The 72,089-nt window shown below is 36.2% G+C and overlaps 2 protein-coding genes and 1 pseudogene across 3 annotated transcripts in view; 2 read left to right on the top strand and 1 right to left on the bottom strand.

Moving 5' to 3' along the window:
- POU1F1 (POU class 1 homeobox 1) overlaps positions 1 to 10,781 on the top strand; it is a 16,389-nt gene extending 5,608 nt beyond the window's left edge. For both annotated transcript variants that reach the window (XM_035015315.1, XM_035015314.1), the window contains exons 3-6: positions 5,989 to 6,213; positions 8,755 to 8,919; positions 9,646 to 9,706; positions 10,571 to 10,781. In XM_035015315.1, the coding sequence (XP_034871206.1) occupies positions 5,989 to 6,213; positions 8,755 to 8,919; positions 9,646 to 9,706; positions 10,571 to 10,781 (662 nt within the window). The remainder of the gene's footprint in view (positions 1 to 5,988; positions 6,214 to 8,754; positions 8,920 to 9,645; positions 9,707 to 10,570) is intronic.
- Positions 10,782 to 16,805: 6,024 nt separating this feature from the next.
- Positions 16,806 to 42,373, bottom strand: CHMP2B (charged multivesicular body protein 2B). The gene is made up of 6 exons (XM_035015161.1): positions 42,094 to 42,373; positions 28,953 to 29,044; positions 24,350 to 24,544; positions 20,349 to 20,451; positions 17,168 to 17,274; positions 16,806 to 16,988 (listed from the first exon to the last, which is right to left on the bottom strand). Exons 1-6 carry the CDS (start codon positions 42,125 to 42,127, stop codon positions 16,878 to 16,880), a joined length of 642 nt encoding a protein of 213 aa, XP_034871052.1. The 5' UTR covers positions 42,128 to 42,373; the 3' UTR covers positions 16,806 to 16,877.
- A 16,933-nt stretch (positions 42,374 to 59,306) lies between these two features.
- On the top strand, positions 59,307 to 63,514 carry LOC118017300 (annotated as a pseudogene).
- The last annotated feature ends 8,575 nt before the right edge of the window (positions 63,515 to 72,089 follow it).

Below are 72,089 nucleotides of genomic sequence, written 5' to 3'. Positions count from 1 at the left end.
CTGATGCTTACATTTAGCTTGAGCATTGCATTAAATGAATAACCCAGTGGAAGGGAAGAGCTATAGCTAATATTTTGTTAACGTTGGTAGAGAAGACTTTGCAATTATCGGATGAATCCACTGTGTCTTATAGTCCAGGTGTGGGCACACCAAAAAGAATGACTAATTGGAAGCAATGAATTAGCCGCACCATGAACTGATTACAAACGTTGTTCACGTCACTTAACTTCTCTTTCAGTCTCTCTCTCTCTCTTTTTTTTAAACTTACACCCTGTGCTTCACTTTCTATTTATTTATTTATTAATATATTATTATTTTATTATTAACATATAATGTATTATTTGTTTCAGAGGTACAGGTCTGTGATTCATCAGTCTTACACAATTCACAGTGCTCACCATAGCATATACCCTCCCCAATGTCCATCCCCAGCTACCCCATCCCTCCCACCCTCCACCACTCCAGCAAACCTCAGTTTGTTTCCTGAGATTAAGAGTCTCTTATGGTTTGTCTCCCTCTCTGGTTTCGTCTTGTTTCATTTTTCCCTCCTTTCCACTATGATCCTCTGTCTTGTTTCTCAAATTCCTCATATCAGTGAGATCATATGATAATTGTCTTTCTTATTTCGCTTAGCATAATTCCTTCTAGTTCCATCCACGTTGTTGTAAATAGTTTCAGTCTCTTCATATCTGAGTTGTGGTGAGTGCCACCACTCTATTGAAGTTGAATTGTGGCAGATTTGTACCAACTCGACCTGGTTTTCTTATGATCTTCTCTTTAGATACACTTGCAACTAAATGCCTTCTGTGCCTTCACTCCTGAGAATTTAAATAATTCAACAGCCTACAGTGAATTAAAAATGCTCCTGAAAAGCTCTTCTAGGTAAACACAACATAAAATAACAACAGCAACAGAAACCCTCAAAACTCTAATTCTTGGGTATCTGAAATTGTTTCTGTTCTCGGGTTTCTGAAGCCGGGTGAAGCTAGAAAACATGCTCAGGGGGCTGCCCACCCTGCCCGCCCTCCTGTGGAAACAGCGTATCATCAGCCACACAGGGATGAGTGCTAAACCCAGCCCGGTCACATTATATAATGGCCAAACCAAGATAAGGTGTGAGAGTCCTCGTTTAAAAATTAATTTTAAGAGAAACGCAAAATAGCGGAGTTTTGGGAATTAACCACGAAGACGAATGTCCATTTTCTGTTGTTGTTTTATTTTTTAATGGGAAGTGGGTAATAAGAGAAAAGATAATTATGACTGAAAGTGCCCTCTCCACCGAGGGCACTTACGCACAAAACAACAGAAATCAGGTTGATGGTTGACATGGAGAAATAGTCAACTTTGGAGTCCATCTCTTATTCTTAAATTATTTTCTTTCTTCTTCTCCTTCTCCTCTTTCTCCTCCTTCCCCTGCTCCTCCTCCATCTTTCGCCTTCCTCTTCATCCTTCTTTCGCCTCCTCCTCCTCCTCATTCTCCTTCTTCCTCCCTCCCACTTCCTTTTTCTCCTTTCTTCTTCTTTCTCCTTTTTTCTCCTCTCCCTCCTCCCCCTCCCCTTCCCCGCCCCACCTCTCCTCCTCCTTCATTTTGTTTCTCCCTAACTAGTTCTGATTATGTTGACTCTGAGGGGAGAATTGATTCTGAAGATTTTTTATCTCTGAATAAGAAAAGGCTGTCCAGTAGCAGTAACATGAGGTATTTTCCCTAAGTTTCCTTAGTCTCTCAATGACTCAATTCAGTCACTACAGCAGGAAAGCAGCCATAGGTGATGTGTAAACAAATGTGCGTGCTGTGTTCCAAGTAAAGTACACCAGGCAGAGGATCCCTGTTGTAAATGGATGGGATTTACCCGTGCACAAAAGAGAAAAGATCACAATTCACATTTATGGTTTGCTTCGCATTGTCTTGGGTGATGAAAAAGAAATACATGGAAATATTCAAATACACATTCTTTTGCCTATCTCCAGCAAGATGGTGTATTTTACTGTACGCCTCTGCTTTCCCTGTGTGTTCTCTTAAGGCTTCAGGCGCATGACCTCAGAGATGTTGGCAGTTAGCTGCGGGCAGGACCACGTGCTCCCGAAGAGCGATTTGCCCCATGCCACAGTGGGTTGGGCCAGCCACCTTTGCCTCCCCGTTGCCAGTTTTAGAAGATTTACCTCTTCTCCCACTTCTGCCACACGGAAATATATACACAGCAATTTAGAAAGGCTTTGGTGGATTAATCTACAATGTGAAAATATACTTTGGGCTGTATATAATGTGCAAACACGTCCCAGCTCTCTAGCTGGGGGCTTCTCTAGGCTCACAGACAGTTTTGCATTATCAATGTTTTGGAAATTGTTCATGAGAACTCCGCTGCACAGGACTCCCCGCTTCTTTTATCTTCTTCCTATTTTGTGCTTTAGAAAGATTTTGAAAATATCTTGCCATAGATACCATACCAGTCACTCTCTACTCTCCCCCAAATACAAGATCACATGATAGATACCACAGTTTGTTTGGCTGTGCCTGGGACTGTCATTATGAATTTCTGTTTAAGGTTAGCTCCAGGTTAACTCCAGGAAAACCATGTCTGTGTGGATAACTGTGGATATATTCACTGAATGAAGAATACAAACATATCACACATCATGTTTTCCTCTTTGCTCTGGCTGCCAATCGTCAGAACATGGTATCTCCTGTGCTTTTTTCATGGACTCGTGTTCAAATTTATTTTTTAAATGTTGATTTTTTTCCCCAGAGCATGTATAATGTATAAACTATCTTTATAATTTTCCAGAAATAGAGGTGACTATCTTCTAAGATTTTAATAATTATAATATTTTTGTCTGAAAGTATCTGTTTAATGTAGCCAAATGTGTTTAAACTACAGATGTCTTTAAAGGAAAGTCATCTGGTTTACAGACTGCCAGAAAAATGAACGAGGTGTTTGTTTTGATGTGGTTTATTGCAATGTTCACTGGACTTCAGTTCTGGTTTCAACTGTATGGTTGATTCATTGTGGCACCCAAGGGAGGTTATTGCCTTTTACTTAAATTTTCTAAATTTTAAATGGTGAATAAAAAAAATATTCTTTCTAACTTACTTACATAAGGCTAAGAAGATGACAAATGTGAAATGAACACAGGACCAAGTATCACATGGAAGACTTGTTGTGGTGTGTGACTATGGTCAGAAAGAAAAAAATGAAAATAATGACCAAGATTGCTAACAAATTCAGAACTTATGGCTTATTATATAAAAGATATATAACAAATTACTTATAGACAATAAAAATAATTTGACATAGGTTAAACGAGTTATCTAAAGTGCTTTAAAGTACATTAAATGTGCAAAATCAAGCAGCAGTCTGCACATACATATGCAGTGAGATATTACTCAGCCTTAAATAAAGAATGAGATGGGGGCACCTAGGTGGCTCAGTCAGTTAAGTGTCCAACTCTTGATTTCAGCTCAGGTCTTGATCTCGGTGTTGTGAGTTGCAGCCCCATGTCGGGCTCCATGCTGGGCATGCAGCCTGCTTAAGATTCTCTCTCTCCCTCTTCCTCTGCCCCTCCTCCCTAAAATAAATAAACAAACAAACAAACAAATAAAATGGCCATTTGTGACAACATGGATGGATTTAGAGTGTATTATGTTAAGTGAAATAAGTCAGAGACAGGCAAATACCATATGAGTTCATTTATATGTGGGATCTAAAAAAACAAACAAACAAAAATGAGCAAACAAAGTAGAAACAGACCCATAAATATAAAGAACAAACTGATGGTGCCAGAGGAAAATGGGTAGAGAAATGGGCAAAATGGGTGAAGGGGAGTGGGAGATACAGGCTTCTGGTTATGGAGTGAATAAGTCACAGGGATGAAAGGTGGAGCCCAGGGACCACAGTCCATGACACCGTAACAGCATCATTTGATGATGGATGGTAGCCATACTTAAAGCAGACAGAGCGTAACATACAGGCTTGTTCAATCACCATGGTGTACACGTGAAACTAAGGTAACACTGTGTCTCAACTATACTTCAATTAAAAAAATTAATATAGTAAGAAAGAGGAAAAACCCAGCAGCCTAATTTTTGCTCACTGCTTTTACTCTTAGAATATTTCATCATTGTCTTAAGTGACATGTGGTATTTTTGAATGATGAAGGAAGTGAAGATTTTAATATATCTAACATCCAACTCTGAAAGCCTAACTGAAAACAAAGTCTTGAGATAAATATCAAGTAAATGCTGAAATAAATGTCATCAGTGTTCTTTTAATGTAGGTTAGTCTTTTCTTTTACTTCAACTAGCAGAAATCCAAAAGTAATAGAAAGCTAAAAATAACCCCCAAAATTAATAACCATTTTCAAAAATGGAACTATGTAATAAATTAAAAATTGATAAAACTGCTTTTAAAAATGTTATCTAGTCTGATCAATATACTGCCCACTAAAGCATAAAATGGACAATTAACTGACTTTAAAAAATAAAACGATAATTTTGGTTTGTAAAAGTAGCATGGATTTTTTTAGACAGGAATAGTTTCTTTCAAATATTTTTCACAGCAGCTAAATTTATTTTATGCTATTTTGTTTAACCCCTCACTTGTATATTTGCTTTGCTTCAAGGAAAAAAAAAAGAGTCTATTGGAGAGGGGTACACTTTATAATTACATATCGTCATATAAATAATACAAGTCAACAATTTGCTGACTTACACTATTCTTTGGTCATTACGTATTGATATATTAATGTAAGATTTATATATTCTGGAAAACTACATTATTACTCCTGTCTTCGATTTGTGAATATATTTATAGAGAAATAATAGGTAGCATAAACTTGATATGTTTTTCCAGTGTTTTCAAGAATGATTATTGTGTATATTCTATAGCAATTTATTTTTAGTTTAAATATTTATTTATAATCATAAGAAAAATTATTAATTACAAAATGTTTTATTTATATCAAAATGTCTTGGTTATATGTGTCATTTAATATAAATCGAAGTGAAATCTCTTCCAATAAAAAAGTGATGTATTGATGAGGAAAACAAACAAAATGTGTGGAAATTTGGCTTATGCTATCCTCTCACTCATGCTCCCCAATTGAGAAACTCTTCTAGTGAAGAATGAAATCTGGAAGCAATTTTTAAAAGATTAGATATTTTTTGGTAATTTATCATTTAACCCAATCAATTGATCTAATGCTTCATCATTTATGGGTGAATGCCCATCATATCTAGAATTGCACCCTTCCTGCCACTTATTTTTGCTTCTTAAATAATAATCAAGAAATGATTCCATTTATTGTATACTTTTCAAGAAATTTTGATGCTTTTTAATAGAACTTTAAAAATTACCTTTTGTCTAGTCACTCTTTGAATCTATTTAAGCATATTAGTGTATTTTATGTTCTCATAATTTTCTTTTTACCTGCCTTCCTTAAGTTTTTAAAAAGACATGATTATTTCCCCTTGAAATTCCACATTGGCTGATAAAACAGTGGTGCTTCTTAATATTGTAAAATCAGTTTTCGAATCCTAAGAAAACTTCCCAGCATAACACTTAACCGTATGCCTTGATGATAATAAACATCACAGATTATTTGTGTAATGAATTAAAACAGATCGAAATATACATCCAGGTTTCAGTTGAACCTCAGATTCACAGGAACAGGTGTCTTTTTAAGAGAAATCGAAATAATGGAAAACACACTTCTGAGAGAATTGGCCTATTTCTATTTTAATTATTTGCAGTTCCCTGCTTTTTTTCCTTTGGCATTATTTTTGTCTTCACTGCTCTGAGGAAGGTGGAAAAGAAATAATCACATTTATACTAAGCTACTCTGACTTCTGTTTGAGATGGCTGAACATCAGTTAACCTTTTAGAATCGTGACGGCTTGCAGGGGAATAATAGGTTCTAAGGTGCAAAACTTTTGCTTGTATAAAAATGGGGGATAATTACAAATGGCCCTTTTCTTTCTGTGTTTCTTCACAGGTAGCTTAACCCCTTGTCTTTATAAGTTTCCTGACCATACCTTGAGTCATGGCTTCCCTCCCCTGCCCCAGCCTCTTCTGGCAGAGGACCCCGCTGTCACTGATTTCAAGCAGGAACTCAGGCGGAAAAGTAAATTGGTTGAAGAGCCAATAGACATGGATTCTCCGGAAATCCGAGAACTTGAGAAGTTTGCCAACGAATTTAAAGTGAGAAGAATTAAGTTAGGTATGCACTTTTTAAGAGTAACGGGCATACAACTTGGTCTGCAAATCCTTACGATATTACTGTTCAGTCTGTTACACTCTGCTCAGAAGTCCAAGACACTTCTCATTCTACATCTGTGCTGTGGATTTAAGTTAATCCAATTATGAAAATCCTACAAAAAAAAAAAACAAACCTTTATTCCCTTGTTAATTCTTAATATCCTAAATACATAGGTTTTTAAATTGATATTTTTTCAACTTGCCTACCTCAAGATTAACTTTGAAGTACTTGTTTTTCTCCCTGTTTTATCTGAACTTTTGAGTAGATGAGCCATTCAGATGATTCAAAGGCATAAAGTGTGTAAGTGAAATGTATCCTTTGTTTGTCTTTCCTGTTTATCAATGTTGTTGGTTTCTTTGCTTTCTTCCAGAGATACCGTTTACACATATAAGCAAATACATATTTTCTCCATACAGATTTTTTAACTATTTATTTAATAGAGCTTTCCTTATTAATTTTTACAGATGTTTTTAAAAATGGGTCTACGGCCATACCACCCTGAATGCGCCCGATCTCGCCAGATGTTTTTAAAAATGGGCCTATCAAATTCCATTTCATGAATATATTATTGTTATTATTTTTTAAAGATTTTATTTATTTGACAGAGAAAGAGACAGTGAGAGAGGGAATACCAGCAGGGGGAGAAGGAGAGGGAGAGGGAGAAACAGGCTTCCCGCGGAGCAGGGAGCCCAATGCAGGGCTCTATCCCAGGACCCTGGGATCATAACCTGAGCCGAAGGCAGATGCTTAACGACTGAGCCACCCAGGCGCCCCTCATGAATATATTATTTAACCAGTCCCATACTGATGATAAATTTAGGTGGTCTCCAATCTCACATTGTTAAAAACAATCCTACCATGATTCACTCCATAAATGCCATTTTGTACCTATATACATGTAGGACAAATGTTAAAGGCACGATTTCTGCCTGTATATTTGTAATTCTGATAGATGTTGTCAAATTGGTCTATACAGAGGTTGTGCCAAGTTCTACCACCGCCATGAGTGTCTCTTGGCAAACTCCTTAGAATATAATCTTTCTGAAAGCAGGAGTTTTTTCTTTATCTATTTTTAGTTTTCCTTAAAGACGTATCCCTCAGCACTTAGAACAGTGACTGGCAGCACAGAGAATAAATAAATTATTGAAGGAAAACTATGACTTAATCTTTTGGATCTTTGCAAATCAGATAAGTCAAAGTGGTCCCCATGGTAGTTTTTTTGTTTTGTTGGGTTTTTTTTGTTTTTTGTTTTTCTTGAGAGGGGAAGAGAGAGAACACACATGAGAGAGAGTGGTGGGAAAGAGGGAGACAGAGAATCTTAAGCAGGCTCCACACCCAGGCAGAGCCCCACGTGGAGCTCGATCTCACGGTCTCATGACCCTGAGATCATGATCTGAGCTGAAATCAAGAGTCCGATGCTTACTTGACTGAGCCACCCAGGCGCTCTGGTGGTTTCATTTTAAATTTATGAGTGAAGATTGAAAAGCATTATTTCATGTGTTTACAGTCATTTGTAATTCTTTCTCTGTGAACTGTCTGTTCATAGCCTTTGCACACTTTCTATTCAATTGTGTTTTTAACATAAAATAACTGTAATAATTAACCTTGATTTAAATTCATGAAGTAGTGCATCTTTTAAATGGATTGAAAAATGATGGTTCCACCCTCTGCACTTGTGGAATGAACCACAGGTAAATTTGTAATGATATTTATTGATGGGCATCATACATAACCATTTTATGCATACAGATATATAGCTTTAGGCCCTGAATTAATATGCAGTTACTATATGGAATAAACACAGCGGTAGGCATCTTTATAACAACTATTTTCAGTTTACTATTTATATTGCTGTGAATATTTCAAATTCTATGTTGATGGTTGATAATCAACTTGTACCCTAAAAATGGGACAATCTATGAGGATCTTTGGCTTGAAGATAGAAGCTTTACCAAATGATATAATAAATGTGCTCAGGGATACATGTAAAATATTTGGGTGATCACAGTCTCATAATAAACATGTTTTCAGGGAAAGTCAGCATAATTCTTAGTTTTATTTGGTACCTTTTAACAATATAGTTGAATTTTGTACTCTTACAGTTGAGATAAAAATATATCATCATATAATTTATGCATTGTATTTAATATACTATATTGTTGAGCATATATCACCAGATATTTAATAATAGAGAGCAAGAATTTATAAGTATCTTATAAAGTGTTTATGACACATCTATCCAATTTCACTAAATACCGTGAATGGCAGGGGTTCCTGTCTGAATTCTTTTGACTTCTGAAAAAATTAACTAGAAGCATTTTTTAAAGTACCAGACAAGTCTACGCTGAACTTACTAAGCAATTCTAAATTGCCAATGAATATATGCTTAAAAGCAATATCTAATAGTTAACAAAGAAAGACACAACGATTTCTGTGATAACCGGCCAAAATGAATGCTTCTGGAAGAGCTGACTCTAACAGGTCTTTCCTGCCCTTTCACAGGATACACCCAAACCAACGTCGGGGAAGCCCTTGCAGCCGTGCACGGCTCTGAATTCAGTCAAACAACTATCTGCCGATTCGAAAACCTGCAGCTCAGCTTTAAAAATGCATGCAAGCTAAAAGCAATATTATCGAAATGGCTGGAGGAAGCTGAGCAAGTAGGAGGTACTGAAGTTACAGGCTCTGTGGTGTTTTAACCTAAAAACGATTGCCTTCCATTGCTAGCTAGGGCTTACACTGAAGCGGAGAGGTTTGAGGTTTAGTTGTTTTTTTTCTCTTTCCGATGAAAAATAAATATGTTTCACATCCCGAAGAGAGGAAGGCTCATGCAAGTGCAAAAATAAGTTTGCTGAGAAGGTAAATATAGTAAGAAAAGAAGCTGCACAGGGACAGCTTTCTGGATAATGTGGCAGAGGCGTGAAGTGGTGAAATGATTTTTTTTTAACACATCAAGATTTTCTGGTTCTGTGCATACTGTAGTAATTGCACATGAATTTTTATGACCCGATATTACTGTAACCAGAGCATTTGTGCACACCCGTCTTCCAAGTAAGTACATAAGCAATTGCTAATGTAATAAAATTATCTACTCATACCAATGTCAAGGCTGGAGAAAGAGCAAGGTTTGAAAGCATTTAAAGCAAGTATTCCAAGAATAGTTTGGTCAGGATATCACTAATAGACAGTTGTCTTTGCAAAGTTAATATTTCTGCATTAACATTTGTATCTTGGTCTTGTACTATAAAATAACGTGGAAGGCAAAAATTTAAGACAAAAATGTATAGCGACTTTATTTTGCGTTGTTTTACAAAGAAAATTTGAAACTCAAATCTGATAGTTTTTTTGGAACCTACTTTGTTTTTGTAATTATTCCTCTTTTCCCCATTACAGCTTTATACAATGAAAAAGTGGGAGCAAATGAAAGAAAAAGAAAGCGAAGAACAACTATAAGGTATTCTTTTGAGATACTAAAATGCATAGAGGAGATGGAATATATACAATATGTACATATGTAAATATAAATAGAGCATTTGAGGATTGTATAGGTGCAACACAACATAAATGTATGTGAATAGAGTCACTGAAAAAACAAGATTGGTGAAAAAGCATAACTTAATAATTTAGCACTGAGAAATGGAGAGCTAGTAATTCTTAACATTTGATGGAAAAGTAGGTTATTTGATTCAAGAACACTTGCTCCACAAGTTTTGGATAAAATAGAAATTAAACAATCACTTCTACAAAGAGTGATAATTTCTGCTGTCTTTTCAGATATGTCTTGCTCTGGCAATTTGGTATCTATGTTATTAAAAATAGCAAAACTATTCATCAGTGTTTCAGTCCCTTAAAGTCCAATGTGATTCCTTGCATTTCAAACCAGGAAGATTGTTGGATGATCTTTTGGTAATTTGCGTGAAAATTACAGAGGAAATACTAAAATACAGGTTCTGTTTTGGTTGATGAGTTCACTAAACCGTTCGTCTATTGTAAATAACTAATGATTTCTGAGGGACATTTAGAAATGCCTGCACAAGTGCTCATTTCCTTTTCAGGAAGTCAGTGCCCTCTAGTGGCACAAAGTGGGATAAACATAGAAAGCCCAGAAACCTTACTTCTCAGGATACCCTGCATAAAACAAGCATCTAAATATTCTAGACTGCACATTTAGCTTTGTTGAAGCTTTGGAAGTGTTTTCAGAGTCTTTAAACAATATTTTAATGTTGATATCTAGGATATTCAATATTACTTAATTTTGATCTGCCAACACATCATTAAAACACCATCATCTCACCCTTCTCTACATCCCTCCCCTCAGTATTGCTGCTAAAGATGCTCTGGAGAGACATTTTGGAGAACAGAATAAACCTTCCTCTCAAGAGATCATGCGAATGGCTGAAGAACTAAATCTTGAGAAAGAAGTAGTAAGAGTTTGGTTTTGCAATCGAAGGCAGAGAGAAAAACGGGTGAAAACAAGTCTGAATCAGAGTTTATTTACTATTTCTAAGGAGCATCTTGAATGCAGATAAAATTTATTATTGTGTGATAGCCGATTTTTTTCTAGTTTTCATTCCTTTCTCTTCTCCAACAAAAATAGAAATTAGTTATTTGGTTGGTTTCAAAAATCATTTTATATCAATAACTTTTGCAGAAGCTTTCCTACTCTTTTAAAAAGAAGACAATTTAAATATTGATGAATTATTTTCTTTAAAATAATTATTCTCAGAAGCCAAACTGTACATTTTCAAACCAAAGATACCAATAGGAATAAAATGGTGATTCTCTCTCAATCTTTCTCTCCCTCTTGCTCTATCTACAGACACACACACGCATGCACAGTGTGCACGTGGGTCTTTTAGTTTAAGATTCCTTTTCCAAAGGCTGTTTATTAGCTTTTTAACATTTCAGTCATAATGCCAAATAAAGAATATCACAATAGAAGGAACAATTAGAAAATTGATTAACCAATGTCCTGCTTACTATCAGCTCTGATAGGTTGTTTGAACTTAATAGTTTTTGTTTGCACTTAAGAGCCAGAGGTGTCTTTGAATTTCATTAATGCATTTAGGAATAAATCTGAATCAGAAGCGACAATTTTTATCTTTTTATTCTTCTCAGAGATTTAGCTTTTTTGATGTTTATTTATAGAAAATATGCCTTATGGATTCTTGAACCCCAAACTGCTATCCTATAAGCTGCAACAGCGCAGGAATGATGTCTGGCTTGTTTGCTGTTGTTCCTCCAGCACCTGGGAAAGTGTTTGCTCCTAGCGGGGCATGCGATCTTTGTTAAATGAACAAAGGAGTGTGCTGTTAAAGACCGCTACAAACTTGAAGGGTCCCTAACTTAATAACATAATTTAAGTCTCACAACCCAGAAAATTACCTGGGATCCTATCAAAAAAGACTATCACTTTAGTTTAATTGGTTAGAGTGTGGTTTATTATTGATGAAAAAGTTTGACATATTGAGTATTTAAATTTGGGGAATTATATCCAAGGAACATATTTAATTTATAAGACTGCACTTCTTTGAAACTTGCAAGTAGAAGCAAACTATAAGGTAATAATCTAAGTGACCTTTTTGCGTTTAAAATATAAATCTGCTGGCAATGTTTATCTAACTTATTTTATATAACAAAAATGGAAACAATTAGACCAAATTTTATTACTGATTTAGAATGCTTACTAAATAAATTATACTGTCCAGTCTCATGGTTTTTATGATATTAATAAAGACCAAGCATTATACAGATCATAATCTCTACAGATCATAATGTGTTTCTGCACACATAATCACCATTAATTGGATGGCTAGAAACTTTGGTATATTTTTAACAAAAAGACATCTTTTTCAGTGGCTTAATCATCTATGCTTAAGTACACATCTAGCACCCAGGAGATGTTGAACAAAATATACATACAAAGGCTTTTATTATTCAAGAATAAATTCCAAATTATTCAGCCATATAGACATGTAAATTCCTTCTCTGTATAATTCACCTGCTTACCACACACACTAATTGGGAAGGGATTCTTTAGTTTGCAAAAGGCAGGGATAGGATGTATATATGTACATATATGCATACTAAATACATACACAAAAATGCATATATGCATGTCTGAAAGTTGCAAATAGAAACAAAATGTAATGCAAAATAAATCTAGAATAGTGACTTTTTTGCACTTTAAATATAAATCTGGGAACGTTTAATCTTTCTACAACAAAAATAAGCATGTATGTATGCTTCTATCATCATCACATATATATGATCATAATCTTATCAGACATTCACCCATAAGGTCATTCCAGTTTAGATACAACTAGCATTGGGAAGTAATTTTTCTCCCTAAAAGGAGTTATTTTGAATCAATATTTAATATTGAAATAGCAGATCTTTAGTTATTCACAAGTTAGTTGTAAATGCAACTATTGGTATTTACTATTCACTTATTTGTATTAATGAGTTTTTTGAGACTATTCTAACTACACTGAAATATTTTAATAGCTATAGATTGATCTTTTTATAAAAATAGAAAATAGTTATTTAGAATCCTAAACTGCAATTAAACAAATAGCAAATGTAATTTCCTATGCAAATTTGGGAATATTATTTGAGAATAAATGGCAAAGCTGACTTTAGCCATAGTCTTTCCATCCTATGTTGTTGTGAACTTTTCAGTGGTAAATCTTCAGAAATTTAGTATAGTCCATTAAAACGAGAAGATCGATTTGTCAATTATACCAATTGGTACATTCAGTTCTATCTGGTAGAGGTGGTTAACACTCAATCATACATTTACCTTTCCATCTCTAATGGTGGAAAGATTGATCTAGTAAAAATATTTTCAGTGTTCAGGGATGGGAGCAGTGTCTGTGTGCACCGGCACTCAAGGTCTGGGGAGGATTTTGGGGGGGTGGAGTAAGGGGAGTATCCATTGTGTGGTGTTCCAACAATTAGTGCCTTAAATCAAACTTCACAGTCCCCAGGCTTCCTCTAAGGTGGATTCAATTCAATTGACTTTTAAAGGAACGGAGTGTAGAAGAATGGTCTTATGTCCCTTGATGGGACTCAATTTCTACAGAGAGGAAATTGGAAAGTTGATCTGTTTTTCTGCTGCTCCAGAAACCTATTCTTGCAGAATAATGGCATCAAAGGAGACAGTCATCATAGGTCTCTGGACACACACACTCTGTTTTAACAAGGGAGTATCTAAAATAGGAGCACATATTTAAATTAGGCCCACAGGGATCAGGCTACAAGTGTGGCTACTGAGCTAGTAAGGAATGTACTTGCGGCTAAGGGGAGAGTGCAGTTTTCTTCTAAAGGCACTCAAATGCATAATAAAATATATATCACTGTGCAGGTTGAATAAAATAAAGCCCAAGGCTGCCAGATTCCATCTGGTCTTACAAGGTCACAATCTTGAGCCCCCTTCCAGTGGGCCTGCCATAGTCAGGTACTCAGAGCACAGAATGTAGTCTATATAACACAATCATCTGACAGATGGTCATTTTATGTTTTCTAAGACTAGCTGTTAATTTCATCAGTACTGACATTTTCATGCCACATTCCACTTTCTGATACCCTGAAATCTCCTCCACACGACTTTTACATCCAGTAATGGAATGTGACATTGCGCTGCATCCTTCTTGGTAACAGAGGTATTGCTATACTCTTTCACTCTCTACTGGTAACCTCTTTTTTGACTACAGTTGTTAAAGTAATCCTTTTGCCAAAAAAGAGAAGTTAGGGAAAGCAAGGCGAAAAAAAAAAAAAAAGTACAGTTGACCATTGAACAACATGGGTTTAAACTTTGCAGGTCCACTGATATGCAGATTTTTTTCTTCAATAAATACAGTCCAGGGCGCCTGGGTGGCTCAGTTGGTTAAGCGACTGCCTTCGGCTCAGGTCATGATCCTGGAGTCCCAGGATCGAGTCCCGCATCGGGCTCCCTGCTCAGCAGGGAGTCTGCTTCTCCCTCTGACCCTCACCCCTCTCATGCTCTCTGTCTCTCATTCTCTCTCTCTCAAATAAATAAATAAAATCTTAAAAAAATAAATAAATACAGTCCAGTACCATAAATGTATTTTCTCTTACGATTTTCTTAACATTTTCCTTTCTCTATCTTACTTTATTGTACAATACAATATATAATACAGATAACATACAAAATACGGTTTAATCGACTATGCTATTGGTAAGGCTTCTGGTCAACAGTAGGCTATGAGTAGGTAAGTTTTTGGGAAGTCAAAAGTTATATGTGCATTTTTTACTGCATGGGGTCAGTGCCCCTAGCACCTACATTGTTGAAGGGTCAACTGTATTTTCTTTTTTTTTTAAAAGATTTTATTTATTTGAGAGAGAGAGAGTGAGAGAGAGAGCCCAAGAGGGGGTAGGGTCAGAGGGAAAAGCAGACCCCCTGCTGAGCAGGGAGCCCGACGTGGGACTCGATCCCAGGACTCCGGGATCATGACCTGAGCCGAAGGCAGTCGCTTAACCAACTGAGCCACCCAGGCACCCCAACTGTATTTTCATTAAACTCAATGTATAAGAATCCTTGTTTCCTAATCTTAAGGATTGAAAATAAGTTTTGTTTTTAGTAGAGGATAGTGTAACAGTATAACTTTATAATGACTGTGAAAATTGCCACAGGAGCATTTTATAAATATAGCCTAATCAGAATGGCTCCACTCTCTCCTTTGGGTCCCAAAGCCTTCTGTAGTATCCATGTTTGACCGAAAATAAAGGAAATCACTAAGACTTAAATGTTTAAAAATACTATTTAAAAATGTTTATCCCCTGAAAGTTCTAGAAAAGGAATCATCAGATCGATTTCATGTGAAACCATCAATTCTTAGGCTTACTCCATTCACAAACATCAGTCCTGTATCAACTGCTAATTCTTAGAAGGCATAAGGAGCAGAGTTACCTAATTAACTTTCTTTCTAGGAAAATGATAAAAATCATTCTTTTGAAAAATTACCAGATATGCATAAAAATGTTAACTTTAGCAGAAGCCAAAAATAGAGTAAAAGATAAGGAAGGAGAGCATAACAGCAATAAATCTTTATTGGAATTCTTTTTAACAAAATAATTTTTAAAAACAAAAGCCCCCGCATGTAAACAAGAAAGTAAATAAAGTTAGTTGGCATCATTATGTACATCCAAAAATCAAAACAAGTTCTGGGTTAACATTCCATAATCCAGTAAAATGTTTTGACCCATCAATGGTCAGGGAAACTATTTAATACTATCAATAATGCAACCTGATCTTTGAACAGCATACAATAATTTATGAATTATAAACGATATAGTTGGAACTTTTCATTCTTCCCACCAATCCATATGCCACATGTAGGCTAGTCCTAAAATGGATTTACGTTGTCCATATTAGACCAAAATGTCCATCCTCGTAAATTGACCAGGTTACACCTATCTGATCTCCTCTATAGTTTTTTATGGTGGGATATACTAGAACCCATATATTACAACATAACTTTTTTAAACTAACCTAATCCTAAATTCTACCTCTAACTAATCTGTCATTTCATTTTTTCTCACTTTCTATACATACATTAAATACCATAGCAACTTCACCTTAAAAAATACTGCTAATACATTAATACACATTTAGGCAGTAATTTCTGACAAAGTTGTAGTTTATTTACCAAGAAAAAAATGCTATTTTTTATTTTAAAATTTAGGTCAAGTATTGTCATAGTAGTGTTAAATTAAGAAGGATGGCTTCCATTTAGAGGGTTCAATATACACATTAATGAAGATCAAAATTAAACAGAGATTAAATTATTATCTCATATGGGAAAGATTTTCTCAGTTCTTGGAAGAAAGACCAAACTAGTTTTATTACTATAAAATGTTATTAATTCAGTGTCTGTTTTTGCTAATTACATTCAATTCACTTTTATAAGCTTTACAAAAAAGAGCTGGAATAATTTTTCTAAGAGGCCTTAATTTTGGTTTAAAATGTAAGTCTTTTCTGTCAGTTAAAATAATTTAAAGATGTGCACAATATGTTTGTGCTGTTTAAGGCAGGTGCCAAGCACATTTTGAAAGGTAATAAACTTACCAACTAGAAATGTTCTCCCAAAGGAAAAAAAAGAAAAGCTCATGACAGTTTTTAAGACAGATGTTTAAATAGCACTCTTCTTTTGGATGATTTAAAAATAATTTGGCAGCTGAACTGCCTATGGTCATACCACATATCGCTAAAAAAGGACAAGCAACAGACAGAATTAATGATATATTTTTAGTATTTTTACAAGTCTCTTTAGTTGGTGTCTAGCGGCATTTAACAAGATTTTTGTATTCAGTGTAAAAAGATGGAACAGAAATACTAAGTAATGAATATAATTTCTCTATGTCATGCAGGAAAGAAGTCAAACGTTTTACATATCATCACTCCTAAATAGTTGTAATTAAAATCCAAACTGTTCCCATTTTTGCATCCTTGTCATTCTTTGGTAAAAGATTCAAAATAGTCATGGGTTAGGAAACAACTGTTTGCTCATGGTCTTCATTTTTGTAAAAGGAAATCTGCACTTATACTAAATCTGGTTTATACTAAATAATTATAAGTAAGCAAAATATTATGGTTTTTCTGACTAATCTACTCCTAAAGCTTTGAGTTGCCGTTCAATCTCTTCATCGGAGATAGTAGCCTTTGAAGTAGAGGCAGATGGTAAGCTTCGGGCAGCTGATGGAGCTTTGGCCATCTATATTAAAGGAAAAGGAAAAAAAATGCATTATCAAAATTTGGGCAAGGACACAAAGGATATGCTGCAAAGACGTTTTCCATTCAAATATAAAAAGATGTCTCTAAGGGCAAAGGCTAACTTAAAGTGACAAAAGCGGTAGAAACGATTCCAACAGAGGATAGAAGACATATTCATACCTTTCCAGAGATTTCAATTCCGATTTCATCAAGAACTTGATTCACAATATCTTGGCTTTCTTCTTCATCATCAGAGCCATCAAAGATATCATCAAGTGTGTCATTGACTTGGGGGGAAGGGGAGAAACAAAATTACAGTTACTATCAAACAGATTTCAAGTTAGATTTACATTTTTAGAAGGTGGTCCAACTATGTGTACATATTTGTAATATTACTCAAGGGCAAACTTAGTTGAACCAGCAAACTACAAAAGTCATTTTCAAATGTTAGTGAAGTTCACTTATACATTTTTGAGTTACTAAATCTGGAGTACTTTTCATTGCAACACAACTAATATAAATAATAATTATATAACAAGTCTATGATTTTTAAAAATGTGTCTAATAAACAAAAGAAATTCACAGCTAAAGGCTTAAAGTTTTTAAATATGATTCTACAAACTGTATTCACTGAGCTAGTTAGTAGCTGTTAAATCTGACCATGTAATAATATGCAAGAATCAAATATCCTGTAAATATTAGACAATGTACTCTTTTTATACCTATATTTTCAACTTAAATTTACATTCAACATGTAGGCAGAATATTCTAACAAAGTATAAGGTTGAGTGTTTTATTAAACTTGTCTACAGAATGACATCCAATTTAACCTTGCAAAGATTATTATTGCCATATCCCTCTCTTCCTTCCCTTCCCAAAGTATTTATGGAAAAGCTTCTGTATAGAAGGTATCACATTAGGATTATGTCTTGTTTCTGAAACAAAGTGCCTAGCATGTAGTAAAAGTACAATTAATGGACAGAGAAAAATGATCTCAGGTAGTTTACATTTAAGTAGAAAAGAAATTAACAATCAGGTTGTAGTAAATAAGAAAGATAATAAAGGGAAGAGATTATATCCAACTGGGAAGAAGTACATGTGAGGTGGTCCTTAAAGGATGCATAGGATTTGACCAAACAGAAACAGAGGGAATAGAATGAGCAAAGACCTGGTGGAAGACAAAAGGAATACACTCAAGGTAGAGTAAGTTCTTCTGTTGTGTTATTATTTAAGGGGCATGAATGGAAAAGGTGTATCTATTATTCTGGGTCAAAGAGCTTATGTCTGATATGGGAAAAAAGATCTGGGGAATCACTTGGGGACGTCCCAGCCCTCTCCCTGTTTCACATGTACATCTTGTTTGTGTCCTTGATATAATTAATAAAGCTTGATACTGGTTAAGATCTCTGGTTGCTATGAGCTTGATTTGACAATTTGAGATAGAGGAGAAAGAATAGAGAGGTGTAATCAGGGATTAACAAAGAAGGATGCTTTCAGAAAAAGTGTAACAAAATTAACCATATTATATATATATATGTATATATATAATTTATATATTTGTATATATATGTATTTACATACATATGTGTGTATATAAAATGTGTGTGTGTGTGTATAAAATACAGATTTCTCAAAGATCCCGTTTACAAAACTGAACTTGTTGGTTCTGGAGCAGCACTATACAACATAAATTTCAACTGGAAAAAGATTATATCCATTTAAACATTGAATTTATCTTTGGATAAAAATACTAATGTTAATGCACTTTACTAGGTCATAGAAGAAATGAGTAATCACCAACAATTACTATTCTTTCAGACCCATTTGCAAAGTAGTAAAATACCAATGAGAACTATGATAGATATGAGTTGTATGAGCCTATTGATTCTCTTCATTATAGCTTAATGGAAAAGTTAATTCCTCTAAGATCTGCTCACACCTGTGCCATCACTGGGAATCACATAAACATGTTAGATACTGGGATCATTATAAAAATGACAATTCTCAGTCATTAAAAATTCACTAATGATGTTTCAAAAAAGTCATATTTTTCAAAATAAAGATTCACAGTCAAAGCTAAAGAATTTTTGAACTATCAAAGATACACATACATTTTCATTAACTCCTAAAAGGAAAATAGAAAATAGATATTTTGAAATTGAATACTTAAGGTGGTTTCATATTCCTGATAATTTAATCAGATACTAGTTTATACACTAAATGCCATTAAATTAAAACGCTAGCAGCTAAGCAGAACTAAACTGGCGTATCTCTACATAGTTGTAAAACAATTAGAAAATACCTTTGCAAAATAATGATGTCAGTTTTTACATACCAGGTTAAGTAATGTTGACCAGGATGCTGTAAAAGGTCACTTATTTATTAGCAACCAAATAAAGATTGGAATAGTCTTTCTGGGAGGATTTTGGTATGAACCAAAAGCCTTACAAAAGTTAATACTCTAAAGAGATTTTAAAAATTTAGTCAAAAATAGTACAGAAACATTTATCAAAGGATTAGCAAATACACAACAAATTTTAAAACAATCTTACTGACCAATGTAAGAATGGTTCAATAAATTAAGATTGATGTTATTGAATACAGATGTTATGCAATATTAACGCTATTAAAAAAAAGACTTCGGAGAAGATTTAAGGTCATGAGTACATGTGTATATCATACTATTATGTTTTCTAAAAGCAGGATAAGGTTCAAAACTGCACATGTAATATGATTTAACTTCTATAAGATATGGGAAAATATAGGAAAGAAGCATATAACATTATCAGTAACTATATCTGGGTGATAACAGATTTTTTAAATGAACTTTGTTTCTTTGTGTTCTCCATATTTCCTCTACAAAATGCAATTAGTTTATAGTCAAAAAGAAGAAAACTAAATATTAAATAACTTAGGGAAGAAGAAGGAAAAAATAAGAACAAAAGAGCTTCCCATTATCTCTACCTCTAATAAAAATAGAGATCTTCTCTAGTATGAAAAGAATCAACACAACTCTTAAACTACCAAATTCATACCAGGAAGAGTTCTTTTATTCACAAGTTGGTTTTGGTCCCCTCATCAATTAAGCAAAACCACTGGGGCCAATATGGCATAAAAATATGCCATATCATATTTTATATTTTTTCTTCCAGTAAAGTTTGATAGGATTTGAGCCTTATACTTTGCCAATTTAACAATACACTAGAGTTATAATACAGACATCTATTCAGAAGGGTGCTGTACCATAGCTTTTTTCAACATTTGTGCTTTTATGGATTAGAATATGAGGTTGCTAGTAAATAAACGTGGCTGATTCAAAGATAAAAAAACTGTAAATTTCATTACAAGTTATTAAACTTACTCATTTCTTCAGTCATTTCCATTTTCATGTTTTCCTTCTGGAAATTCTGCATTGTTTGTAATGTCTTTTGTGGATCCATCTTCTTGTTAACTGCTTGCATTGTCTTTAAATATATGAAAAGATTCATGTTGGCTACATAAATGTGACATTTTACTATGAATTAAGTCCAAAGAGAACATATCAAATTAGATACAGGCTTTCTAAAGATATACATACTGTCATAATCTAACATAAGACTGTTAAGTAGTCTAGAAAAAAATGAAATACTCACTTGGAAACCATCTGCTTAACATTTATATAATAAAGACCAGGGTGAAAAAACTCATATGAACAGTAGGCAAAAAAAAAAAAAAATAAAAAACATTGTCCGCAAAAAATCCATTTCAAATGGGAAAACTACATTTGCCTACTATGTGGCAAGTAGGTAATGTCTAAATTGAAAAGAATTACAATTTAAATTTTATAAAATTTTTCATTAAGCTTTTGATGTCTAAATTAAAAAGGAAGATACACAGCATACACACTTAATCCATTCACATATTTTAAACCACGGTTTAAAGAAATGAACAGAACACCGAGTTTTGTAAAAATATGTGAAAAGAACTCTTACATTTTATATTCACAAGTTATTTCATTAAAAGAGATTAATGCTATCTAGCATGGCCAAAATATTTTATACATATTATATATAAAATTTATGTATTATATACAGTAGTTCAGACACTATACAATATAAAACACATCAGTTTCAAAGATACCAAGCAGTCTTTTCGCAATCTGTACACAATGCTACAACCAAGGTAACCTTTAAGTATAACACTGGATTTCCCCCATTCCCCTCCAGCCCACACATACCTTTGAAGTGACTTTCCATTGTTCTTAGTATTAAAAGCCAAAATCCATAATTCACTATGAGACCAAACACCACTGAACTCTGCCTAACAAGCTAGTCTTATGGTGCACCATTGCCCTCCAGCCACACTGATCTTTCACTTCCTTAAATGTGCCATACTTTCTCTTGCCACAGGACCTTTGCATACGCTGTCTCACACCTGGAATGCTCCTCACCATTTGTTTTCATTATCAACACTTCAGATTTCACCACTTTCCTAGGGAAGTCGTCCCTGACACCCCTGATTAGAATAGATATCCTTGTTAAATCCTACTCACTACAGATGAAATTCCCTATTTATTGCTGTAAATTATATTACTTCACTTGCAACTTACAGTATTGTAGCAACTAATACTAATAACAATGGTGATAATGATAATAAAGCAGTAAAAGCCTATATAGTCTTAACTATGTGCCAGACACTGTTCTAAGCACTTTACATATAATAAATTTAGAGTTAAAAGACATTTATTTAAGCCTGACAAATCTTACATGCTAGGTGCCACCATTTTCCCTCTATTAAAAATGGAGAATGAAGGCACAGAAGGGCAAAATAACTTGCTGAAAGTCACAAAGCTAATGAACAGAAGTGAGATTTAAATTCAGGTAATCTGGTCCAGAATGTATATTCCTAATCACCGCACTAAACTCTCTCTCAAATGGGCTGTTTTTAAGCATGTATGGGGGCACCTGGGTGGTTCAGTTGGTTAAGCGTCCAACTCTTGATTTCAAGTCAGGTCATGATGTCATCAGGGTCCTGGGATTGAGCCCTGAGTTGGGCTCCGAGCTCAGCATGGAGTCTCTTTGTCCTTCTCCCTCTGCTCCTCTTCCCACTCTCTCTCTCAAATAAATAAATAAAATCTGAAATAGACTGTACAGTTTAAACCCTTGCCTGGTTTTGCTTTCCACTTCATCCCCATCATTTGTTATACTTCCTACCTATAGGGTCTAAACAAGTATTTGCTGAATTAATACATTTCTAAAAAGATTAAGTGAAAATTCCAGTACAGATATCTCTATATGGCAGGACCATATTCGGTACCTTTTCCTAGCCTACCACCTGCAAAAAAAAAATTGCAAAATAAGTGGTTTTCCCTTTAACATTATTGAAAGGTTACCCATCTCAAGTGTGTGATCATCACATATGATCTTTTCCTAAATTAGATGTTTAGTTCTGTCCGTTTATGAAAGAAAAAAGAAAAACAAAAGTTTTTGTCCTTAACTATGTATTTTTCACTGTAAAAGGACAAAGATCCATCAAGAATAAGTTACCTAACAGAACAAAACTAATATTGAAACTTCCTCTATTTTTTTTTTGAAACTTCCTCTATTTTTTTAAAGAACATATTGTGTCACTGCACTTACTGCAGCTAAGATGGATAAATTCTATTTTCATGTGTTCTGTAATCTAAAACACAATTATAGTTGCTCCTCATTATTTCCAGATTCTGTATTTGTGGATCTGCCTACTAACTAAAATGTATTTGTAAACCTCAAACCAATACTCATGGAGCTTTTGTGTTCCTCTGTGGACACACAGAGAACAGCAAAAAAATGTCAGTTGCTCAACATGCTTGTTTCCAGCTGAGGTCAAACAAGGTGACACTCTGCCTTCCTGTCTCAACTCTCAAACCGTAAATAAGTGTCCTTATTTGTGGTCTACTTAGTGCCATATTTTTGTACATTTTGTTGGTGATTTTGTCATTATTTAAATGGCCCCAACCAAAGTACTAAGTGCACAAAACTATGTGTCCATGGAGAAAATACATGGTAGCTTTGATTAGGCATGACTTCAATGTTAATGAATCAACATTTATTAACTATGGTGTCTTTCAACAGAAACACATAAACATTAGGTATAAGCTGGTTGACAAAAACATTGTGACCAAAGGCTAACCCTATATTTCCCATAAGAGAAATGGTTCGATATTTACTAACTGAGTATTCCCAACTTAACAGAACATTAACTACTTCAAATAATGAGAATCAACTGTATATACCATTTTTTAAATATGAACCTCTTACTTTCTCTCCTCTGTGGCTTTCTTTTATTTTGGTCTTCATATTCATATTCCTCCTTCCTTATATTTAACACCTAATGGTATTTTTAAGACCTAGTCTTCTGCAAAGTCTTTCAGATCATTCAATTCAAAGATCTGTGCAGTTCACTGAAACTTAGCACAAACTGACGTATGTAGTCGGTAGTTTCCCTGTCAGATATACCTTAACCTCCCTGCTCTCTACCCCCACCCCATCCCCAATTGAACTATAAAATCTGTGAGAGCAGGTCCTTCATCTTAGATGTCTTCTTACTCCTTATAGTACTTCACATACATCAAGGGACTCATTATTTATTAAAAAATCAAAAAGCTCAGGGGCGCCTGGGTGGCTCAGTCGGTTAAGTGTCAACTCTTGATTTCAGCTCATGATCTCAGGGTCATGAGGTTGAGCCCCACTTTGGGCTCCATGCTAAGTGTGGAGCCTGCTTAAGGTTCTCTCTCTCCCTCTCCCCTCCACACCACCCCCGAGCTCGCTCACTCTAAAATAAGCTCACGTCCTATAAACTATAGTAAAAACATTTTTTTTATACAAAGACCGTAAGTTAAACATAAGTTCCTGGTAAAATTAACTGATAAATCCTTCTGAGAGAAATCATGTGTCCTTCTGACACATACATGAAAATGAATCAAGAGCAAATTATTACTCAGAAGTAATTAAAACTTATAGCTTAATGAAATAAGACCAAAAATCTTCTGACAATTTAAGGGAAAAAAGCAAACAACACTTTTAAGTCAATTTAAAAAATTTAGAAGCTACACATGACCTTGGAAAAAATCAAAATATCTGAAACAAGAAATTTTATAGTAAATGAATAAAGAATCTACATACATCCAAAACTGTTATAATATTGTAAGATAACTATACTTCAATTAAAAAATCTAGAAGTAGTTATCTGGATTATCTAGTATTATTAACGCCTTTTACTAAATATTACACAGATTCTGTGCCAAATATACATCAGGAGCTACTTTTAAATCTGATTTGAATACTGACACTTATATGTCTTAGATAAAACAATAAATATATGGATATAATGGTTCCCACTTACTTTTGCTGTAGTAGACATTGCTCCCGCCATCTTCATCTGGGAATTCATCACTTTTGTTTGTGTCGACATAGAAGTGACTTTTGAACTTACAGCAAAAGTTCTTGTTTTCTGTTTCCGTAGATGTACAAGCTGTTTGGCTAAAACTCTGCAAGCTTCTTTATTACCAATCTTAGCCATTTTCTTAATTTCTAATTCCTAAGAAAGGAAATAAAAAGAGGGGAATAAAATCACTGAGAGGTAGTCCCTTAATGATTAACTTCAGGAAAAAAAAAAAAAAATCAAACACACATCATATACCCTTTTCTCCCTGATCATAAAGAGAGGAAGAGGCAGGTGGGCGCCTGGGTGGCTCAGTTGGTTAAGCAACTGCCTTTGGCTCAGGTCATAATCCTGGAGTCCCAGGATCGAGTCCCGCATCGGGCTCCCTGCTCAGCGGGGAGTCTGCTTCTCCCTCTGACCCTCCTCCCTCTCATGCTCTCTGTCTCTCATTCTCTCTCTTGCAAATAAATAAAATCTTTAAAAAAATTAAAAAATAAAAAAAAAAAGAGAGGAAGAGGCAGTCATAAAGTCACAAAAAAAGTTAATTTGAGAGAGCAATTTATTCCACAGGTTTACACGGGAAAGACAGAATTCATACCTTCATCCACAAATACAAAGCAAATCTATAAAATAGTATTTACAAAGAGCCCAAAAGAAAACGAAAAAGCTCAACCTAAAAGTCAGTAGGAAAAAGGGAAAAAACAAAAACAAAAACAAAGAGTTGGTGGGACAGAGCAAAAAGAGCACATTGGTAGATTTAAAGCGTATATGACAGACAATTACATTAAGTGAAAAGGTTCACCTAACACCTCAGTAAAAGACATAAACACTACTATATGCTATATCAAGAAACCAACTTTAATTACAAAAACAAAGCTAAGTAAAATAATGGAAAACGTATTCCATATAATTACTTACTAAAATCTGAAACTCTGGAGTGTGTACATTAACATCAGATAAAAAAACAGACAAGGAATACTACCAGAAATAAAAAGGGGCATTTCATAATGACAAAGGAATCAATATATAAAGATGTTAAAATAATCCTATACGTGCATGCACCTAAGAACAGAGCTTCAAAATATGTGAAGCACAAGTGACAGACCTGAAAGGAGAAACACACAATCAGCATGAGGGATATCAACCACTCCTCTCTGGATTACATTGCTGTAATTGTTAGAAGCAGATAATCTGCAATGATACAGATTTATAAAAAATACTATCATCAACTTGACCTAACCAACATTTATAAAAACGCCATCACCAACAGCAGAATCTTGTTTTTTATAGATATACACTAAAAAAGAAGAGAATCACCAAAATATATCATATTTTGCTCAGAAAACACAACTCAATATAACTGAAGAGGACTGAAATCATACAAAGTATGTTCTCTAATAGCAATGAAATTAAACTAGAAATCAGTAAGGAAGGAAAAGGAAGGTATATCATAAATATGCAGAAATTAAACATGGTTCTAAATAAGTCATGGGTTGGAAAAATTTCAGGAGAAATAATATTTTGAACTTAATAAAATGAAAATGCAACATATCAAAATGTGTGGGCTACAGTTAAAACAGTTCTTAGAGGGAAATTTATAGTATTAAAACTTATATTAGAAAAAATAAATATTTCACAAGCTTCAAAATTGAGAAAGTAGAAAAGAGTAAGTAAAACAGTAAATACAAGAAAAAATATTAAACAATAAAAGAAATCTATGTAGTAGCAAAGAAAAAATATCGAAAATTAATGAAATCCAAAGCCTTTTTTCATAAGAGGTGGATCAAATTGACAGGCCATTAGCCAGATAGATGAAGGGGAAAAAAAAAAAAAATGAGACAAAGAGAACACACAAATTACAAAGATTAGGAATGCAAAGGAGGGATCACTTCATATTCTAAAGATGTTAAAGGATAATATGGGAATATTATGAATAATAGGTCATTACATTTTTTTTTTAGAAATGTCCTTTTCCTTATTTTTTTTTTTAATTTTATTATGTTATGTTAGTCACCATACAATACATCATTAGTTTTTGATGTGGTGATCCACGATCCATTGTTTTCGTATAACACCCAGTGCTCCATGCAGTACGTGCCCTCCGTAATACCCATCACCGGGCTAACCCATCCCCCCTCCCTTCTAGAACCCTCAGTTTGTTTCTCAGAGTCCATAGTCTCATGGTTCATCTCTCCCTCCAATTCCCCCTCCCCATTTTTCCCTTCCTTGTCCTAATGTCCTCCATGCTATTCCTTATGTTCCACAAATAAGTGAAACCATATGATAATTGACTTTCTCTGCTTGACTTATTTCACTGAGCATAATCTCCTCCAGTCCCAATCCATGTTGATGTAAAAGTTGGGTATTCATCCTTTCTGATGGCTGAGTAATATTCCATTGTATATATGGACCACATCTTCTTTATCCATTCATCTATTGAAGGGCATCTCGGCTCTTTCCACAGTTTGGCTATTGCGGTTATTACATTTTAAAATTTAGTAGACATGGACGAATCATTTGACAGATGTTAACTACCAAGGCTCATTTAAAAAGACATATCCTGATCCATTCTGTATCTGTTTTTTTTTTTCTAAAAATTGAATTTGTAGTTTAAAAACATATCCACAAAGAAAAGCTCCTTCTCAATGGCTTTACTAATGAATTCTATCAAACATTTAAGGAAGAAATACACAAACTCTTCCAGTAAAGGAAGAGTAAGAGAAACCAACTCATGCTTTAAAGTCAGCATCACTCGGATGTCAAAACCAAATAGACACTGGACAAAAAGATAACTACAAATCACTATCTTTCACAAACACGGATGCAAATATTCTTAACAGAATTTCAGCATACTGAAAAAAATATTTCAAAGAAAAAAACACATCATTACCAATGGAGCTTATCCCAGGAGCAAAAGCTTGATTCAACTTTAGTAAATCAATAAATGTAATTCACTACATTAACAGACTAAAGAAGAAAAACTACATGATCATCATCTCAACAGATGCAAAAGTGAACCTCTACCCTCACCTGATAACACAATAAAATTTAATTCAATATGGTTCACAGTCCTAAATGTAAGAACTAAAACTAAGATTCTTTTTTGCACTTGATTAAAATAAAAAATTTTCTGTTCCACAAAGGACACTATCAGGAAAATAAAAGACAAGACCAATAACTGGAGAAAATATTTGCAAAACATATATTTAATAATGTACTTGTATTTGAAATATATAAAAAACATACAAATAAATAAAACATTGACAAAAATGGGCAAAAAGACATGTAAACAGCAAACAGGCACATGAAAAGATGCTGAACATCATTGGCAATTAGCAAAATATAATTTAAAATGACAATCCACTATACACCTCCAGAATGACTAAAAGTAAAAAGACTGTCAACTCCAACTATTGGCCAGGATATGGAACAACTTTACTTTCAAGTATAGCTGGTGGAACAGAAAACATTATAGCCAATTTGCAAAACTGTCTAGCAGTTTCTTACACAGTTAAACATACATTTACCCTATGATCCAGCAATCCCACTCCTAGGAATATACTCAAGAGAAATGAAAATATGTTCACACAAAGACTTCAATTGCATCTTTATAGCAACTTTATTCAAAATAGCCCAAACCTGGAAATAACCTAAATGTCCACTAGCTGGTGAACAGATAAATAAACTGTGAAACATCCAAACAATGAAGTAAATTTAAAAAATTAATACTGATTATATAACACTGATTAATCTCAAAATAATTATGATGAGTGAAGGAAGCCATATTAAAAAAAAAAAAGTTCATATTATATGATTCCATTTATATAAAGTCTTGAAAATGTAAACTAATCTACAGTGACAAATCAGTGTTCGCCAGGGAGGAGGGAGTCAGGGAAAGATAGGTGAAAGACATTACACAGGGAATAGGAAACTTTTCAGGATGATGGATATGTCCATTACCCTAATGGAAGTAAGGTTTCATGAGTTTATGCATATGCCAAAATATATCAAATTGTATGCTTTAAATATGTAGTTTATTACATGTTAGTAATATCTCAATCATGCTGTTCATTTAAAAGATTTTAAGCAACATACATTTAAAAACATAACAAAAATATTTAAAGATGGGGAAGATAATCTATTTTTTAAAAAGTACATTCATTATCACAGATACAATGATCACTAAAGTATCAAGTAAGATACCAATGAGTTAACATAATTATTTCTTGTAACCCTTTCTTATTATTCAGGACTATTTTATTTTTGCTGTTAACTGAGAATGAAGTAGCTGTGTTTTGAGTAATATTTCCTCCCACGCATTCATGACTTCTACAAACTGAAGAATAATTTGATTTTATAATCGGCAGAATACACAGAATCCTGATAAAAGTCAGAATGACACAATAAACAAAGGTAAGCAGAAAATGCAGGAAGACGTTAAATGCCATTTCTTAGTAAATCACTTACCACCTGCCATGTGTCTTATTCTTAGTTAGCAAATTATTCCAACACTAATTTCCAAATTTGTTTGAAAAGTTAAACTGAAATTTAATGTTCTACTTACCAGCTGTTTTTCTTGTTTCTCTAAAGCTGCTCGGTCTCTGATTATAGCTCTCTGTGTACCTCGTAATTCTCGATTCTGTTCCTTTATTACATCTAAGAGAACCACAAAAGAAACCTAAATGTATGAATTCCAAAATTTTTTTCAATACCATTTGAAATATTAGACTTGGAGACCTTAATCAAAAAAAAAGAAACCTTGATTTACTAGATGTTAAATTTTTTTCATTCAATATACTAAAAAATTAGTCAAATATTAATACTTGGATTATAAATATTAATTATATAAAGAATTACAAGATAAGTGCAGACAGGCTATAGTTGGAGGTTTAACCAAAAGTATATATAAATCACAATAAAATATTCCCTTAGAGAACTGATGGTATGCAATGTTTTATGTGGCACATATATATGTGTGTCTCTCTCTCTCTCACACACACACACACACACACTTTTCATCTCTTCTTACTCCAGTATTATATGAAATTCCAGGAAGGAAGACAGATCATGTGTTTATTAAATCCTTTTTTCTACACTAAGTCATTATGACAGAGTGAAGCAGCAGACCTTCCAATGAGGCAGACCTGGATTTGAATCCTCCCTCTGCTACTGGATCATTATTTGATGATATCTTGGCAAAATTAGTTAATATTCTAAACTTCAGGTTTCTTATTCATATGATAAGGATAGTTGTTAAGGTGTAAATAACATACATAATTGCCCTGATATACTATTAAATTCCCAATCAATCTTAATGTTTTTCTAACTGAATTCATTTGGATTCATTAGTCCCATCTTTTGAAGAATTAAAGTATTAGTCTAGGCCTGATGGACCATAATTTGGGTTAGTTGTTACTAAACAGTAATTTCTTCAAAAATCATAGACATTGATGGTAATTCTTGCCAAAACTGGTCTCTCATTATCAGGAATCTTGCTAAGTGCTGTACATATATTATACAATATTCACAATAATGCTATGGAGTTGATTTTTCTATTATTTTATATTTAAAGAAAACTGAGTGTTAGGAAGTTTAAATAACTTGCCCAAGGTCACAAGGTAGTAAGCAGTAATGCCAGATTTGGATCCAAGTGTTCTGTCTCCTGAATCAGTAATCTTAATCACTTCATTAGAGTACCTTTCTAGTCAAGAGGTAGATTTAAAAACAACAGTAACAACAACAACAGAAAGAATAGTCTCTTCATCAAATGGCACTTGGGACAACAGGATTGTCCACATGAAAAAGAATGAAATTGGACCCCTACATCACAGTGTATATAAAAATTAACTAGGGGTGCTTGGGTGGCTCAGTCGGTTAGGGTCCAACTCTTAATTTCAGCTCAGGTCATGATCTCGGGGTCATGAGATCAAGCCCGCATCAGACTCCATGCTCAGAGTAGAAGTCAGCTTGAGAGTCTCTCCCTCTCTTTCTGCCCCTCCCGCTGCCTGCATGGCCATGCGCTCTAAACAAACAAACAAATAAGATCTTTTTAAAAAAATTAACTAAAAAAAGATTAATGACCCAAATATAAAAACTGAAATCATACAATTCTTAGAAGAATACATAGGAGTAAATTCGCAAGATCTGGGATTTGGCAATAGATTCTTAGATATGACTCTAAAAGCATGAGCAACAAAAGAAAAAGTAGACAAACTGGACTTCGTGAAACTTAAAGGCTTTGCACCAAAGGACATTATTAAGTGGAAAGATATTCCACAAAAAGGGAGAAAATATATACAAACTATATATATGTTAAGAGTCTAGTATCTAGAATATATAAAAAGCTCTTAAAACTCAAAAACAAGACAATCTAATTAAAAATGGTTGAAGGACCTGAACAGACACTTATCCAAAGAAGATACAGAAATGGCCAATAAACACAAAAAGAAGATGCTCAACATCATTAGTCATAAGGAAAATGAGAGCTACTTCACACCCACCAGAATGGCTATAATCAAAAATGAAAATGGAAAATAACAAGTATTAATAAGGATGTGAAGACTGGTACCCTTTGTACTGCTGATAGGAATGTAAATTGTTCCACATGCTATGGATAACAATTTGGTGGTTCCTCAAAAAGATAAACATAAAATTACCATATGACACAGCAATTCTACTTCTAGGTATAAGAGAACTGGAGTATAAAAAGAAATGAAGTTCAGACACTGTGGATAACAATTTGGTGGTTCCTCAAAAAGATAAACATAAAATTATCATATGACACAGCTATTCTACTTCTAGGTATAAGTGAACTGGAGTATAAAAAGAAATGAAGTACTAATACATACTACAACATGAATAAACCTCAAACATATTATACTAAGTGAAAGAAGCCAGATATTAATGGTCACATTTTATGATTATGTTCATATGAAATATCAGAATAGATAAATTCATAAAGACAGAAAGCAGACTGGTAGTTGCCAGGGGTTGGGGAGAGAGGAGAATGCTGAGTCACTGTTTCACTTGTACAGGATTTTATTGTGAGATGATGATAATGTTTTGGAACTAGAGGCGGTGGTTATACACCATTGTGAAAGTACTAAATGCCACTGAACTGTTGTTCACTTTAAAATGGTTAATGTTATGTGAATTTCACCTCAAATAAAACAACAGAGCCAACAACACCCATTATCCTTTTACTGATGGAACATCACAACTTATGTTCTACACATTCCTGTGTGTAACATATAACTTTACTCAGAATAAAGATAACTAATTATATTGAGGAATAGGCAGCATACTAAGAGGTTCACAACAACCACAAATATAAGTACTATTATCTCACTTATTTCAGGGAATTTGACATTCGGTAAGGTAATCTGCCCAAGGAAGAAAGAGTGCTAGGATTCATATACAGGCAGTCTGATTCCAGGGCCTCTGATTTTAACTACCATATTATGCTATGAAGGCTTTCAGGCAAACAAGAAATAAAGGTATCGGAGACATAATCCTTATCAATATAGATACATATCAGTAAAAATATACAAGATTTAAAACAGAATGAAAAACATTTCAAGTCATTATATAAAATATAACTAATCAACTACAATGACTTTCTGAATAAAAGTTAAGATGCCAGAGCTTCTCTTTACAAGCCATCTATTTTCCCTCTCTTGCATACTGTGTTTCTCAATGAAGTTATATTGGTGGACAGCTCATGCTCAGGATTTTCTAGGAATGTATTCTACAGGTTCCTTAAATATAGAAATAGGAAACCATATCATATATATAAGAGAAATGGGGGGGGCTCGACCCCAGAACATTGAGCCAAAATCAAGAGTCAGACGCTTAACTGACCGAGCCACCCAAGCATCCTTTATTTCCCAAATTTATTAAGCCAAGGGTCCCTTCTAAGAAATCTCTATTAATATTTTTTAGATGCTAATGTTCCATGGAGCACCAGTTGGCATTCTATTGTCACAATTTATTAGTTTCCTAGGGCTGCTATAACAAATACCATAGACCGGGTAGTTTAAACAATAGAAACTAATTTTCTTACAGATCTGGAATCTGAATATTTTTTAGATGCTAATGCTCCATGGAGCACTGGTTGGCATTCTATTGTCACAATTTATTAGTTTCCTAGGGCTGCTATAACAAATACCATAGACTGGGTAGTTTAAACAATAGAAACTAATTTTCTCACAGATCTGGAGCCTGAAAGTCCAAGATCAAGGTGTTGGCAGGTTTGATTTTTCCTGAAGCCTCTCTCCTTAGCCTGCAGATGGCTGCCTTCTTGCTATGTCCTCATACAGTCTTTTCTCTTAGTGTGCCCATCCCTGGTGCCTCTTCCTCTTTTATAAGGTCACCCTCCTATTGGATTAGGGCTATGCCCTCATAACCTCATTTAACCTCAGTTACCCTTTACATACCCTATCTCCAAATATAGTCACATTAGAGGTGAGGACTTTAACACATGAATTTTATGGGCATACAATTCAGTCCACAGTGCACAATATCTTTCCTCTGACATCTGTAGACACTAAACAGCAAAGCTCTCGTTTCCCTAGATTTAAAAGCAGTCATCAGCCTTTTCATCCTCAACACTCCCAATTTTCTTCTTTTGAACTTAGCATGCTATCTTGCCAAAACCAATGAATTGGTATAAAAACACTGACCACTTACCCTACTGTTTCAATGATGAGGGTCTTCTAAAGCCTTCAGAGTACGGAAGCGAAAAAGAAGCCACCATATTGACAAGTTAAATTGTGGTCAGATAACCGATACAGATGCAAAGCAATTGCTGAAAGCCTTGACTGCTAAGATCTAGAATTCTATCAATATATACTTATTCATTATGAGAATAGTATAATATGTAATAAAAAGTATGTATTTGATCCTTGTCTTTAGTTCGTGGCACAGAGCTCCTAAAACCCTTGGAATTTCCTTAGTGGTAGGAACATCTTTTAGCTCAAGAAGGTGGACCCCTAGATAGTTTCTGGAGGGCGCTGGTTACCAGAAAGACAAAATGCTTGAATAGAGGGTAGGATGTTCAGCCCCAACCCCCTGATCTCAGGAGAAGGGAGTGGAACCGAAGACTGATAAAAACTCCTGAATAAAGAAGAGATTAGGAGAACTTCGCGGATGGTGAACACACTGATGTGCTGGGAGGGCAGTGTGCCTGAAAAGGGCATGAAAGCTCTGGGCCACTTACAGCCCCCACAACTTTGCTTCCATTTGGCTATTCCTGAGTAAAGCACTTTCCTGAGTTCTAAGGGTTGTTCTAGCAAATTATCAAACTGTGGAGGAAGTTATGGGGACTCTAGAATTCACAGCTGGTTAGTCAGAAGTACTGGTGGCCAACTGGGCATCTAGGATGAGGACAGTCTTCTAGGACTGAGCCCTGCACCTGTGCTAACTCCACGTAGTGTTAGGACTGATTGACGTTTTGGACACAGCAGTTGATGTCACAGAATCAGAGAGCAGAAAATAGATATAGCCATCTTTGTTGGGAAAACACATATTATGACATGAAATTTTACCAGAACATGTACCTTAATCAAAATAGTTTTATTTCCCTTTTCTTAATTTTATGTAACTGTGTACCATAACTATCACTGTATATTAGAGAAAGAAAAAGAAAATTAACTACTGCACATTCCATAGCCCCATAGTTAATAGACCTATTAATATTTAAACAGTTCTAAGCTATAAACTGAGAGCATCTAATGTTGCATACTAAAATACAGTCATAACACTTTAAAACATATTATGGTAAGAAAAGATAGTAAAACATTTTCTTCATATGAGATGATAGGCATATCCTATAAAAAACAAATCACTCTTTAAAAAAAAAATCCCTATATTAAATCCACATTTAATGACTTGGTCTTCTAGATAATTCAGAGGGGCTAATAGGAGAATGGTTCTGAGACACTTATGTTTTTAGGCCAAGTTTATTTTCCATTATATTTATTTTTTGGTAGGTTTGATTTCCTCCCAAGATTACAAGCTCTTTAAGAGCAAGGAGCACAAGTATTTTATTTATTTATTTGTATTCCCACCACACTTCATGCCAACTACTACCCCAATATAGTATACTTAGCAGTGATCTACGGGAGTACAGACATATACTGAAATGTAAAAGAATGTGACTCATAGGCATAGTTAATACATTTCTTTGAAATGTATAATAAACTCTATTGGTTACCAAGAAAGATGGTTGATAATTTAACCATGAACTTTAACTATGATAGATCTCTTTATACAGTGGAAGATAGAGCACTGAAATAACCGATATTTCCCTTACAATTTTCTGCTTTCCCCTTGTTTTCATTCTGAGTCAAGACAATGAGAGAAACATGTACTGGGTATTGCTGACATCTAGGAGATAGAGTGCTTGGCTATTGCCCATCCCTGCTTCCTTCTCTAGGCAAAAGAATATGCCCAAATTTTTATATTCCAGCACTTCATTTACCTTGTGGGGTTGCTGTGAAGCACTTCATAATAGGTGGTAATAAAGAACTTTTACATTGTGAAAATGGCAATGGTACATGGCTGTGACTATGGTATGTTCTCTTTGCTCCCATTCCGTAAGGTAAAAAAAGGGTCGGAGGCCGTCCCAACCACTACCCTCTTCTCATCCAAACCCAGCACAACACTTAGAGAAGGCCACCCAAGCCAGCTCCACTGGAGGCATTAAAAGCCTATCTCAAGTCTTTCAGGTTATTTTTACTGAATGAAATATACATGTGTGCACTGGACTGATCAGGCTTAAATTTTGGACTTAAGAAGATACAGACAGAGAAGGTCATTCTGCCCTCCTTAGTCGTGAATCAGTAAGGTCTATCTGCTTACAGGAAAAAAAAAAGTCAAAAAATAAAAAAATAAAAACAATACAAAAGGGGCCTCCATGTGGTCCAGCCTAGCTTACTAGATAGAATTCTCTACTGGGGTTTGAGGCTAGGCCCCAACTTGAATTATGGCTGTCTTTCCAGACCCTGCTTATTTACATATAATTTGCACATTTAAGGACTGAAGCAAAAAGTAATTATCAACTCTAAATACAGGCACTCATTAATTTGTGAGTTATATTTTAAATATCTTTAAAGTACCTTTCGTTTGGGGAAAAGGAGATACCCTGTCTCAAGCTTACAGGGTAGTTCAGGTTATTGGCCCAGCATCCACTCTACCATATACTGGGTTTTGTGCTTTATTATAAGGTCATGTTTACTACAGGGGCAAGACAGAAATTTTAATCTAATATACCATATTTTCTGCTTTTAAATGTATTTCTTTAAAGAAAAAAAAAATCATTTTGATCCATGCAGTTTTATTGCCTATCAGTTGTCTTAAGTCTAGTGATCACATGGATTGAAAGAGAAGCACAGAATAAACAAAGCACATCTTGCTTTACCATTTTTATTAACTTGCTTTGGAGATCAAGACCTGAGAAGACAGGGAGCTTCTCCTTTAAATTTCATCTGCAATCTCTGCAGCAGCTGTGAGTGTAAGTAGTGGGTCTGCAGCCCTGGGATGGCAGGATAACGGGTATTAGCTACAACCTGATCCTTACTGAATAGAAGAACCACCTGTGTGAAGGGGGTGTGGTGGAGCTCACCAAACAGTAAAGAGGAAAGGAGTCCTGGCTATGCAGGGATGTACCACCTTCTTGGGTAGATGAGGAGAAAAAAACTGCAAATAGCACAAACTCAAAAGTTAAGGGATAAGAAAGAAATGTTTAAGGTCAGTTCCTAGAAAATGCTGGCTCTGGGAACCAGTTACTGAGAGGCAGAGGGAAAATGACAATGAGAGAATGGATGGGGGAAGAATCAGAATTTGATATGCAAGCAAATCTGTTTCTCAGGGTTTGGAAACTGTATATCAAAAAATCAGGGAGGAATGGCATCAGCTTAATTAACCAGTTTTGATACATGGTAAAGAAAAAATAAGAACAAAAAACAACTATGGGAAACAGAAAGAACTGTGCAGGATTGTGCCAACAGATTTTTTCTACATATGGTCCTGGGAGCCAATCATCCATTTAAAAACTAGGTTGAAGTTGAAAAACTCAGCAGGACTTTCTTGGAAGGAGGAGGTAGAATACTAAAGAGAAAATAGGAGTCTAGCCCTATGGTAGCATAAAAGGAATGCTTCCTGCCCCTCCCCTCCCCCCCCCAGTAAAATCTCAAGTCACTCAAATACTGAGAAATTCATTCAGATTAATTTATCATTAGTAAAATATCAGTGTCTTCAAGAGCTGACGGAAGGTCTTCATATGGGCTATGTGTCAGTATATCGTTAGGTCTCATTTGGTCCTCAAAGACACAGCTTTGGTACCATCATCAATAACAGCTTCACTTCAGAAAATTGTGAAAGAGCATTTCCTCACTTTAGATGAGAGAGGGAACAAGAAGGAAAGATCCTATGAAAGGAAAGTTTCACAGACTTAGGGACTTGAAGGTAGAAAATAGCAGCAGGAAAAGAAATACCAGTCTTTGGGGTCATGCTAGGGATGCAGAAATACAAAAGACATTTTCCTACAGAAATACCCATGGATGGTATCCATCCGTCTTCATACCAAAAAGTATGGAGAACCTTAACTCAGAAAAATGCTCAGAAGAGAGTACTGTGCTTCTGAATCCCATGCTCAATTATTTTTCTTTGGTGTGCCAAGAATGTAGGGGCCAAACAGCAAGTAAAATTTGAGTTTTTAAATATTCAGAGTAAGAAGCACTAAGGGAACACAAAGCATCCTAGGAAAGATCTAGCTATTATAGGTAGCACCAGACAGTTCTATCTTATTTGGAAGAAAGCAGAGAAGTTCTGGAGGGGATTCAGTTTATATAGTTGGTAGATTTTATTGTCTTAAGATATCAGAAATGTGTCAACCTACCTTCTCACAGGAGATTTATCCCAAGTTAGTCAAAGCTTCAGATTCTGAACTCTGAACTACTAGCATACATGGATACAATCCCAGTAACTCAAAAACCAAGAAGCTTGCTGCTCTTCTATCAGTAGAAAGTTCCTCAAATTATGTCTAAGCTTGCAGGTGGGTGGCAATGATATATGGATATAGACTATAATAAGCTCTGGATCCTGGAAACACTACTTTTGGTTAGTAAATACTATCATTTTGAAATTTTGCCTGAAATAAACTGCTGCAGAGATACTTTCATGTGTGCTGAAGAGACTCTGCTACCTTGCATAAATGCAATGTAGGAAAAACTCTGAATAAACATAATCCAACTCTGGAAGTGCACAAGGATCTACTTTAGTTCCAGTGAATGCAAGTCAGGAAGCGGGGGCTAAAAAAGTGAGAATACGGGACTGAGATACTTAACACAGTTTGAGGTGGCATCAGAGAAGAGTTCTTAGAGAAGAAAAACACCTGACCTAGTGCAGGTTAGCCAGAGGAAGGAAAAAGAGGGTTCTATGCATAAGGACATCATGAGCAAAAATATGTCAGAGAGAGAAAGAGTACTGATGAATATAAGAACAATACCCCTGGACAGTAAAATGTTCAGGGACATGAAAAGAAAGATAAGGACCAGATCAAGGAGGGCCATATGTGCCTATTAAAGAGCTCTTGTTGATCCTGTCGGTACCAGCGATATAATAAAGGGGTTTACACTGAGGAGTAGAATAGTCTGATTTGGGTTTCTGGTGGATCAAATCACAAGGCAACTTTGTAGATGAACAATTTAAGGGCTATGAAGCTACAGGAAGGAAAAGCAGAAAGGTGATGTAATAAAGTGCAAGAAAAATGGGATCTGAATTAGAGCAGGAGTGCAGACACACAGTGGAAAATCATGTGTCAAATATTTAAGAGGCAAAAGGAGCAAAACTTGGTAATTAATTAAAGGTAGGAGGCAAAATCAAGACCTGCCAATACGGGAAGAGGAGACTCAGGAAAGGAACTGACTTAAAGTAGATAGTGATAAATTCTGTTTGGAATCTCTTCAATCTGAGGTACTTTGGGACCTCTAGGTGGAGATACTTAGCAAATCGCTGGTCTGAAACTCAGAAAAATATAACTAGAGATACAAATTTGGGATCCATCAGCACTTAGGTAATAGATAAAGTAACAAGACTTTGGATAAGATCATGCAGGGAGAGAGTGTACAGTTAGAAAAGTGGCAGCCCAAGATGGAACCAAGAAGAACACTAACATTTAGGGAGCAGGGTTTAAAAAAAAAAAAAGGAAGGAAGGAAAGGAGAAGGGAGGAAAAGAGGAAGGAAAGAAAAGAAAAACCTGAAAGGAGAAAGAAAAAAAGTGATTAGAGAAATTTGAGGAAAATGTTAAAGAGTTTCATGGAAGCCAAAAGAAAATTTCAATAAAGAAATTATTATTAGGACCAAATGCAAAACATAGGCTCAAGAGGTGATCACTAAAAAATGGCCATTTTGACAATCTAGGAGTCATTGATGATCTTAGCAAGATCTCTCTGCTTAAGATGTAAAGCAACTGCTATAGAATTGGGGCATTGTCTGAGAAATAAAGGGGTAGGGATGGGAGATGACACAACTCCTTTAAGAAGTTTACATGAAGAGCAAAAAGAGACTGGACAATACTTCCTAAGAAACCCTGGGTCAAGGGAGAATCAGGAAAAGGAGGGTTCTTCCCAGTTCTACTACTATATGAAGTTAAAGTTCTACCATTGATTCCAAGGGAAAAAGAGTCCAGTTCACAGATAAATGGTTACCATTACATAGTACCTACCAAAAGTTGAGAATTCCATGTACTAGAAAGAACAGCAAAATTAAACTGTGTCATAGGCTCTCTAAAAAGGAAATATTATCAGTGATAATACTCAAGGGATGAGGTCCTGGTTTTGCCACTAAGTTGTGTGACCTTGGGCAAATTACTTAGTCCTTTGTATCTCAATTTCCTCACCTATGAAGTGAGGATGATAATAGTACTTACCTTCTAAGTTTTGTGAGAATTAAATAAGATGCTGCATACAAAATGCTACCACAGTGCTGGCTTAGAGTAGGACCTCAAATTTGCCTTTATTGAGGATAACAGACAACAATTATATAGTGCTTAAAAAATTTCACTTTTTAAAAGACATATTTAGTTGTGCATTTATGACAAATCCTCATGGCATCCTGATTTACAGGTTCATAATTAGTTTCAATAAGCAGGTCACCATTAGTCCACTTAGGGGGAAAAAAAACACTGTAAACACATTACCCTCTGTATATGTGTATACCTTATAAATCAGTAAAAGGAAAACCAAATACTCAATTGTAATTTCAAATTCAAAATAATCTTTCTCTTCTATGGCACTGAGGTACAATTCTCATTAATTTCTGTAACAAAGTATACACTGCAGAGGCTTGTTCATCTTTGTGTCAAAAATGAATTAAACATAACTCTGAATGGTAATAAGTGCTGTACTGTTGTCTCCCTTTTTAATTTACAAGTGCAGTAGTCTTTAATGATATAGTATGCAACTCTTCCAGCCAATCCAAAGAAACAAAAAGATTCAATTATTCTCCAGATCTATGTGCAGTTACATATTTCCCTTATATATCAGAATTTCATTACTGCTGAAACAGATAAAGGCAGCATACAGCAAAAGATCTTATGATCAATAATCAACGAGTCCGAGGATCTGGGAGAAAAGCATAAAAATACATTACATTTCATAATATACAGCCTCATTACTGCTAAGAAGAATGCTGTCACCTTTTAAACAAAACACCTTTTTAATAAAACAAGGAGTAAAAACATCAACAAAGCTCTATTATCAGAATAATGAAAGTACAAATCTATAATTAAAATGTCAGTAAGTGATCTGAATTGACATGATAATGTAAAAAAACATCAAGTATGCAGTTTGCTAGTTACAGTAAATGTACATGGTGGCCAAATTTACATTCAGAAATTTCACACATAGATCTTTAAATCAGTAGTATAGCTCCTAAAGTCCTTAAGACTTTCTTTTTACAAATAAATCTATTTAGCAAAAAACATTATTTCTTGGATGAATTAACCCAACTACAAATGAGTATATAGTTAAATACCCTCACTGCACATCCTCACTTTTTTTCTTTTTTATTCTGTTCCATAAAGTACAATAGTCCTAGTATACTGTGCCTAGAAGCACAGTGATGAAAATACAGAACTGATATTTATGTCTTTGAAAATATTTGACAGATATTAAGCAATTAAAGCTGTTTGGACTTTAATGTTAAGATTTTTTTAAAAATATAATTTGTAACATCACAGTAACAATGGTACAACTCTTTTCCTCTGTTTAGCAAATTGTCACTATAAAAAACTGAAGCAAAAAAATAAACCATTTCCCCCCTGAAGTACTATACAATAATTGGAAACCACAATATTGGTACTGAAACAGTGAAGAAAGTGCCACATTAAAAATTAGACAAATCCACCTCACATAATTGTCCTATATCCTGTACCAACTTGAAAGGTATTCTAGGTACTGTAAATGGTACTATTTAGTTAACAAAAGGTCCATAAATCGAAAAAAAATTTTTTTTCACCCACTCAGGGTAGGCAAAAATGTATTATGCTGTGTACTAAATCAGGGCTAACATTACATTATGTGTTGAAGTGAAGGGTAGAGTGGCAGAGTAAAAGTGATGTCTTTGTTATCCCCCCGAAAATAATGTTGCTGGCACTGGAACAGTCAATACAAAGGAATGAAGGAGTTACCCCAGGTCTGGACTCAGCACCCTGTTTGTACCAATCACTGTCTAGCTACCACTGCTCCTTTTGTGGCAGGGTTAGACCCTTACAAAGAAGTGATTCTTTGGTTGAACCAACAGCAACCTAGACTCAACATGTAATAGGAAACACAATTTTTAAATAACTTGAGTGAATTTGATTCCTGGTGGCAGTCAATGTAAATATCAAGAAGTCATTAATCAGTGTTATATATACATTACAGTAACTGCTTATAAACAACAACTTGTATATTTCCGTACATTCATTTTTTTCCTCTTAAGAGGACATTGAGCTAAATGTCTGAAACAATGCAAGTATCTAAAAATGTAAACTTCTATGCAGACAATACATACCACATCTCTTACTTTAGATAGCAAAAGATAATCACAGGGAAGGAAAAATACATTATGAAAACTAAACCCAAGGTACTTCCCTTAGGTTTCTTTTCTATTTCTCCCGGAGTCAGTAAAGCAGCAGTTGTTTCACATCTCTATTGATGGGACATTCTTAAGGGCGAGCCGACCCAGACCTAGGTTCATTTTGTAACTGGAGCCTGTTATCCCCTCCTCCAGCTGAATACAGTTTTCCTGTTTGTACGCCTGTTAAGTAGTACAGCTCCAAACTGAAGGAGCAACAAACCAACAGATGAAACCAACAAGAAATTCATCAAATCTCCGTCTAATGACACTCAAGGGCCAACCGCATCCTGTCTCCTCGAAATGCTCAAGGTCTCGCTAAAGGAAAAACCGGGGGTGGGGGCAGGGCGGTAAAGGTGGTGTATGTGCGTTACAGAGAGAAGCAGCCAGATCTGCTCAGGTGAGGTCGAGGTGTGGCGAGTCAGCAGCGATGGGGAAGCAGAGAAGTGACGCACGAGGGCGGTCACCTGTGGGGCCACTCGATCCAGCCCCGCCCCCAGGGACAGCTGAAAGAATCGTGGCCGGAAGCCCCCAAAACACGCCAGGGAAACGCAGAGCTGGGCCCCTTTGGCCCGGCCTGAACTCACCATCCACGGTTTTCTTCTTGAAGAGAGACGCCATGGTCAGGGACCGCGCCTGGGCTGCCCGGCTTGGCCCGGTCCGACCCGCGACTGAGAAAGGACAGGAGGGAAAGGACAGGCCCCTAGAGGGTTTGGTGTGACGGAGCGACGGGCCAGAGAGGAGGGCGGGGTCTCCAGGCAGGACCCGGGGAAGGCGGGTATCGGCGAAGCCTACCGCAGCCGACTCGCCCCAAGCTCAGGTGACCGAGAACTAAGACACTTTTTGGAGAAGTCACTTCTAGGCGGCGCCTGCGCATTAGGCTCGCGCGCCTGCGCACTGCGGCGCCTGAAGCTGCTGCCTCTGCCCTCATCTCAGCCGCTGCCGGCTCTCCCCGCTTGCGGGGTCGCGGCGTGGCGTGTCAGGGGGGGCTTTCGGTGGCAGCAGAGCGTGGGAGACCGTCGGCGGTGTCGGGAGGCTTCTCTGTGCGGCTTCCGTGGGGACATGCTAACAGAGATGGGCCTTGGTTAGCCCTTGCTTCCTTGTTTGGGGCAAGCTGGAAGTGGGGGTCTCTAGCGTCTTAGGACAAGTGTGGGTCGTCCCGGAACCAGTTGGTTTACAACCCGTCCCGTTGCTGTCAGTATCAGTGCTTTCATAAGTGCAGGGGTTGGTTGCAGGGCTGTGGTGCGTGCCTTGGCGGTGTTTGTCTCCGGAGTTCACGTTCTTTTCCGCCCTGACTCGTCAGCGATCTCCCGGGCGCCAGCCCGCGCAGCCCGCTGTGGGTCCCGAGGCGTTCACCTGCCTCGCTCGGCCCGGGGCTCCGACCACCCGGCAGGTCTCTGGGAGTTCTGTTCCTAGGCTTGAGAAAAGCGGTGAGGGAAGGGAATAGGGAACAACTTTCACAATGCAACACTATTTACTATTCTTGGCTGGAAACATAAAAAAAATAAATAATAAATCCACACATTTGTATACTGGTTTAAACGTCTCCAGTTCTATTTCTTAAAATCTCGATTTCTTGTAATTGCTCGAAAAATTTCATGACTATGCTGTGAACCTATTAGAATGCTATATAGCTGGATCTTGGTGCTTAACGTGGGAGGAGGAACACCTAAAGGAAAAGCATAATAAATTATTTAAAGAATACTTGTGCGTATAAGCATAAATATGGAAAACACAATCTTTGGATCAAGACCTTAAGTTCATTGTTTTACTTCAGTGTGTGTGCGTGTGTGTGTACACATATCTCAGTTTAATATATTATTTCACTATTTAGAATCTTAATTTTGCCGTGAACTTTTTTCCTTCCAATCTATTAGAGCTTTAAGCAACACTGTCTTCCACAGGATAAAAATAGTAGTAGCCTTTGTTTCATGTCATTTTTGCCAGGGAAAACACTCCAGTAATAGTGTCAATACTATTAGTCACCTCTGGCTTTATGAATCATGTCTCAAAGATTTCTAAGTGTTTGTGGGAGTCAGACTTTGCTTCCCCATTTTTTTCTCTCATCAAAGTCCCCAGGGCCACTGATAACCCTACTGATGTTGCTAAAATTTAGCTAAGAGACTGCTCTTGAAAACTTTCTCAGAATAGTAATATGCAAAGTATAATTGTCTTATTCATCCTCAAATTATTCTAGATATTACAGGACAATGAAGAAGTACTCAAATGGGAAAAGATGTAAACAAGAATACTTAGGCTCTGCACGCTAGGCCTGGCCTTTCTGGTGTAAACTCCATGGTAAAAGGCAGTTTACCCTGGCTGCCTGTTGTAATGAATGGCATTGAGCTGTGCTTGAATGCATGAAAGGAAATAAGCTGTTATGTACGTAGTAATCGTACTCCTCCCTGCTGCAGTCACCCTTGTTTTATTACTCCTATACAATCCCCCCCACTGACCCAATTGTAACAGTTGGGAAAATGCCAAAATACTTAGCTGCAACCATATGGAAGACCCTCCAAAAGTGCACAGCAGGAGCTAAAGACAGGGCTTGTTCATTACAATAAAGACAAAATAAAAATATGTAGTATTTAAACTCAGCACTCTAATAGCTTGATTCTCCCATAGTTTGAAGCAGGCAGATATTAGCTGGTATGCACCAGACTGTCTGGCATTCACTCTGATTAGTTGGTGACCAAAGTACCAGTTCATATTTTGTATCTCACTCCTTATTTAAATGGCACGTACACTTTAATATAGCTGAGAAGCTGAGACTTAGGACACCATGGAGCCCAAAACTAGAATACATGGGTATTTTTCATTTCTTTAAAACAATTATCATAAACGAAACAAAACACAAAAAACCCCACCATCATCACAAACTCACTGAATCAATAAGACACCTATATAAGCATGGTGGGTAGAGAAAACATTTCAATTGTATTTTTTTTTAAATCTCATTAAGAAATGATGAACTAATATCCTATGGTCCCATCATTATGACCCAATGCTCTTTTTTCAGATTGCTCAGATAGCAAAAAAAAAAATTACCTATGACACATACCACACTATGGATGGGGGACATGCCAGTGAAGAAACAAATACAGTTCCTCCCCACTCTTCTCTTACCCACCTTCCTACCAGTTTTTTCATCTTTTCTCATTCACTTGTTACAATTCTGACACCAATTCCAGTATGTGTGTATTTTTTTTCCCCACACCAAGCAATTCTCAGACATCATCTATGTGTTCTATAATTGAACTCAATTCTGACACTCTCTACTTGGAAAGAGTGTCAGATTCCACAGGTTAAAGGTTCAGTCTTATGGATTGCCCCCCCTTCAGATGTCAATCACAAATCCGGGTTGTTACTTGTGCTTCTGACTGACTAGCTAACAATCAGAGATTTCCATACCCTTCCCTCCCCATTATTGCAAAATATATAAAGGATACAAATCAACAGCCAGAAGAAGAGATATGCAGGGCAAGTTTCTGAACAAAGGAGTTTTTGTTCCCTTGGAGTTCAAGGCCCCAGCACAGTGGCATATAGAGGCATTCGGATTTCACCAACCTGGAAGCTCCCTCAACCCTGTCCTTTTGGGTTTTCAAGGGCGCTTCGTTATGTTGCATGACTGATTAAATCACCAGCCAGTGGTGACTAAACTCCATCTCCGACCCCCCCTCTATTCCCCAGAGGTTGCAGGGATGGGACTGAAATTTCCAGCCCTCTACTCACATTATTTGTTCCCCTAGTGGCCAGCCCCCATCCTTAAGTGCTTTCCAAAAGTCACCCCATTAACATAAAGTCAAGTGTGTTTGAAGAGGATTTGTCATGGCTATCAAGATACCTTATCACTCTCTTTTGTTTTACCCCATGTTCTTTTTTTTATTATGTTATGTTAATCACCATACATTACATCATTAGTTTTTGATGTAGTGTTCCATGATTCATTGTTTGCATATAACACCCAGTGCTCCATGCAGTACGTGCCCTCTTTAATACCCATCACCAGGCTAACCCATCCCCCCACCCTCTCCCCTCTAGAACTCTCAGTTTGTTTCTCAGAGTCCATAGTCTCTCATGGTTTGTCTCCGCCTCCGATTTCCCCCCTTCATTTTTCCCTTCCTGCTATCTTTATTTTTTTTAACATATAATGTATTATTTGTTTCAGAGGTACAGGTCTGTGATTCAACAGTCTTACAAATTCACAGCACTCACCATAGCACATACCCTCCCCAATGTCTATCACCCAGCCACCCCATCCCTCCCACCCCCCACCACTCCAGTAACCCTCAGTTTGTTTCTTGAGATTAAGAATTCCTCATATCAGTGAGATCATATGATACATCTCTTTCTCTGATTGAGTTATTTCGCTCAGCATAATAACCTCCAGTTCCATCCACGTCATTGCAAAAAATGGCAAAATACTTTATCACTCTTATCACTTAGGAAATTCCAAGGGTTTTAGGAGCTCTGTGCCAAAACAGGACAAAGATCAAATATTTATTTCTTATTATAAAAACAATATCACACTTGTCCATCACAGAGAAGCAGGTTTTGGCTTGTTTTAAGAAAAAGAGCTATTCTAAAATGGGATGAGTGCTGTGTGAGTTGTAAGTTCCTTGTCAAGGAATTGTTCAACAAGGAGCAGGTTGTTGTAGACAGGATTCCTTTAAGGAATCAAAGGCTTGATTAGAAGGTTTCTAAGATTTCTTTAAAATCTGCAATTTTACTTGGATAGCATAGAGTTCAGGCCAAATACCTTGGCATATGGTGTTTCACGCCCTACAAATAATACTACCAAATCCCGTTGGCTTCACCTTTAAAGTTATGATAAAGCCCAGAAGATATAGTATTTCACCATTTTGAATCATCCTGATTCAGGTAACCTTTATCTCTCATCTGGATCATTATCACCTGTGTTACTGCCTTGCTTCTATCCTTACCTCATTCCACTTTGTCTTAACATAGTGTTGCAGGATTTCTTTTCCTTCTTCCTTCTTCCTTCCGTGCCTGCGGTTCTTGGTCACACCACTTCGAAGACTGAAGAAGTAGACCAGACAGAGTGGTGGGCAGCAAAGCAAGGTTTACTGAGTGATAGTAAAACAAAGTTTCTTGAGTGATAATACAAAACTCCTGAAGAGGAAGGGGACCCAATAGGTTGCCACCGAAGTTTCTAAGTCTAGGGGTTTTTATGGGATTGTTGGAGGGCTGTTTTAATCTGATTAACCCTCCCTGCGCCTGTCATCCAATTGAGTTTTTGTCGTCTGCTTACCACGTGGGAAAGGGTGAAGAGCTGGTGTAAAATCCTTTTAAGGCTGGTTTCCTCTTAGGGCAGGAGGTCCTCTTGTCCCTGCCTGCCTTTCTTCCAACTATCCTTCATTAATAGGAGACAGAGTGGTCCTGTTAAAATATGGATCAGATCATGCTGTTCTGTTTCTCAAAAAGAGATCAATGTATTCCCAATACTTAGGTCTGGAGTACACACACACACCTGTTCTACAGACTAAACTTCTGTTGTTTATTCATTAAATGTCCAAATTTTTACCATCCAGGTTGCCCTCCTAATAATTTCCCTTCATTATGTGTCACCCAGGTGGAACACAACTATTTAGATGCAATCTTAGAATTATACCATCCATTTCTGCCCTTGTTCTGTGTACTGTATTTCTGACAGCACTCTCTTCGAGTGCATTAGCGTTTTTGACGACCATTCTTTGAATCACATCAAACTTTTAGTCAAGTAAAACTTCAGTACTTTTTTAAAAAATACAAATTTCTGCTTAGTCCTCCCCATCCTCTATTTGATTAATGGATAATTTTAACCTAAAAATCTAAAAACAAAACTTTTCATGCATCACTAGAGACATCTATTCATCTTTGTATTTATTCATTTATAAGCACTTTTGAGGCATTGTAGTTATCTCTGAATCCATTTATACTAAATCATCAAGGTTTTATTTAACTTTCAGTTTTAAGACCATTTTGAAGATTTTTGTAATTTTTAATAAGACAGAAAGACATTTCTGCTTAAATTAAGGTACATTATGCCTTTGTTTTATTCACACTTTATCAGTTATAGTAACCATAAAGGTAAAAGAGATGAGTTGAGTTTGGCATAATTCATACCTGAGGAAAAAATATTCACTCCATATGATCAATGGTTTCTTTTCCAAGTATTAATAAAACACAATTTAATAATCTGTTTAAAATTGTTTTCTAGAGTATTTCATAAAATAGTTTCCTCTTCTTTGAAAACTGGATATTTCCCATTCATTGGCTTTTAGTATCTTAGGTTAAAATTTGAATGGATGCCCTCTTCTACTCTGTTAGCTCTTGAGGTGTATAATGTCAAGGTTGGGAGTGCTGACTCTGGACACAAACTGCCTGGATCTATAACCAACTCTGCCACTTTTCAGCTAATTAGACCTGGGGCAAGTCACTGAACCTCTCCATGTCCATTTCATCCATATAAAATCACTTTCATATGGCTGTTGAAAGAATTAAATAAGCTAATACATATAAAATGCCCAGCATAGGCCTGAACACATAATAAGTACTAACAAGGTATTATCTATCTGTAGTATTGTTCCCAGCTTACCTTTCCATGTTTTCTCAAGAGTAATCTCTTTACTTTGAAATTCACTCAGTCCTAGATACGTTCACTCTATCAGCTACTCCTCCCCCATTGGTCTATTTCTTTCTCCTCAATTTAAAAAAGAAATCTGTTTTTCTTCTCCTTGATTCTATTATTTTTATGGGAGTTGACTTGTAGTCTAACACTGGTTTTTATTATATTTATTTATTTATTTGAGAGGGAGGGGTGGGGGAGGAACAGAGGGAGAGGGAGAGAGAGAATCTTAAGCAGCTCCACGCCCAGCATGTGAGTCCAACGTGGGGCTCCATCTCACAACCCTGAGATCATGACCTAAGCCGAAATCAGGATTCTGGAGCTTAACTGACTGAGCCACCCAGGCACCCCTTGGTTTTCATTATCTTGAGAAGATTCATTACAGGTTTCTTTGTATTGGTTTTTTCTTCCTGGCATCAGCTCCTAAGCTCCTTGGGTTCAGAAAAGATGTGTTGTCATACTCTTCAATCATTTCCCTAATGAAAAATACATGTATATTTTTTTTAACTTAACAATGCAATAACATCTTTATATATCTATGTTTTAATATTTTTAATTCAAAAATGACATATATTTGTATTGACTTGACATACTCTATTTCAAGCCTCCCTATATATGAAGGGCATCCAACATTATCCATCTCCATAAACAACATAGGTCTAGAGATCCTGGTTCAAAATCAGTAAATAATTTTGTCTTAGCTCTAGATAAGGATTTTGTGTGGATATCCCCTTTTTTATTTCCTATTATACTTTGGTTTAAATTTGGACATACTGTAAGATATTTTGTTATTTCATTCGCTACCTTACACTATATTTTGTTTTATATTCAATAATGCTACAATACAAAATATGACTTTATAAACAAAATTACAACTAACATGTCAACTTACATAGCCTTAAAAAATTTAGAAACATAGTGTAGGACAGAAAGAGTCATTGGCAAAGTTTAAAAGTCTCTGATTTCTTATAAAAGGTAAAAAAAACCCAGAGAAATGAAATGGCTTTTCAAAGACCTATAGCTAGTAAGAAGCTAGGACATGTGAAGACATATGTGAGGACAGACTCTTCTAGGGTGTTTGTACTTCATAGCCCCATATAGGGTCTGTTTGTCAATTCCCTTGCAACTGTGACTACCCAGGTTGTATGTGGTCAGGGGGCAGGACAGCCAAGAATGTGGACTAAGGTTGCTACTTCCAACATTCACTCAACAGAGGCATACAAGGTTTGATTTCAGGGAAGGGTAAGCTACAGAAGGATCCCCTGTTACACCTCCCCTCCTGGTTCCCATCTCTTCTCAGTGCTCAACATCCCCTCGTGGATCCCCCTCTCTCAACTTCTCCAAATTCAGAGCAGCTAGGCAGCACTTATTTTACTTGACTAAAGAACAACACTCAAATGAGATTAGCTCAAACATATGGATAATTTTTGTACATTTAAAGCCAAGTAATGTGTGCACCATTGTCGTGTGTTTCAGCATGTTCACTATGTTTTAATGTTAAAATGTGGAATTTTTTCTATAATTTCTGAATCCGTGCTTTATAGTTCCAGAAATTCGCCTCATTTCTCTGTGTCAAATCTTGCTTTTAAAAATATATGCCATAAAGAATAAGTCTGACTAGTCAGACATCTAGTCAATGAAAAAGCTAAATGAGTACACTAAATGTGTGTGGCTGCGCATCATTGGTTTTATAGTCTAAGAGAGTTCATGTGTTATTTGGAATATGTAACAACATGATCCTTTTTGAAAAATAAAATAAACTTTGCCCTGAATTCCTCACAGTGTTAATAGTAGTTGCACATGAGTAAATCAAGACAGAATTTGTGCCCCCTGGCACAACAGAACATTTGTACATATTTGCTCTTCAATCCAGTAAGGACTCTAGAGTGCAGAACTACTACCACACAAAATAGAAATGAACTTCAGTATAGGAGTAATGGATTTGAATCTTCAATAAAATAAACCTTAATAGCTATCTCACTTTCTATTTCAAATGAATAGAAATAGAATTCTCAATTAAGAGAGGCTCTGGATGTTAGATCTTGGTAAATTAGTAAGTATAAATAATTTGCTAAAACAAAGGCATTGCGTTTTTCTGTACAAATAAGGTGGCCTTTTAATAAGGCCCATTTCAAGCAACATTTAAGTGATCTTCTCTTCATCATTTTGTTCAGTCTTGTAACAAACACTTATAGAGCAGTTACTATATAAAATATGTAATGCTTGTTAGTAACTCTGAGGGATGTAAAAATGAAGTAGATATGAATTTTGTTCTAAAGAAGTTAAAAGTCCAGTAAAGATATTAAAGGAACATCAAGAATTAGATGACAAGGGGGATGCCTGGGTGGCTCAGTTGGTTAAGTGTTTGCCTTTGGCTCAGGTCATGATCCCAAGGTCCTGGGATCAGACCCGTGTTGGGCTTCCTGGCTCTGTGGGAAGACTGCTTCTCCCCCTGCCTGCAGCTGCCACTCCCCCTGCTTGTGAGCTCTCTCTGTCTGATAAATAAATAAAAAAATCTTAAAAAAAAAAAAAAAAGAATTAGATGACAAGGAAAAATATGTGGCTATAAAACTTGGGGCCACTAACAAAACTATGTAATTAATTGAATTTATAACTGTAAATTTGATATTTGGAAATCTTTCAGATAGCTGGACTATAATATATTGAATTTAGAAATTTATCTTCATTTTAAAAATATGTTAAGTATATATCTCCTTTTACATTTGTTTCTCTTATGTTCAAGGAGGTCATTCAGAAGTTCAAAGATGCCTAAGAGCAGATGAAACATTAAAACAATTTTGAAAATAATTTTAGACATTTTTGATGCAAAGAAATATAAGAACGTCCAAAGTGCAGAAGTCTGAACTTATTGATAGACACAATAGTAATGATAAATAATACCTGATTGTATATAATGTTCAGACTCCTAGAGATTACTACATTGTATTTACTTGGTTTAATAGGAGGACTGCTTATCTTTGCCTTCTCTACTTCTACTGTAATTGTGAGAATTACAATTTAGGCTACAAGCCACCATTTCAAAACATAAAATAAAAATTAAAAGTTTAATATTACACTTGTATTATAAAATTTTAAGATAATCATTCATAAACAAAGACGTGGATGCTGTTTGTTGGAATCTTCTTGCTAATATGTTTTTACACCCAGTTTTGGGATTACTCTCTACCTGAGACTAACTTTGACAAGATTCTTATGATAACACAATCAATAATCATATTTAGTGATGGTCTACTCTATGTACAGTATAAAGAGATATAAAGAAGTATTAAGATAGGGTCTCTGCCTAATTAAGAATAATCTATTTTTGATGATGACAACCAACCCTACAAGCAAAGTTACTTGTGGTAAGAGGGTTAAATTTGTAGCTAACAATACCAACTTGATCTGTCACATCAGAATAGACTTTATAGGTTACAGCAGTTTTTATGACAGTAGTTGTTGCCTCTGGAGATGCAGAGTCTCAAGTACAATTTGGAGATTGATTGGCACACGCTACTGGTTTGTAAGGGAGCCTGGTTAGAAGCTATTCTCCTGATCTCTCTATGGAATGTCTACCTTTTGTTTTACTACAAGAAGGATGCTGTATGAGTTTGCTATTGTTGCTGTCTGTAAATGTATTATTTTACAGTTATAGTATAATATAGTATATGTATTATTTTACAGTTATAGAGGCAAGGAGTCCAAAATTATCTCACTGGACTGAAATCCAGTGATTTCTGGAAGCTCGAGGGGCAACTCTGCTTCCTGCCTTTCCAGTTTTTAGAGGCTGCCTGAATTCTTTGGCTCCTTGCACCTTCCTCCGCCTTCAAATCCAGCAGTGTCGCATCTTAAATCTGTCTCTGACTCTGACTCTTCTGCCCTTCCTCCACATTTAAGGTCACTTGTAATTACACTGGGCCTCCCACATATTCCAAGACTGCCTCCTTATTTTAAAGTCAGCCGATTAGCAACCATAACTCCAACTGCAATTTTAATTCCTCTTTGCCATTTAATATAACATTTTCACAGGTTCCAGGCATTAGGATGTAGATCTCATGAAGGGATAGCATTCTACCTGCCACAGGTGAGACTAATTTTTAAATACAGTCTGAATCATTGGTTCCGCATAACATTCTTTGGGCTATTCTAGTTGGAGAATTTTTTCAATGGTACCTAACACCTCCCATATGATTATAAAGAGCACCGTTGACCTTACTGACATGCATATGCTGTTCTTTACTATTACTGTGCCACGGTTAGATGTGTACAAAATGGTCATCTCATCTACCTAGCCTTCATTTGGCAGGAGTATTTTTTTTTTTTTAAAGATTTTATTTATTTATTTGAGAGAGGGAGAATGAGAGACAGAGAGCATGAGAGGGAGGAGGGTCAGAGGGAGAAGCAGACTCCCTGCCGAGCAGGGAGTCCGATGCGGGACTCGATCCCGGGACTCCAGGATCATGACCTGAGCCGAAGGCAGTCGCTTAACCAACTGAGCCACCCAGGCGCCCTGGCAGGAGTATTTTTGCAAAGAAATATAAGCCCTATATCTCATATCAGCCCTAATAGATTTCTAGAAAAGGGAGTAAAAGATACTTGGACAAACCTGACATGAAATTTTTCATTGAAACAGACTTGGTTTAATACTTTGTTCTAAATTCTCTGCTTGAGGGATATAATACATTAGTATTTAACCAAACTTTTATTTAATTGATATTTAATTTTGGACTCGAGCTGCATCCATAGTATTAACCACCAACATATTTAAAGTTTAAATAATGGACTGCTTTGTTTTTTAATCCTTCACATATATCTAGCACATAAGGGTCCAATAAATATCTGTTATATTGAGTGAACAATATGCAATCAAAATTTAGCTTACAATGAAATACATTTCAAAAATGCATATTTAAATATATCACTCAATTTTATTGAAAGACCAACTAGGTAATCTAGATCAAAATGCTCAATAACTTTATTCAGTCATCCATTTCTTCACTTTTTCATTCACTTATGCTAAAATTTTAGAGGTGAAAGAGATCTTATAGGTCATCTATTACAAGCTCTTTGTTTTGCAAATAAATATATCAAGGACCGATAGCAAAAAATTGCTGAACCTCACTGTTGGCCAGTGAAAGGTCTACAGCTAGAAACTCAGATGATCCAACTCTCAAGCCAATGCTTGACCTGTCTCAGAGATCTGTCTTAATAAGAAGGCAGAGAATACACAAGAAGAGATAAGATCTGGGAGACAGTCTGAGAAATCTGCTGTTATTGTTGATACATTTAAACATCTTAACTTATGAAGAAATGACAGGATGTTCCCAACACCTTCAGTGCCTAGGATATAATTCATGTAGTTCATTGAAGCTGGTTGTGTAGATATGAGGGGCCAGACCTTTGGACAAACTTCTCATTCTCTTAGGTACATTCAAGCTAGGAATTTTTTCCTTTCAACAAATAATTTCTGCCATTCAATGTGGAGTTCAGGAGAGTACTCATTAATATTCTTATAAAGATAGTCTAATTTTGATGAAGACAAAATTATTCTAGGTCAGAAGCATAAATGGGCAGAGGTGAGATCAGTCCCTAAAAGGAATGGTGCAGAAATGGGATTGGGATTATGGAGATGGGATTTTTTGAAGATTTTTATCCACAATCTGCTAAGGAAATGAGAACATGATGAAGGCAATTCCCATGAACAAGTCAAGATGTACACATGTACCCAGATCACCATTTAATTTCTAAGTCATCAGAGACCATTCTTAATTCTCAGTTTTCTCAAATCTGGCCTAAGGTTATCCTGGTTGGGGTGCTAGGGTAAGGATTGAGAGGAAGTACTAGCATTTCCATGAGACATATATTCTGCATCTGCATTGCAGAAGCCAAAAGCACAAAAAAAAATAAATAAATAAATAAAAATAAAAAATAAAAGCACAGACATTTTAACCCCAAATTACAAAGATTCAGCATATTCTAGGATATGTTTTTACACTGAAAAATAAATTACAACAGGTTTTATGTCAAGAGAATGTGTAATGACAAGCTAGACTTTTCCAAAATAGGATCAGAAATGTTGGTCAGTTACATTATATGCATACAAATATAAATTATGGTTAATTTTAGTCCTTTAGTAATATCTGACATTACAAGAGAGGGCTGTATCTTTTTCTACATTTTGCCCATAATCCATTACATAGTAAAGCAGATCTAAGCACAGGGTTGTGTTACCAAAGGAGGTTGGAGACTCTCTCCTTGGGGGTCATAAATATAGTTTTCCATCTGCTGGAGACTGTTTAGGTGAAAGATGCCTGAAGTCAGGGGCTGGATCAGATGATCTCTGGGGGTCTCTTCCAGCCTTTTGAGTCTTTGAGAGAAATTTCTAATCAGCATGTTAATGAGTACTTTAAATTTGTATTCTGGTTTCCTTGAAGATAATTACCAGAAACACTATGCAGAGAACAGCGTTTCTAAATACCCGTTTAAAAGAAGATGAAAGAAAGAAAAAAAAACAAAACAAAACACAGTATTCTGTTTAAAAAGAAAAAAAAAGAGGTAATACAATGTGACCCACTTGATATCAAAGAAGGCAATTACCTGAGAAGGTAGTATGGTTCAGTGGTCTTGGTAACGTCTGAAAAAGTCCAAGGCTACTGGATCTTTTCCCTGTCTTTATGATGTCTTGCTGTGTGACCCAGGGCAAGTCACTTGACCTTAGTTTCCTCATCTGAAAACACAAGACCCAGGAGTTGTGCTTGATTACCTGACCAGTAACAAGCTACAGGAATTAAATGAAGACTGGAATTTCATTTTGGGCTTCATCACAGCTGTGGCAATGACAGATGGGAATCATATGACTGAGGTTAGCCCCTGAGCTTCATTAACTGTCAGGAAAAAAGTCTGAATGACATGGGTGGTAAACTAAACTTTGAAAACCCTGGAAGAGATCTTAATTTATATATTATATGGATGAGACGTGCGGCAAAGATTTATTTTTATTTTGGTATTATGGAAAATCATTTATGATATTATCCTGTGTTTCATTAATCTAGTTTCTCCAGAACTGGCCCTGGGAAAAACAGTACTACCTAGGCCAACATCTCTTCTTCCTGTACTTAGTTTTTAGAGAGGAAACAACCTTTTTATTAATATTGACATATAGCTTTTTTGTAAGTAAGAACAAAAGTGTAGGGGCACCTGGGTGGCTCAGTCGTTAAGCGTCTGCCTTCGGTTCAGGTCATGATCCCAGGGTCCTGGGATCGAGCCCCGCATCAGGCTCCCTGCTTGGCGAGGGGCCTTCTTCTCCCTCTCCCACTCCCCCTGCTTGTGATCCTGCTCTCACTGTGTCTCTCTCTGTCAAATAAATAAATAAAATCTTTAAAAAAAGAACAAAAGTGTATCAGTCCAAATTACATTTCTCCTTGTGTCCTTTCTTTACCTATGGTAAAGTAAGTTTAATCTGAATTTTTATACTTGTCACAAAATACGATTTTCTGTGGGTGACTAAGCTGGCATTTTTTAAACCTGGCACCTAGGGTTAAATGCTTAGCCCCATGCCATTTTCAACAACACATTTTTGTTTTCCACCAGAGATCACCACTTGTTTTAATAAACATACCCTAAACAAGACATCAAATGAGGTAGGAATTTAAAAACTATGTTTTGACACACTCTTTAAAGAAGATGAATAACAAATTAGAAAAAAAAAAAGAAACAACTAAGATGATATAAAGATGAATTGATATTATGTTTGTGACCAAGTTCGGAAAGCTATAACATCTATACCAGATTAGAGATATCAGAATTCTTCTAATAACCATTATCTATATTTCAATACACAATATATTTCCATTAAAGTGAAAGAGCCAAATCCATCCTGAAAACATAGTTGGCATTTTGTTAGAGATTGCAATTATATGCAGCCTTTTGTTCACAAACATTAAAGAGAGGGCAGGGCTATCACTGGAAATACTGCTCTACCTAAAGGTTTGGGGAATCATAAATTCTGGTTCCGACTCTGCTATTCAGCTTTTAGATGGCATTATACCTTAATTCCACCATCTGTACAGTATGAATAATCATATTTTGCTAACCCACAGGTGTGTTGTAAAGGATAGACAATAAAAATAAGTCTGAACATATAGCCATTCTCAGGGCCCTGATAATAAGGAAAACAAATGGTTAAGAGATACAAAATAAATGGGTTGAACCTTATAATAAAATTCTGAGAATTAGGGACACCTGGGTGGCTCAGTCGGTTAAGCGTCCGCCTTCGGCTCAGGTCATGATCCCAGAGTCCTGGGATCGAGTCCTAATCGGGCTCCTTGCTCAGCAAGGAGACTGCTTCTCCCTCTGCCTGCCTCTGTCTCGCTCTTTCTTATAAATAAAATCTTAAAAAAAATTTAAAAAAATAAATAAAATTCTGAGAATCACATTTAACTTCATTTAAAAAAATTTTTTTTCTAACGATGTTTACATACCAAAATTTTCATATAACTTTATTCACAAAATGTACCTCATTTGGACTTTGGCATGAAATTCCAAATGAAATGAAATTCGAAAGTCCAGATCAGGTACATTTGTGAATAAAATTTCATTCCAAAGTCTTTAAGGGACAACAAAGGAGAAAACATATCCTGAACCTACAGAGTTTTTGTATCTCTCAGTGGAGGGATCAGGAAGTGGTAGATTCTCACTGTAAGTCTATGCAGTATTTAATATTAAATTACAACTTTAACTGAAGGATTGAACAGTATATTTTATCAGAACAGCAGGGACTATGGCAACTGTTAAGAGTTGAAGAACTACCTTTTTGCTCCCAGTGTTGACATTTATTAACATGCCCAGCAAGCCTTTGTGTTTCTGCTTTTTGAAGTTTGAATTCCAAGGATACCAAATCAATATGCCCAATTTGGTCAGATATCTAACCCCAGATATTCAGAGTACACATAGGGTCACTAAGCTCCCACTTTAGCTTATTAATAGTGTATTCCCAAATATAGGAAAAATTGTTGTGAACCAAGAAATCATCCCAGGTGGTTACTTTTTTTTTTTTTTTTTTTGGCAGAGAGAGACAGCCAGAGAAGGAACACAAGCAGGGGGAGTGAAAGAGGGAGAAGCAGGCTTCCTGCCAAGCGCCAAGCAGGAAGCCCAATGTAGGGCTTGATCCCAGGACTCTGGGATCATGACCTGAGTCGCAGACGCTTAATGACTGAGCCACCCAGGCACCCCCCTCTCCCCGCCAGGTGGTGACTTTTAAAAACATGTCACTCAAACTGATGGCTACCAGAGGGGAGGTGGGCAGGGGAATGGGTGAAATAGGTGATGGAGATTAAGGAGGGCACTTGTGATGAGCACTGGGCATTGCATGTTAAGTACTGAATCACTAAATTGTACACCTGTAACTAATATTACTTGGTATGTTAACTACCTGGAATTTAAATAAAGCCCCCCCCGGCAAAGAGCATGTTACTGAATGTTAGTAATCTTTTGGTATGTGGGAGAAAGATAGTAACTCCCACTCCCTTCTCCTCCTGCTTGGGAGAACATTTCCTACCATTTACAACCCAATAAACACCTTTTTGTCTTGACCCCTTCACCCTCCCTGGAAGAAAATCAGGATTAACACAGGCAGAGATGGAAGTTAAAGTTGTGTGTTTCTAAATTCCTTTCTTTTTATGACTTTCTGGGAGGATTTTGCCCTCAACATTACACTTTCTTTTACCAACCTCTCTTAGCTTCTTCCTTTTGTGAAATTTGAGCTTCTTAAAAGAAAAATGAGATAAGTAACACAAATAAATATGTTGAAGAATGCTGCCTCAAGTGTTAGGAAATTCAGAAGGAAAGAGAATGTCAAGTGTGGGTAGTCAAAATTGTGAAAATCATACATAGTGAATGAAAAGCACGGGTCAGAGAAAAAGGCCATTTTGTGGTTATCACTGGTGAATTGTGGTTTCATTAGTGCATTGCAGAAGGTCAAGATACTGTGGGGTAAAGAGCAAGTGATGGTGAGAAAAAGTGGAAGTCAGCAAGTATAAAACACACTTCAAAATTTTGAGCGTTCTCTAAGTAACGTAGGAAGTGAAGTCATCTATTGAGAAATAAGTAAATGGGTAGAATTGTGAGTAGAGAACAAACAGAGAAGTTTTGGAAGAGTCACTGTGCTAAATTCGCTTGGAATCAACAATATCTTGTTGTTTATAAGGAAGAATGTTTTTCCCTAACATTTTAACAGCTGATGGCAACTTAAAATCATTGCTGCCTGTCTTGATGTAACTTCTATTTCCAGCATATATGGGAACTCGATCATGGCTATTCATATTGTCACTTAAATTGAGTTATGTGCATTGCTGAAAATGTCATCAAAAAGATTACTTACTTTGTGATTCAGTATCTAAACAGTAAGTTATTTTATACTCAGAAAGGGACATACGTACCCAGAGCAGTGGGGCATGAATTAGATATTAATGAAGTATTCATTGGGAAGGGTGGGGATGAACACAATTCTATAGATTTCTTATAAAGAACAACCGAAAGCTTTAATGAGATCCAAGAATATAAGACACATATATTTGTTACTGAGTTGTTTGTAAAAAGAGTGGCTATCACATACCAAGCAATGCAATTGAAGGAAAGGAAAATTGCCATATACCTCAGAACAGATGAGTGAACTTTGAAATCAATGAGAATTTGGTGTGACCAATTGAATTGTAACACAGGATTATCTTTTTTTTTTTAAAGATTTTTTTTTATTTATTTGACAGAGAGAAACACAGCGAGAGAGGGAACACAAGCAGAGGGAGGGGGAGAGGGAGAAGCAGGCTTCCTGCCGAGCAGAGAGCCCGATGCGGGGCTCAATCCCAGGACCCTGGGATCATGATCTGAGCCGAAGGCAGACGCTTAACGACTGAGCCACCCAGGCGCCCCAACACAGGATTATCTTTAACGTGTTTGACATCCATTGGTCAGAAACTTCCAGCTAATTGAAAAGAGTAGCAAGTTCATTTCCAGCAACTAAAGCACCTTTACTTCTTTCAGCTGAGGAAAACTGAATAAATATGGTTTTTTTGTGAAATAAATATATGCTAAATCAAATAGGATAAGCTAATGAATCCTAGAGATCTTTGGTGCGCTGTAAAATTATAATGTTAATACCAAAGCACTAAATGAAGCATGGATGAAGAAAGGTAATGTATCACCATGACACTGTGAGTAACTGCCAATGGCCAAATGTTTCCTCTGTGTTAAATTTTAACCTCAAACTATTTCTGAAGAATATCTCAGACTATCTCCTCAAAAATGCTACTATGTATTTGCATACACATGAATGGGTACACACACATACAGATGGTTGGTGAATGGCTTAGCTGATAAACAAGATAAATGTTTTCTGAAAGAGACAACTAGGAAACTTTCTTCACAAGTGTTAATGTTTTACTTCTTGATTTTATTTTGTTAGTGGCTATGCACCAGGCTAGTTTAAAAATAAGCTTACTCAAACTATATAATGACTTAGTCATTATTGCTGCCAATGTGAGTGAACAACTGCAACCTCATGATTTTCAATCAACCAACCATTTAATCACCATCTGAAGAAGGCCACTCTTTCTTGTTTTTGAAAGAAAACTATCTATTGACACATTGTAGTAAGATTGATAAAGTGTCAGATATCAAAAATTGTCAAATGGAAGTCAAGAGTCTAGATGAAAATTTTGAAGAAAATACTGAAGATGTAAGAAATAACTACACATCAGGGCACCTGGGTGGCTCAGTCAGTTAAGTGTCTGACTCTTGATTTTGGCTCAGGTCATGGTCTCAGGGTCATGAAATTGAGCCCCACGTAGGGCTCCATGCTCAACAGGGAGTCTGCTTGAGATTCTCTCTCTCTCCCTTTCCCTCTGCCTCTCCCCCCATTCATTTTCTCTCTCAAATAAATTAATAAAGTCTTAAAAAAAAAATAACCATGCATCCACAACATAGAAGCACAGAGAATGACAATCAGTGTGAAAACATGCTCACTGATGAGTGAGTCAAAAAGAACCTCAGAAGAGTGGGCTCTGAAAGTGAATATATTTTAAGAATTCCATAAGCAATTGGGATTGAGACTTAGAAAAGTAATATAACCTGCCCAAAGTAATACAGTTTTCTTATAAATTACATTTAAAATTTTTTGGATATCCAACTAAGCCTAAAAGAGCTCTTTCAGTAATGATATAATTTTTGAAAAATATATTTTAAGAAAGTATTATGTTATAGTTTAATTGGCCAAGTTGTTTCCTTCTCAATCACAAATAAAATAATGGTACTTCTAGGAATTAATGGCATCTTAAATAAAGGACTGTAACAGCAATTTTTGTGATGTTATTTGCCACCTTTCTATGCTCTCTCATTCATTGATTTGTGCAGCCCATAATAAGTATCAACTTTGTTCTAGGAATTCTAAAAACTAAGGATAAAAAGGTTAATGAAGCATAGTCTTGTGATTAAGGTGTCCATAGTCCAGCTGGTGAGAAAAATAGAAATAAATAATTATACCATAAGGTGATAAGCACTGTAGTAAAGATTTCTACGATAATGGTATTATCGGAGTGCCTATGAGAGAGTTGCTGCCTCTCTGTCTGGGAGATTTTGAGGAAATGTAACAGAAAAGAGACCAGAGATTAAGTCATGAACAAGAGTTCATTAGACAAGAAAAGAACATATTTTGAGCAGAGAGAACAATATATGCAAAGACCCGGTGGTAGTGATGGGTCCCGGAATATTCAACAAATAGGGTGAAGATAAGAATCACAGAAACATTGGCAGCAGAGGAACTTACAGGGGCAAATTGGAACCTGGTTTTGAAATATCCTTTTTGTAGCAATGGGAAACACTAGAGAATTTTTCCCAGCATTTGATTTTTATATTTCTTTTTATTGTGGTAAAAAATACATGACAAAAATTATATCACTTTAAAAAGTGTACAGTTCAGTACTATTAGGTACATTTTACATGGTGGTACTGACATCTGATTTTTAGAGATAATTCTGTGGTGAATAAACTGGAATGCAAAGCCACTAGATAAAAGATGAATTGAACATTTCAATTGAGATATGATAGGACCAAAGTTAGAATTGGAGACTACAAGAGGGAGACAATTAAAATAAAATTTGTAGGAAGAGGATTATTTGAGGGGAATACAAATGAGTTCCATTGTAGACATGTTATTTTGATATGTATATGAGACATCTGTGGGAAGCCCTTCAGTACACAATTGGAAATATAGTTTCAGAGCTCGGGGAAGATGTGGAACTAGAATCATTAGTCCTGTTGAAGTGAATTATCTTAAGGAACCTCCAAGAAAGTGAAGGAAATGAAATCCAGGATGGGACTTTGATGAGACTCAGTATTTAAGAGCTCACTAAGAATGAGGAGTTAATAAGGGACACCGTGTAGGAATAGCAAAGCACTAAGAAAGATACCATAAACATCAAATAAGGTGGGGCTGCCTGGGTGGCTCAGCCGGTTAAGCGGCAGACTCTTGATTGCAGCTCAGGTCCTGATTTCAGGGTCATAAACTCAGGGTCGTGAGTTTGAATTCCACATGAGGCTCTGTGCTCAGGGGGGAATCTGCTTGAGGATTCTCTCTCTGCCTCTCCCTCTGCCCCTCCTCTGCTCACACACTCTCTCTCTCTCTCTCTTAAATAAATAAATAAATAAATAAATAATAAATAAATAAATAAATAATATTTTTGAAAAAATCAAATGAGGAAAGTATTTCAAGTGGTAAAAGCATCTAACAAGTATCAAATATTATATTCAAAGAGAATAAAGCTTTTAAAATGTACATTGGATTTGATAATTAAGAGGTCATTGATGAGTCTAGCAAGGGCAATTCCATTGGCTTGTTGGGGATGAGGTTATGGGCAGAAGTGGATTATAGTGGGTTGAAGAATGATAGCAGAAATATTAGGAATAAAAATATGAAAGAATAAGAATAGTGATAGATAATATCTATGGAACAGTTATACAGTGCCAGGCATTGTGCAAATGTTATATAACATTATGCCATTTAATTCCCGTACCAACTTTTTCACAATAGGTATCAAAATTTTATAGGCTTAGGAGAGTTACATAACTTGCCCAAAGACACACACACACACACACACACAGACACACACACACATATATAGCTTTCTATAGTCTCTTACAAATACTAAAGCCAGGTTTACACTAGTTTATATACCATTGACAAAGAGTAAATGGAAACAAGATATTTACAAAAGTAACTACAAAATATCCTTTCAAGACATTTGACCACAAATGGAGGGAAGGAGATAAATCAGTAACTATTGGAGGAGGTAGTGATACTGAGGCAAGTTTGGGGCTTTTGGGTTTGTTTTGTTTTCTTTTGGAGGGGTGGTGGAAGACAGAGTTGTTTTTAGATTGAAGCGGACTCAAACTATTTTAATGAGATAAGTAAAAGACCGTTTCAATAATGCAAAAGAGAAAGAGAGCCCAAAGAAGGAAAGAAAAGAAAATTTTCAGTTCATGGGTCAAAGGCTTAGTGTCTTTCTCAGAGAATAATCTGATCTCAGAGACGGAAGAGGAATTTGTGGCATTATATATAGATAACTGAATATGGCAGAGAAGTAGTGGAGTTTTTTTCCTGATATTCACTTTTTCTGACTGTGGAATATGATTGGAGATTTAAAGAGTATAGTAAATATTTACAGAGTATAGTAAAGAATATAGTAAATATTTACAATGAATGTCTCAAAGAGTTGGAAAAGAATTTCTTCGAATTCTTTGGATATTATGATTCTATTGAGCTGGGTGGGAGCTGAGCGCTGAGATCTAGAGCTAAAGCCAGGAGACTGAGGAAAAGCAGACCACCGGGGCACTACTCATTTCCCCGGCTCTGATCCCGGCTGATGTACCAGGGATCTAATTAGGCCTGTGTCGGCCTCCCTCTTGAGCAGGCCAGAGATCCCAGCTAAATAGCCACCCTACAGCTGCCCCCTGCTCCAGGTGGCCCAGCGGGAGTTCCAGACCAGTCTTGTCTCCCGGGACAGTGACACAGCAGCCAAGTTTATTGGCGCTGGGGCTGCCACAGTTGGCGTGGCTGGTTCAGGGGCTGGCATTGGAACAGTGTTTGGCAGCTTGACCATTAGCTATGCCAGGAACCTGTCTCTCAAGCAGCAGCTCTTCTCCTATGCCATTCTGGGCTTTGCCCTGTCTGAGGCCATGGGGCCCTTCTGTTTGATGGTCGCCTTCCTCGTCCCCTTTGCCACGTGAGGTTCCATGAGGGTCACCTACCCGTCCCTGCTGCTTCGACTTCAGGCCATGCCTGGTGCTGAAGTGTGCTAAGCTTTACCATTAAACACAACGTTTCTCTAAAAGAAAAAAAAAATTCTATTGAATTACAGTAGTAAGTGCATTATTGGTGCAGTTTAAAGTAGAAACCATTACTTTGTGTGAATACCAATAGACATTGTTATGTAATTCACCTTTCCCAGTGTGTGAGGCATTGATAATAAAAGAACAGAAGATGGTGCCCCTATTGATCCATGGACAGTGGTTGGCTTTAAGAATGTACTAGAAAAGATGAGAAAGGGAAAGAATCAGGAAAGTGGTGAAAATATCATTATGGGGAAAATCAGTATAGGACTGCTAAGCAGGGTGGGGTTAATTATAGAATTGCTGGTTGGGATCAAAGAAGAAATGTGATGTAGAAAAAGAGACTCAGAGATATGAAGTAAGCAGCGGTTGTTGGAGAATCTCAGAATTTAAGCTTTCAGAAGTACTTCTGAGAGTTGACTAGTTCGAGGGTTCCACCTTAAAAAGATTTTGCTGAAGAAGGAGGAATGAGAGATCCCCAAATTAAAATCATGTCTGGAAAAAGTAATTTAAAAGTAAATAGGGGTTTTACATAATTTGAAATTTTAGTCCCAGTTGAGTAATTCTTTCAGCATATTATTCAACAGTAGCTTTGACAGAAGAAAGTAATTCTCAAGAGTACAATTCCAATAAAAACATAGAAATTCCTAGGCCTAACTTCTGATTTTGTGAAAATCGATCCTTTTTCTCACACCTCTCTGAAACAGACCCTCTGCTAGTACACAGAGCAGTTCTGGTTAATGTGGCTACAACTTCTACTCTATTTCTAGAAGCTAGCATTTCCCTCAAGGTTAAAGCTTACACCTGTGAAAACATAACCATTACTCTTCCTCAAGGGTTACTTTTTGTTACTTGTAATCAGTCACTGATGATTGGCAATCATTTTTGAGGACATTTACTCATGTTTTCACATCTCTTTATCACTAAGACTGTTCTCAAGTACTTGCATAGTATCAATTTGCATAATGTACTCCATCAGCATTTATGTGACATTTTATTATTTCATCTTTTCTATTGTCTTTTTACCCTCTGCCTTTAACATGATTAAGAAGAAAAAAAGAAAGCTTTCAATGACAAAGTCACCCAAAGATGGAGCACAAACAAATATCCATGTCTACTAATTTATTATTTTACTATTTAGATAATTCTTACTAGTTAATAAGGCAAGAGATTTCTTACTGAGTTGCATTTTGCCCATGATTAGCTTGTTTTTATCAAGAATATGGAAACTACCTGAAAACTAAAATCTAGCTACAATCAGCTAACTTGTGTTTACACATTTTCTTTAAAGCTAACTTACTTTATAGTAATTAGTATGTGGCAAAATGGGCTCTTGCCATGCTACCTGGTCCTGTCCAAATGCTATTTGTCATAAAATCTTTCCTGATTTCTCCACATACAGTTAAATACTTCCTTATCTGTGTTCTCAAGGAACTCTGCTCATATATGTCATTTATCATTTATCACACTGCATTGTCCAATCTGTTTGCAGATCTAAATCTTTCTTTAGACTTTGACCCATTTACGGTTGAAGCTGTCTTATTTATCTTGGAATCCACAAAAGCAGTAAATGCATGACTTGAATTCTTTGTAATTCAAAACAAATTTTTAAAAACATTTTTGTTGCAGTATGAACTATACGAAAAAAAATATACAAATCCTAAGTGCACAGCTCGATGAATCATAAAGTGTATTCAATGTTGTTCATGAGATGACCTCCCCAGACTCACTCTAAGTCACTCCTCACTCAGAGGGGTTTCTCAGACCTACCATTATTGACCCCTCAGCATCACTTTCCCTTCCCCTTGCCCAAAAGCAACCACATCCAGACTCCTGACATCATAGATTAGTTTTATAGCTAGTAGCAAAAAACTGCTTTACATAGTTTTTGTGACCCTGTGTGATTTGTGGGTAAATGAATTTGTGCTTTTTCTTTTTATCTCTTTATTTTATGTACATATGAATAAAACACAAACTGGTGGCCAGTTCAAGAATCAGAATAATTCAAATTTAACTATACCAATAAAAGTGTCAGGTAGTATTAATAATGTTCATTTAATCTGAACATAGTGAATACATATATAATACACTAAAAAAGTAACTGACAATCATTTCTCTGATTTTCCAGGAAGAGAGAAACAGATAATTTTCACTTCTTATCTCAACCACCATGTCATTCCTAAGCTAGAAATGTAATTGTTGTTACGGACTGAATGTTTGTGTTCTCCTAAAATTCACGTATTGAAATTCTACTCCTCAGTGTGATGGTATTTGGAGGTGGGGCCTTCAGGAGGTAGTAAGGTTCAGATGAAATCTCAAGGACTGGGTCTTCATATGGGATCAGTGCCCTTACAGGAAGAGACACCAGTGAGCTTGGTTTCTCTTTCATCCTTGAACACACAAAGAAGTCATGTGAGCATACACTGGAAGGTAGCCATCTATAAGCCAGGAAAAGGGCTCTCAGTAGAACCTGATCACGTTGGCATGCTGCTCTCAGACTTACAGCCTCCAGAACTTTGAGAAATAAATCTCTTGTTGTTTAAGCCACCCAGTCTACGGTATGTTGTTATGGCAGCCCAAGCAGACTAAGACAGTGGTATTTTCACATTTTGGTATTTGGTATTTGGACCACTAACTTCTCATGTATTTGTAATAATATTTCATTTTCCCGGGGTGTGTATAGGAAATGCTGGCGAAGCCCAGCTCTGTCTTATTGCAGCTAGTATGTGTATTAGTTTCTTAAAACAAACTGAATTTTGCAATTGAGAATTTGATGATAGCTCCTTTTCCAATGTTAATGTAATTAAACATTGTCGAATTTAGATTAGGTCTTCCACTTAGAGTAGTGGTTCTCAATGAGGGTGATTTTGCCTTTTAGGAGACATTTTTTGTTTGTCACAACTCATGGTGTGCAGGTGGGGTGGGGTGTGGTGGGGGAGGTGCTAATAAAACCTAATGGGTAGAAGCCAAAGATGATGCTAAGTATCCCATGATCAGGAACAGTTTACCACAACAAAGCATTGCACAGTTTTTTATTTTTATTTTTTTTAAAGATTTTATTTATTTATTTGAGAGAGAGAGAATGAGAGAGAGAGAACACATGAGAGGGGATAGGGTCAGAGGACTAAGCAGACTCCCTGCCGAGCAGGGAGCCCGATGCGGGACTCGATCCCGGGACTCCAGGATCATGACCTGAGCCGAAGGCAGTCGCTTAACCAACTGAGCCACCCAGGCGCCCGCATTGCACAGTTCTAAATGTCAATGATGCCAAGGTTAAAAACAACTGAATTAAAAGAAATTTCCATAGATTCCTGTTATTTGTTAGATATTTTTATGCCTAAACTTTAATAAATTTTGAGTTAAATACGTCATTTTTGTTTTGCTTTACATTTTTAATTTCAAGGGGATTAATATCAATTTAAGGGAAATTGAATTAGAAATGCTTGGAGAAATACAGGCATGTATTTGAATGTATTAAAAATGTTCAGGGGCACCTGGGTGGCTCTGTCAGTTGGGCTTCTGCCTTCGGCTCAGGTCATGATCCCGGGGTCCTGGGATCGAGCCCCGCATCAGGCTCCCTGCTCAGCGGAGAGCCTGCTTCTCTCTCTCCCTGTGCTGCTCCCCCTGCTTGTGTGCTCACTCACTCTCTCTCTCTGTCAAATAAATAAATAAAATATTAAAAAAAAATGTTCAAACATGACTTCTGGTACATTCATTCTGTCTTATAAGTTTCAAGAAAAGAAAAGGCTGCCTTGATTTAAATGTGCTTTGGACCATATTCAGTTCCAGGTAGACATTATTATTTACAGTAATAATTACAGATATTCTGAATGATCCAGATACATTTTTCAGCTCTCCTTAACGCTACTGCATTTTTTTCATGAGTTGTTAGATACCAATTCTAAACAATTATTTTCTTAAGCTTCAACTTGACTAAATTTGCATCCCCTGTTTGTGTAAATTAGCAACATGTGAACACTTTTCTAGTGCAAAGAATACTAGATACGGTTTACTTTCTAGAACATGGGTCATGGGGTATTTCTATACTTGAATGTTGTGTTTGGCTTTTTAAAAATGGTTACATTCAAGCAGCGATTCTTTATATGACTTTGCCGAAGGTAAAACTCCAACTAATGGTGTCACTTTAGTAGAAAAATGCTGTTTACTTCTTACCATGCTTTATAATAAGGCATGTATATTCGTAAAGAAGGAGAGGAGGACAGAGGCAAAAAAGAGCAGCAGAGGAGACAGATTACAGGGCGCTGTATATATTATCACCCTGAAGTCAGTAGGGAAGGCTGCTAAATGCTCTTACAACTGTAATAGCCTATCTCATGTTAATTCTAGCCTGAAGCTTCCTGACACTTCTTGTTCAGAGATAATGGGGACCAAACTACTCTTTTTTTTTTTTTTTTTTCTGAACAGCAGATTTTTTTTTTTTTTCTTCCCAAGGACGTCAAATAAATTAAGCAGTCTTTGCAAACAGCAATACAAAAGTCTTTTTGCTTTGTAGGAATTCCCAGTAATAACATGCAAGAGTTATTACCCTTGATACTTAGTACATTTTTTAATGGCTAGCAATAATCGTTTTGATTGAATATTGGCTTATAATAGGCTTGTAAAGGAATTCAAGCACCCTTAACTGCTTTCAACCTTAGCTTCATGTGCCTCGGGAAAACCTTTCAAACAATAGATCTTGGAGTCATTAACGTGGACATATTTTATAAAAATGAAAGTTAATACCTATTAACCTCAAAATTGAAGCCAATTAAAATTGACTCTATATTAATTTTTAATACTTCAATGTATTATTGATTGTCTTCTTTGAAAGAGGAAATTATTTTATGGCAACTTGCAGTTTAATTTCCTTGGACATTCAGCTTTCTTTTAAGCAAAGAAATTTCATAGTTTTCATAATTCCTGGTATATAAATCAACTGGGATTTTATGTCCTGAATGCCTCATCTAAATATTCCAGATTTCTTCAACCAGCTGGGGAAAAATATTAGGATTTTTGTTTGTTTGTTATAAGAAATATAAGAAAGTATGTTGTTTGAAGCATTGGAAATCAAGGTTGTTTTAATATTTTGCTTGGTATTTATGCCTCCTCGGTGAGAATGCTTCGGAGCTATACCATTTTGCTAGACTTTGAGAGTAAGAAAGAAATACTCTAGAGGCTAATCTACTGAAAAATATGTGAAGTGATTCCACTCTGAGGCTGTAGCATCCACTAAAAACTCAGCTTCTACAGCATGAAGGACTGCAAGAGAAGCAGGTTTGAGGCTAAATTGGACTCTGAAGAATTATGAAAGATGATTTCTTACTTGTTTTATCATTTCCTATCTATCAGGACAGGGTAGTATCAGTAATTGAAAAACACACTAGTTGAGACCCTGCAGTGTTTCTGCCCAAAGGACACCACAGTGAAGGGCTATGGGGAAGATGGCTATAAATTGAAAGGTCTGTATCTGCTACTCTTTTTCTTCTTTGAAGTCACCGACGGTAAAAATGACAGAATCTCTTAGACGGCCGAGGAATTTCCGTTATTATCAGCTTTTTTTTTTTTTTTTTTTTTTAAGCCACTCAACAATGCACTTCTGGACTACTCTTGCTATTTTCCCATGTAGATTTTAACATTTCTTTAGCTTTCATTGGTTGATGATTTTGATTCTATGCTGTATGTGGAGAATTGAAATGTTTACTATGCCTTTACAGCACGGAAAAAGTCCATTGCCTTCTTGAACATACACAATTTCACCACTACATAAGCTTCATTAGGTTGCGAGACCATGTATCAGGCCTTCATTTAATAGTTACTGAATCAGTAAAGAGATGCTCACATATTCTTGCACATTTAAACAGACCACTGATTGAAACAATGGTGGAAAACAAACTGATTAGAAACCAGTTGGTCATAATTTTAGGATATACTTTTTGACCCGTATGCACAGAATAAATGGCGTTGACCCATAATCAGTAGCGTGCACTTGTTAGATCACGCCCAAGTGCTGGTGTGGGGTTATGCCAATTCCTCTACCGATCACAATTGTAATATTGACTTCTGGGGCGGATGAGAGGGTCTGTCACCTTAAAACATAACCAATGGGGGTATAATTGAAACATGACTTTAGATTAATTAGTATCGTATTCTAAGCAGGCATTTAAACACAACAGTAAACTCTGGATTACCCACAACATTCATATTAGTGAGTAATCATCTGTCTTAACGTTGCTCCCTCGCCAGGTTTGGTTCCCCTATCCCTCCTCGGTGTCTTTGTCCTGCCACTCTATACCCATCTTGGGACCACAAGCCTCCTCCCTCCCCACCACACACCCCCTACAATGATGTCTCAGACCAGACTCTTTGCTGACACCTGCACTAATAGCAGGGTAGATTATCTACTGTTCTTAATTATCTCTCCCACAGCTTGCCTCCATTAGCTTGGATAATTGACTATGTATAACAGTCTTAAGCAGAACAATGTGCTATAGGAAAAAATTAAGGGAGAAAAAATGAATCTTTAGTTTATATAAGATTAGCTATGTGTGGTGTCAGGCCTTGTACAGCATCTGGAGTTTTGGGGGGAGCATCTGGTTTTCATTTGTTGGGAAAGTCATTAAGAATTCGGAATGCGCTTTTCAAAGGTTAGGAGGAAGTGCTGTGTAAATTCTTTGTTGGAAAGGTATTCAAGAGAGAGAGTTTTAAGAGGCACAGGTGCACTCTCATCCGTGAGAAGACTGGAAGCAGGAAATGATGAGAGCTGGTAAAGAAGAGGCGGATTGGCCATGAGTTTCAGAGCTGCCCTGGAGGCCTAGAGAGGGTGAGGATACAAATTCAGGGGAAATTGTTCATCAACAGAACAGTTACAGAAGAAGAAGAAAATGTATTTCTATATTCTTTTGAGTCAATCCTATAGATTGCCCCTGTAATTTGTGTCTCTCTGACATGGGTAGTTATCCCTATTACATGACTAGTAACTCCAAGTATTGAATAGACTTAACAATTTCCCCAAGTTGACAAATGACGACACTGGCATTTAAACTCAGAGTATGGTGCTTGAGGATGCACTGTGATTCAGCATGTTATTTGTACCATTTGGACTGTTTCAAAAATTGTAGCTCAAAGTTGTATTGCTTTAAAGGCAAACAAATAACAACCCACATAAAAATAATACGAAATTATTGCTACAAGTCTATATTGCCTTAAATATGTAAATAATGAATATTATATATAGGGAGAGTGAGAATGAAAGTACATTTGTGATTTAATTCTCAGAGTACTTCCTCAAAAGAAAGAAATCTCGGGGCTCCTGGGTGGCTCAATTGGTTAAGCTTCTGCCTTCAGCTCGGGTCATGATCCTGGGGTGCTGGGATGGAGTCCCATATGGAATCCCATATCAAGTCCCATATCAGGCTCCCTGCTCAGCAGGGAGTCTGCTTTTCCCTCTCCCTTTGCCTCTCCCCTCCTGCTCATGCTCTCTCTCTCTCTCAAATAAATAAATAAAATCTTAGAAAAAAAAAAAAAAAGAAATGTTGAATTATTACTTTGCTGCTGAACAATTCTGTAATCCTATTTTTATCTAAGTATTCCTGAGATTTCTTCTTTTTTTTTTTTTAAGATTTTATTTATTTATTTGAGAGAGAGAGCACAAGCAAGGGGAGACACAAAGGGAGAGGGAGAAGCGGTCTCCCTGCAGAGCAGGGAGCCGGGGATGTGGGGCTCGATCTCAGGGCCCCAGGTTCATGATGGGAGCCAAAGGCAGATGCTTGACTGACTGAGCCACCCAGGCTCCCCAATAATTGAACATTTCATATTTCTTTGTGTTAGATTACATAATAATGCAAACTTCTTTAATTTTACATATTTTAAAATTAATTTTCATAATGAAAATAAAGGTCACTTATATACTTATCTATTATGAGCACTTTAGATAACCTACTAAGACTTCCTGGTATATTATTATTATTGAGGTTCTAGGGGGAAAAAAAAAGATAATTTTGCTCTCATACCTCTTATGAGTTGACCTCACAAAAATGAGTGTGCAAAAAAGAAAGTGTACTTTGAAGTGATTTGTTAATAGATCTGGTGTGAGACATAGTTGCTTAAAGCTTGTTCTTTTTTTTTTAATTCAGATTTCATCTTGCTTTGTTTCGCATGCTGCTAGAAGTGTTTGAAGCTGAAAGGTTTTCATTTGTGTTTTTGCTGACTTGCACATTTCATACAATAGGCCTTGTTATTAAGGGTCTTATCATGGTCAGTGCAATTTGCAGTGTTAGCTAATTTTTGAAACTAGTAGTGAATTTGAAATTAATTACAGACTATTTTGGGTTCATTAGTGTCCATGAAGCGTTGTATGCCTGTTTGTTTGTTTTTAATTGATTAGAAGGGACAGAGACAACAAATGCGGCTTTTCTCCTATGTAGAAACAAAGTGGGGCGATCTTCAACTAAAACAGAGATGGTAGGAACAGCAAAGACAATATAATCAGATGATTTGGCAATGAGAGAACAGCTGCATCTATCCTCTCTGCTATTTGTACATCCCGAAGCATGGACTAAGAGGGACAATGTTAAAATA

This window comes from Mirounga leonina, unplaced genomic scaffold, assembly GCF_011800145.1.
Source record: "Mirounga leonina isolate KUSES-001 unplaced genomic scaffold, KU_Mleo_1.0 Mir_169, whole genome shotgun sequence".
Taxonomy (NCBI): Eukaryota; Metazoa; Chordata; class Mammalia; order Carnivora; family Phocidae; genus Mirounga; species Mirounga leonina.
Note: the sequence above shows the minus strand (reverse complement) of the source record. Positions and strands in the feature narration are given on the sequence as shown.

Excerpts from the sequence above, each read along its gene's own strand:
- CHMP2B (XM_035015161.1), bottom strand. The coding sequence starts at position 42,127 with ATGGCGTCTCTCTTCAAGAAGAAAACCGTGGATG. Across the intron at positions 24,545-28,952 it reads AGAAACAAGAAAAACAGCTG|GAATTAGAAATTAAGAAAAT; the intron begins GTAAGTAGAACA and ends TTCCTTTCTTAG. Across the intron at positions 20,452-24,349 it reads CAATGTCTACTACAGCAAAA|ACAATGCAAGCAGTTAACAA; the intron begins GTAAGTGGGAAC and ends ATATATTTAAAG.